This window comes from Cynocephalus volans, chromosome 5 (assembly GCF_027409185.1).
Source record: "Cynocephalus volans isolate mCynVol1 chromosome 5, mCynVol1.pri, whole genome shotgun sequence".
Lineage (NCBI taxonomy): Eukaryota > Metazoa > Chordata > Mammalia > Dermoptera > Cynocephalidae > Cynocephalus > Cynocephalus volans.
Window position 1 is genome coordinate 44,501,164 of NC_084464.1, and position 72,089 is coordinate 44,573,252.

Sequence of the window (72,089 nt, forward strand, 5' to 3'; positions counted from 1 at the left end):
GTTCCAAAAAGTGTTGGTTATATGGTGGTGTGATTTGGAAGCAGACTGCTGCATTACAGCATCACTTGGTAATGGCTCTGAAGTCTATGGTTAATCCCTTTCAATGTCGGGAAAGGTGGCCTGAGGTATAGATTTTCATTCTTGGGCAGGGCTGAACAGCTTGTCTGGGTGGTCAAGCTGCTAAAAGGAACAAGCCTAGTAGATCACAAAAAACAAGGAATGTGAAAGAGTTGTATAGGTGAACCTCTATGAATAAACACAAAGTGTGTGGATCTTTGAGTTTCACATTAATTCTTTCCAGAAAGAATCTACATCAGAGGTGGCTCTCAAAAGTGACTGGGACATATCCTCAAATGGATGCTCTCTTGCCTCTCTCCTTGGCCAATGCAGTGATTGTACAAGGAGCCCATGAACACTGTGGCCATCATAATAGGGAAGAGACATGGGCTCAAAAACCAGGACTAAAAGTCAACAATGATTAACTAGTTGATGGCATTGCTGAGTCCCCACCTGCCAGCAGTAGATGATGGCACTGAGCTCTTAATATGGCATCATTACTTGGGGAGACCAGTCAGCCAATTGGTATCAGCATGACTATATGGAAACCTTCCACTTTGGAGAGGAAGTGATTTATCCTACTGGAATTGGTATATATTTTGGATATGGGCTTGTCATTCTTGCCCACTGCACCCGCAGAACCATGTAGTCAAGCACTCATGGGATGCCATGTTCATTGGGCTAAGGCCCTGCACAATATTACCTCAGACCACAGGACCCATTTAATAACAGAAGAAATGTGGCAATGTTCTTATAACATACACCATTCCCTAGAAGTAGCCAGTCCAATAGAATGATGGAGTGGTGTTTGTTGGATGGCACTGCCTTCTAAGATGTTGTATAAACCTTGAGTCAATGATGTGAACAAAGATGAGTGGCTCCTCTTACTGTTAGAGACAGTGGCCTACTTGTAGAATTTATGCTAACTGTCCCTAGTATGAGAAACATCCTCACCCATCCAAGGCTAAAGGATGGACATGGAGATAGGAGGTACAGTGAAGCAAGACTTTAATTATGGCCTTGCAAGGTTCAGGTGTCTGATGGGCAGGCACACGGAAAAGGGCCGTAACAAGCAATTTATTTCCTAGTTCGCAAGTCCCTGCCCCCGCCTCCTCACTGGCTGAGAGTACTATGGGGTTCACAATCTTCTTGGATGACATCTAAAAGTACCCCAATTTACTACTCCCTTGTAGGAAATTTCTTTGTCTGAGCGCTCAGGACAAGCCCATGAAAAAGGTCCACTGAAATCCTGTGGAAGGTGAAATGTTAGGGAATGAAGAGGGCAATAAAAGGCTCAGTAAAGGACTAGTAACTCATTACCATCTTAAGGACAATGTTATCCATTCAGCTACTCCCCCCCACCCCGCCCCCTCCAGGAATGGGCTGGACCAGTAAGACAACTTTTGGGCTAGGCCTGAATTATTTCTGAAAATGAATCACTTAGATTATTTTCTTACACCTAGAATCTTTGGCTTTCCCAATTTAAATATTCTGGTTCCTGGGAGAGAAATACCTCTGCAAAATGACTCAGTAAGTTTCCAATGAACTTTGACTATGACTGCCATCTCATGCCAATGGGTGAACAGACAAACAATGCAGTTTATATACTGAATGGAAAAATTAATCTTAATTACCATGGGAAACTAGAGTTGCTTATACACAATAAGAGCAGAAATGAGTATGTTTGGGACCCGTGGAATTTACTAGATAGTCTTTTACTACTTTTATGCCTGGTAATGACTGTTGGGAGACACTAAAACGATCATAATCCAGCGAGAGCAGGGTAAATAAAAGCACAGACCCTTCTAGAATACTAGTGTCTGTCACCAAATCAGAAAAACAACCTAGACTAAATTCAGAGGGTGAAGAGAATCAAGAATGGCTATGAAGGAGGGAGATGATGCATATTAATTACAGTCATAAAGACAACTATGAAAGTGAACACTGTCTCAATTCACTAACCTCCTTGCCCTAGTCTTCTTGGAGATCACAATTGGCCATCTTTCTTGACTTCCCTTTTTGAGGAAAAATAAAGGTGTGTTGATTTTCACAGGAAAAAAATGAGAGGCACTGTGTTGAAGTATGGAAGCCTAGATCCCTGAATTACCACCTGGAGGAGAGATACTCACTAGTTGACATCTGCCTGCTGTTACATTAGTGAGACATAAACTTCTACTGTATTTGAGCCATCATACACCTTTGGTTTGTTGCAGTGGTTCAGGCTACTCTAATTAATATAGGAGGAAAAAATAAGTATGGGGAAAAATTAATTAATGTGAATTAATATTAATTTTAAGACTATAACAATTTTAATGATTTCTTCACAACCAGGCTCACATTAAATGATCCTCGTTTTTGTCTTAGGATAGTTAGAGATATAAGATAGGATCTCATGAAAGTATTCAAGCCAATGGATGATGACAAATTAGCAGCTAGGGAGTGTGTCTTGAATTTAGACCACATCATTCTCCCCTGTCCACCCCTGACCCTATCCTTCAGATCAGAGCCTCTTTCTTACCAGCCTTTTCCCGTCAGGTGCTAAATCAGAACATGGGGCTTGCCTTTCAGTGACATATTGCCTCCTAAGTCTGTATCAATGAAATGAATGAAATCAACTGACATCAATTTTCATTATCCTGAAAGCACCTTATAGCAAAAAAAACACTTAAAGCACCTTATTGAAAGTTATGTTCAAATCTGGACGTTCCGTCCTATGCTCTTGTACTGATATTACTTTGTGAATTAAAACTAACTGTAGGAAATTGGGAAGAAAGACTTAGAAGTAAATATATAAAACTAGCAGCCCAGACACTCAGGACAAGAGGAACAGTAACTAAATGGCACAGGGAAGATTTTTATCACATGCCTGGCTTTTGGAGGAGGGGAGGGTTGCTTGGCTTAAGGAAGTGGTTACTATACCAGGGTGGAACCAAATATGGGATTTTGCTTTAAAAAAAAAAAATGATTCATAGAAGTTGTGCTTAAGTTAAACCCATAAATAGTTTCCTCTCCAGCCAATGAGCGGAAGTGAGGCAGCATCACTGGTCTCCGGCAGACTAAGCCACCAAGTCTGTTCCATTACAATGTTCATTTATAAGAGCAATGAATATACAAAAATTCAAAGGAGTAAAATCTACCAGCTATGTGTGCAATCCACAGAAGAGAACAGAATTTTACCTAAGGACAGAAAGTTTGATAAAGAAAGAAAGATACTGTGTTCTTGAACAAGACAACTTGTGTCAATTTCCCAAAGAAAATACATAGATTTGATGATGCTTCAAACTAAATTCAATAATATAGTTTTATTAGTAAAACGTTTCTAATTTTTTAAGAATAATAAATGTACAAAAATAGTTATTAATAAGCAAAATGGGGGAGTTGCTTTAATGGATGATTACAAATAATTATAAAGCTAAACAAACCATTAAAATATGCTCGTACGGCTACAAAAACTGACAAATAATTGTGAAATAAAATCTACTGGAGAGAAACAGAATCTAATTTATGTTAAGGTTAATAAGATTGAGAAATTTATTTACTATATTTCTAAGAAGGAGTTAACCCTTTGAGAAGATTTTGGGATGGGAGACAGGAATATTTCTGAGAAGCTTCCATGTTACCATTTGTATTCTCCACTTTTCTATGGCACAGAAGAGCCCACCTACTCTTCTGGTGTCAATCCAAGGTGAAGGACAGTGGCTAATGGGGATTAGAAGTCAGAGAGGTATGAGGGGTCATAACACAAGTCTTTTGAAATATGTTTTATTATTGAGGCACCAATAACGTGGAATGGAAGGAAAAGCAGCACTGTTGAGTGAAGCGATTCTCATGTGAGACTTTGGAGAAAGGGATTTTTAAAAAAATTTTAAGTCCTTTTTCCTGGTGTTAGATATACAATCCCAATCTGATATTTCTCAAGAGACTGAAGTAAAGATTTGTAATGCTTTTAGTTATGTACTGGGCAATTTACTCTTGCTTCTTTAAAAGAATGCCACACTGGACTACTTGCAAGGACAGAACAAGTTTTCCCACCTTCAGGTTGGTTAAGTTAAGAATGTAGTGCATGATAAAAGTAACATTTTAATTCAGTAAAGTGAGGGAAATTTATTAAAAATGGTGTTTTGTCAACTGGTTAATATCTTGGAACGTAAAAAGAGCCCATACATAAACACATACACAGATTATATTGAGATGGGTTAAAAGTTCAAATGTACAATCAGAAAGAACTAGATATATAGAAAAAAAGTAAGTGAATATTTATTTCATTAAAAAAATGGGGGGATGATTTTACATCGTGAAACAAAGGAACAAACCATAGAGAAAAATATTATATTAGACAATATTTTTAAAAAAACAAACTTTGTGTTTTAAAAACTCATCATAAATGCGACCACAATTTACATAAAAATCAAGATTTAATATGTGAAATATATGTCAATCATTAAGCATCCGTTATGTAAAAAGTGCTTAAGACACAGAATATAAAATTTAAACAAGCAAAGGATAATATATTAGTTTTCTAATGCTACCATAACGAATTAACACAAAGATAGTAGCTTAAAACAACTCTCATTTATCATCTCACAGTTTTCCAGGTCAGAAGTCTTGGCAAGACTCAGCTGGGCTCTCTGCTCTTTAATGTCTCAGAAGACTGAAGACAGGCCAATTGGAGTTGCAGTTCTCATCTGACGATTGGGGTCCTCTTCCAAGCTTGTTGGCTGTTGGCAGAATTCATTTTCTTGTATGATGTAAGTCACTTTTAGGCTAGCTGTCGGCTGGAAGTCACTATCAGCTCCTAGCGGCTGCCCTCAGGTCCTTACCATGTGGCCCTTTCCACCTTCAAAATCAGCAACAGAGCATCTCCTTAATGTCCAATGTCCCTCTTCACGAAGAATTCAGCCCCTTTTGAGGACTCACCTGATTAGGTGATATTCTCACCCAGAATAATCTCCCTTTCTTAAGGTCAACTGTTGCCAACACATAACAATCACATGACAAAAACATCATATTTGAAGATTCCACCCACATTCAAGTGAAGGAAATTTTATAAGGTATGTAAACCAAACAGCAATATACTTGAGGCCCATCTTAGAATTCTACTTGCCTCATTCTGCCCTCTGGCTCCCAATAATTTACATCATTCCCAAATTCAAAATACATTAACCCCTTCCCAAGGTTTCTAAAAGTTTTATCCCATTATAGCATCAGCTTAAGTTCCAATCTCATCTAAATCTTATTAGCTCAAAATCCAAATTCTCATCACCTTCATACCAAATTACAGCGTTTGGAGGTGTGAGAATCAGCAACTTGACAGAATGTCCAGTTTATAGTGGCTGAAGGAGTCATGAGATGGATTTATTATTTAATATCTTATCCAGGGGACCAAGTGTGTAAATGTCATCAGATCCCCCAAGATAGAGATAGGAAAGCAAATGAATCTGCTGACATTTACAGTCATCTAACCAGAAGGACTGGGTGCTAACTCTTGTTTTAATCCACAACTAACTTCCCTGGCAGGACATCGAGAAGGCACACCAAAGAGGATAACTAATCATAGTAGCAGCACCCCCTCTTCACCAGCGCAGAAAGAGTAAAAAACAAAGCCACTATTGTTGATGTCATCTGCATTTTACTTATTAATATTTTAAATATTTACATAGTATGCAACAGAATACTTTATAAAATTAATTTCATTTCTCCAATTAATTTATATTCTAGATGTTGATTTAGCTTCCTGTCTCTCTTTTTCTCTCTCCTCCTCCCTCTTCCCTTCTCTATCCTCCCTGTCTAGAGTTTCTAGCTACCTCCACGTCAACCCTTTAGGTTTCCAATCAAAACCTCTGTTCTTTCATGGTCATTCAGGTTTACTGCCAACACCAATCCTCTTGGGGCACTCATGATCAGGTTGCTTCAGCTCCCGCAGGGAAGCTATTCTGTATCCTCTCATCTCCCTATATCTATAGGTGTTTGGAAACATTTTGCTCAACCTCCCTTAAGGTTAGGGAGAGCTCAACCTTAGCTCCTAGACAGCAGTAGAAAGTTCCTCTCTGGCTCTCCTGCCAGCATGGAGCACTTCTAGCTTCCTTCCTACTAGGGAGCTAAATTCCCAGTCAATGACACCTGCTTCCAGACATGGAAGTCAAGACTTCACCCCCACTCATCATATGCATTTCTAACTTGTTTGAAAAGTTCTCAGGGAGAACTTTTGTATTTGAACCTAATTTTGCATTTTTTATGTCTTTTTTTAGTATATTGCTTTCTTAGTAGTTGCTCTAGGAATTATAATACACATATGCAATTTTGCACAATCAACTATCACAGTGATGTTTTCCCACTTTGAGTGTAGAATCCTTACACTTAGTCCTTTTAGTACCTCTTACCCCTGTACTTTTTAAATGTAGTTGTATCAACTGTTTCCTCTGTGTACTTTGAGCACCATATCAAATGGTGCTATAATTTTTACTTCAACCATCAAATATGAGTTAAGAAACTTATGAGGAAAAAGATATCATAAATATTTACAACTATTTCTATCTATTCTGTTGTCCTTTCCTTTTAGAAATTCCAAACCTTCTTTTGTTATTATTCCCTTCTGTTCAAAGAACATCTCTTAGCCATTCTTTAAGGATAGACTGATAGTGACAAAATTTTCTTAGTTTTCTTTTGTATAAGAATGTCTTTTTTTCTTCTTTATTGAGGAAGAATAATTTTACAAGATATAAAACTTATGGTCAACAGTTCTTTTCTTTCAGCATGTGAAAAATGTTGTGCCACTTCTGTCTGGCCTCCACAGAGACAGATGAGAAATCCACTATCATTCTATTTGGTATTCTTTTGGTACTGCACTGAAAGAAGGTGCATTACCACCTCTTGGTCACCTTTAAATTTTTTTCTTTGTCTTAGGTTCCACAAGTTTAATTATCATGTGTTTTGGCATGGATTTGTTGAGTTTATCCTATTTGTGTTTTGCTCATTTTCTTGAATCTGTAGGATTATGTTTTTAGCCAGTTTGAGGAAAATTTCAGCCACTTCTTTGGCCTCACACTCTTTTCCCTCTTCTTCTGGTACTTTAGTGATAAAAATGTTCATCCAGGCAACAAATCAACAAAGAAACACAGGATTTAAATGACATGTTAGATCAACTGGACTTGGCAGATATCTATAGAACATTTCATCCAGTGACTACAGAATATACATTTTCCTCATAAGCACATAGAACATTCTTCAAGATAGACCACACGTTAGGTCAGAAATCAAATCTCAACAACTTTAAAATAATTGAAATCATCTCAAGTAACTTTTCAGACCACAATGGATTAAAACTAGACACTCAGGACATTATACAAATACATGGAAATTAAACAACAGGCTATGAGTACAAAAAGAAATTAAACAGAAATAAAAAATTTCTAGGAAACAACAAAAATAAAGAGACATCATACCAAAACCTGTGGGATACTGCAAAAGCAGTACTAAGAGGGAAATTAATAGCAATAAATGCTTACATTTAAAAAAATAGAAAGATCTCAAGAAAACAACCTAACCCTACACCTAAAAGAACTAGAAAAACAAAACAACCCAATCCAAAAGTTAGTAGATGAAAAGAAATAATTAAGATTAGAGCAGAACTAAATGATATAGAGACCCAAAAGATCAGTGATACAAAAATATGGTTTTTTGAGAAGATAAACAAAATAGACAAACCATTAGCTAGGTTACAAAATGAGAGAGAGAGAGAGAGAGAGAAGACCCAAATTACAAAAATCAGAAATGAGAAAGGAGACATTACAACTGATACCACAGATACAAAAAAATCTTTAGAGACTATTAAAAATGACTACATGCCCACAAATTCAAAAACCTGGAGGAAGTGGATAAATTTCTGAACACATACAAACTACCAAGACTGAACCAAGAAGAAATAGAATACCTAAACAAAACAAACCAGTAACAAGCAATGAGATTGAAGCAATAATCAACAGTCTCCCTACAAAGAAAAGCCCAGGACCAGATGGCTTTCCTATTGAACTCTACCAAACTGTGGGAATTAATACCAATTCTCTTCATACTATTCCAAAAAACTGAAACAAAGGCCACTCTCCTAAACTCATTCTATGAGGCCAGCATTACCTGGATACTAAAACCAGACAAAGATACAATAAAAAAAGAAAACTGCTGACCAATATCTCTGATGAACATAGAAGCCAAAATCCTCAATAACATACTAGCAATTAGAATATAACAACACATCAAAAGAATTATACACTGCAATCAAATGGGATTCATCCCAGAGTTGCAAGGATGGTTCAACATATGCAAGTCAATAAATGTGATACATCACATTGTTGCTTTGTGTTGCTTTGCCCCCCATGGATTTGTCACCCTACTTCCCCTGGGTGACAGAGACACAAAGGATTACTCAAAGCCCATCTCTTCTGAGCAGTGAGAAGCCCCAAAGTGGTTAACTTCCCTGGGACCCTCCAGCAAGAGGCAACCCTTTCTCAGGAAATTAACACCAAATTGGGGTTCTCTTCCTGCATTTATTTTCCAGACCAGGAAGTTACAGGAAGAGAACAAAGGTGGGGTTATTGTTTAACAATATAGGCTGGTAACTTTCTTTCTTTCTTTTTTTAATTTTATTTTGTCGATATACATTGTGGCTGATTATTGCTCCCCATCACCAAAACCTCCCTCCCTTCTCCCTCCCCCTTCCCCCCAACAATGTCCTTTCTGTTTGCTTGTCGTATCAACTTCAAGTAATTGTGGTTGTTATATCTTCTTCCCCCCCCACCCCGGTTTTTTTTTTTGTCTGTGTGTGTGTGTGTGTATGAATTTATATATTAATTTTTAGCTTCCACCAATAAGTGAGAACATGTGGTATTTCTCTTTCTGTGCCTGACTTGTTTCACTTAATATAATTCTCTCAAGGTCCATCCATGTTGTTGCAAATGGCAGTATTTCATTCGTTTTTATAGCTGAGTAGTATTCCATTGTGTAGATGTACCACATTTTCCGTATCCACTCATCTGATGATGGGCATTTGGGCTGGTTCCAACTCTTGGCTATTGTAAAGAGTGCTGCGATGAACATTGGGGAACAGGTATACCTTCGACTTGATGATTTCCATTCCTCTGGGTATATTCCCAACAGTGGGATAGCTGGGTCATATGGTAGATCTATCTGCAATTGTTTGAGGAACCTCCATACCATTTTCCATAGAGGCTGCACCATTTTGCAGTCCCACCAACAATGTATGAGAGTTCCTTTTTCTCTGCAACCTTGCCAGCATTTATCGTTCAGAGTCTTTTGGATTTTAGCCATCGTAACTGGGGTTAGATGTTATCTCAGTGTGGTTTTGATTTGCATTTCCCGGATGCTGAGTGATGTTGAGCATTTTTTCATATGTCTGTTGGCTGTTTGTATATCTTCCTTAGAGAAATGCCTACTTAGCTCTTTTGCCCATTTTTTAATTGGGTTGCTTTTTTTCTTCTTGTAAAGTTGTTTGAGTTCCTTATATATTCTGGATATTAATCCTTTGTCAGATGTATATTTTGCAAATATTTTCTCCCACTCTGTTGGTTGTCTTTTAAGTCTGTTAATTGTTTCTTTTGCTGTGCAGAAGCTTTTTAGTTTGATATAATCCCATTTGTTTATTTTTCCTTTGGTTGCCCGTGCTTTTGGGGTCGTATTCATGAAGTCTGTGTCCAGTCCTATTTCCTGAAGTGTTTCTCCAATGTTTTCTTTAAGAAGTTTTATTGTTTCACGGTGAATATTTAAATCCTTAATCCATTTTGAGTTGATTTTAGTATATGGTGAGAGGTATGGATCTAGTTTCATTCTCCTGCATATGGATATCCAGTTATCCCAGCACCATTTGCTGAAGAGGCAGTCCCTTCCCCAGTGAATAGGCTTGGTGCCTTTGTCAAAGATCAGATGGCAGTTAGTGTGTGGGTTGATTTCTGGATTCTCTATTCTATTCCATTGATCACTGTGTCTGTTTTTAGGCCAGTACCATACTGTTTTGGTTATTATAGCTTTGTAGTATAGCTTAAAGTCAGGTAGTGTTATGCCTCCAGCTGTATTTTTTTGCTCAGCATTGCTTTGGCTATGCGTGGTCTTTTATTGTTTCATATAAATGTCTGGATAGTTTTTTCCATTTCTGAGAAAAATGTCTTTGGAATTTTGATGGGGATTGCATTGAATTTGTATATCACTTTGGGTAGTATGGACATTTTCACTATGTTGATTCTTCCAATCCAAGAGCATGGGATATCTTTCCATCTTCTTGTATCCTCTCTAATTTCTCTCAGCAGTGGTTTGTAGTTCTCATTATACAGATTTTTCACCTCTTTGGTTAACTCAATTCCTAAGTATTTTATTTTTTTGGTGGCTATTGTAAATGGGCAGGCTTTCTTGATTTCTCGTTCTGCATGTTCACTATTGGAGAAAAGAAATGCTACTGATTTTTGTGTGTTGATTTTGTATCCTGCTACTGTGCTGAAATCATTTATCAATTCCAAGAATTTTTTTATAGAGGTTTTAGGCTGTTCGATATATAGGATCATGTCATCTGCAAACAGGGACAGTTTGACTTCCTCTTTTCCAATCTGGATGCCCTTTATTTCCTTCTCTTCTCTGATTGCTCTGGCTAGTACTTCCAACACTATGTTGAATAGGAGTGGTGAGAGTGAGCATCCTTGTCTAGTTCCTGTTCTTAAAGGAAAAGCTTTCAGCTTTCACCCATTCAGGATGATATTGGCAGTGGGTTTGGCATATATGGCTTTAATTATGTTGAGATACTTTCCCTCTATACCTAACTTATAGAGGGTCTTTGTCATGAATGAGTGCTGAACTTTATCAAATGCTTTTTCAGCATCTATAGAGATGATCATATGGTCCTTGTATTTGAGTTTATTAATATGGTGTATCACATTTATTGATTTGCGTATGTTGAACCAACTTTGCATCGCTGGGATGAATCCCACTTGATCGTGATGAATAATTTTACATATGTGCTGCTGTATTCTGTTTGCTAGTATTTTAGTGAGGATTTTTGCATCTATATTCATCAAGGATATTGGCCTGTAGTTTTCTTTTTTGGTTATATCTTTACCTGGTTTTGGTATCAGGATGATGTTTGCTTCATAGAATGAGTTTGGGAGATGTGTCTGTTTCAATCTTTTGGAATAGTTTGCAAAGAATTGGTGTCAATTCCTCTCTGAATGTTTGGTAAGATTCTGCTGTGAGTCCATGTGGTCCTGGGCTTTTCTTTGTTGGGAGTCTTCTGATAACAGCTTCAATCTCCTTTATTGTTATTGGTCTGTTCAAATTTTCTACGTCTTCATGGTTCAGTTTTGGGAGCTTGTGTGTGTCCAGAAATTTATCCATTTCCTCCAGAATTTCAAATGTGTTGGCGTATAGTTGTTTATAGTAGTCTCGAATGATTCTTTGTATTTCAGATGAATCAGTTGTAATATCGCCTTTTTCATTTCTAATTTTTGTTATTTGAGTCGTCTCTCTTCTTTTTTTTGTTAGCCATGCTAATCGTTTGTCAATTTTATTTATGTCTGCAAAAAACCAACTTTTTGATTCGTTGATCTTTTGAATTGTTTTTTGGTTTTCAATTTCATTCAGTTCTGCTCTGGTCTTAATGATTTCTTTCCGTCTGCTAACTTTAGGTTTGGATTGTTCTTGTTTTTCTAGTTCTTTAAGGTGAAGTGTTAGGTTGTTCACTTGCCATCTTTCCAGTCTTCTGAAGTGAGCGTTTAATGCAATAAATTTCCCCCTCAATACTGCTTTTGCAGTATCCCACAGGTTTTGGTATGATGTATCATTGTTTTCATTAGTTTCAATAAATTTTTTGATTTCCTGCTTGATTTCTTCTTGGACCCATATGTCATTAAGTAGAATGCTGTTTAATTTCCATGTGTTTGTATAGTTTCCAGAGTTTCGTTTGTTATTCATTTCTAGTTTTAATCCATTGTGGTCTGAGAAGATACATGGGATAATTCCAATTTTTTTGAATTTATTGAGACTTGATTTGTGACCTAATATGTGATCTATCCTGGAGAATGATCCATGTGCTGATGAGAAGAATGAATATTCTGAGGTTGTTGGGTGGAATGTTCTGTAGATATCTGCCCATTCCAATTGGTCTAGAGTCTTGTTTAGATCTTGTGTTTCTCTACTGATTCTTTGCCTAGATGATCTGTCTAATATTGACAGTGGGGTGTTCAGGTCCCCTGCTATTATGGTATTAGTGTCTATTTCCTTCTTTAGGTCTAATAGAGTTTGTTTTATAAATCTGACAGCTCCAACATTGGGTGTGTACATATTTATGATTGTTATGTCTTCTTGATGGATCAGTCCTTTTATCATTACGTAGTGTCCCTCATTGTCTCTTTTTATGGTTTTTAGTTTAAAGTCTATTTTGTCAGATATAAGAATAGCTACTCCAGCTCGTTTTTCTTTTCTGTTTGCATGGTAAATCTTTTTCCATCCTTTCACTCTTAGTCTGTGTGAATCTTTATGGGTGAGGTGGGTCTCTTGTAGGCAGCATATAGTTGGGTCCTGCTTTTTGATCCAGTCAGCCAGTCTGTGTCTTTTGATTGGGGAATTTAAGCCTTTAACATTAAGAGTTGTTATTGAAAGGTGTTAATTTATTCCTAGCATTTTATTGGTTGTTTGGTTTTCTTAGGTGTCTTTTGTTCCTTGCTTTCTGATTTACGCTTTGGTTTCTGTGTTTGTTGGTTCCTTAGGTTGTAGATAGCGTTTTTGTTTGCTTGTTTTCTCTTCATGAATGCCATTTTTATTATACTAGTGGGTATTGGTTTTTCTTGGGTTTTTATGGCAGTGGTAGTTATTTTTCAGAAACCAAACCCAGTACTCCCTTGAGGGTTTCTTGTAAGGGTGGTCGTGTGGTAGTGAACTCCCGCAGTTTTTGTTTGTCTGAGAAATATACTATTTGCCCTTCATTTCGAAAGGATAGCCTTGCAGGGTAGAGTATTCTTGGCTGGCAATCTTTGTCTTTTAGTATTTTCAATATATCATCCCATTCCTTCCTTGCTTTTATGGTTTGTGATGAAAAGTCTGATGTTAGCCTGATTGGGGCTCCCTTATAGGTGATTTGACGCTTCTCTCTTGCAGCTTTTAAGATTCTCTCTTTGTCTCTGAGTTTTGCCAATTTGACTATGACATATCTTGGAGAAGGCCTTTTTGGGTTGAATACGTTTGGAGATCATTGAGCTTCCTGGATCTGAAGATCTGTGATTTTTCCTATACCTGGGAAGTTTTCTGCCACTATTTTGTTGAATATGTTTTCAATGGAATCTCCATTTTCCTCCCCTTCTGGAATACCCATGACTCGGATATATGAGCGCTTAAGGTTGTCTGATATCTCGCTCAGATTTTCTTCAATGTCTTTGATTTTTTTTCTTTCTTTTTGTCTGCTTGTGTTATTTCAAACAGCCCATCTTTAAGTTCAGAGGTTCTCTCTTCAACTTCGACAGCCTGCTGGTTAAACTCTCCGTTGTGTTTTTTATTTCACTGAATAACTTCTTCAGTTCAGCAAGTTCTGCTACATTTTTTTTCAGGACATTGATTTCCTTGTACATTTCCTCTTTCAGATCCTGTATACTTTTCCTCATTTCATCATGATGTCTAGCTGTGTTTTCTTGTATCTCATTCAGTTTCCTTAGAATTATCACTCGAACTTCCTCGTCAGTCATTTCAAGGGCTTCTTGTTCTATAGGATCTAGAGTTTGTGATTTATTAACTTATGGTGGTGTACTTTCTTGATTTTTTGTATTTCTGGTATCTTTTTTTTGATGTTTATTCATTGTGGCAGGGGGTTTCACAGTCCACCGGTTTGAGACTAATGACTAACTAGGATGTTGCTGTGGTTGCCAATTTCATATGGCTACCTCTGTGACTGCTCAGTTGGCCTCTATTGCCTTGTGTGTGTGGTTGCCTCGGGTCTTGCGCTTCTCCGGGGAGCCACCTTTCTGGTCAGCTTGGACTCTGCTGGGCTGGTGGATCACGTACCACAGGGTGTGTGATCTCTTTTGAGCTTTCACTTCCTGTGCAGGACTTCTTCCTGTTCTGTGTGCTCTGGTCCAGGCTGTTGGATCGTGCAGTGGCGACCCCACAGGGTGTGTGGTTTCTGTCGAGTCTCCGCCTCCCTGGCCGCACGTCTCCCCACTCTGTGCACACTGTGCTGGGCTGGGGCGTGTCTTCTGCAACCCTCATCTATCAGTTGGGCCTTCTAGACCCTTCTCGGCACCGCCTCGCCCAGGAAGTCTACCAGGTGTCTGGTAGGCACAGACCACTGGTCACTCTGGGTGCCTTTGTAGCACTGTGTAGATCTTTCTCGGGACTTGTTCACCTTTTTATCCCCCCGGCATAGACTGAATCTAGCGCCCACCTGCAGCCAGCTCTCTGCCAGGTTCAAGTGGATATGGGAACTCTCCTACCATACTATTCCCAACTAGAAATTGGTTAGGCTTTTTTCCGAACTGGTTGCCGCAGAGATGGTATCTGCCTCCCAGTAACAGGAAGTTTACTGGGGGCTGGAGTCCAGGGTGTGGTGGAGTGACAGTCTTCCCTCCCGTACTTCCTTGCCCTCCGGACACTGGCCGGGGACGCCCCATGCCACCAGCCCCGCCAGAGAACCGCGGAGGGAATGGGAGGGGAGGCCGGCCTGCAGGCTCCGGAAGGCCCCACGCTGGGCCAAGCAATTGGGAAGGCTCAGTGACGGCCGAGCCGGGCGGAGCTGCCAGCACCTGGGAAAATGGAGGCAGCCCTGGGGCGGTGAGTGAACCGGTGATGCAGGCGGGAGCCGGGTGGGCATCAGCCCCCCGAACAGGGCTGGGCGAGGGGTCACTCCCTGGGCTGTGCCAGGTCAGGCGCTCACTCTCTGCCTCTGGTTTGTCGCCTTCCCCATTCTTGGCCGCTGCCGCCTCAGGCTGTTCAGTCGCAGCGCGGCTCGGGTGCTCCCAGGAATCTTCTTTAATGCTGGCCTGAAACCTCGAATCCTGAATAGGGCCGCTGGCCGCCTTCAGCGCGGCCCCGGCCTCCGGGATCCTGTCTGCATCCACAGCAGCCCTGGCACTGTGTTCCCTGTTTCTAGGCTGGTAACTTTCAGTGAAACAAGTTAGATGAAATTCCAGTAAGGCTATCACCAAATCTTTGATCTTAGCAAACATTCCTTCTCCCTCTAGCAGTTTGTCAGTATCTTTACATAACAATCAGTAAGTAGTCTGTCTTTGAGCCAGCAACCTGCTGTGCCACAATTCTTATCTTGCAACAAAGACTCACTAGCCTGGGGAAAATTTCCTGTCCTTGCAAGATCAATATTAGAAACTGCAAGGCTTTGGAAAGCCAGGCCCTGTGAAGTACATATGCTTTTTAGTATATTCCACATCACATCAACAAAATCAAGAATAAAAACCATATGATTATCTCAATAGATGCAGAAAAAGCATTTGAAAAAATTCAACATCACTTCATGATAAATACTCTCAGCAAATTAGGTGTAGGAGGGAAGTATCTCAACACAATAAAAGCCATCTATGACAAGCCCACTGCCAACATCATCCTGAATGGGGAAAAACTTAAATCTTTCCCCTTAAGAATAGGAACAAGACAAGGATGCCCACTCTCAACACTCTTACTCAACATAGTACTGGAGGTACTAGCCAGAGCAATCAGGCAAGAGAGGAAATAAAGGGAATCCAGATTAGAAAAGATGAAGTCAAACTGTCCCTATTTGCAGATGGCATGAAACTATATATAGAAAAACCTAAAAACTCTACCCCAAAAATCTTAGAGCTGATTAATAATTTCAGTAATGTTGCAGGATACAAAATCAATGCCCCCAAATCAGTTGCATTTATATTCTCCAATAATGAACAAACAGAAAAAGAAATCAAGAAAGTAAGCCTATTTATAATAGTCACAAAAATAAAATAAAATATAATACCTAGGAATCAATTTAACCAAGGAGGTGAAAGATCTCTACAGTGAGTACTACAAATCACTGTTGAAAGAAATGAAAGAGGACACAAAAGATGGAAAGACATACCATGCTCTTGGATTGGAAGAATCAACATTGTGAAAACATCCATACTACCCAAAGCGATTTACAGATTAAATGTATCCCCATCAAAATACCAATGACGTTCTTCACAGAAATAGAGAAAAACAATCCTGACATTCATGTGGAACAGCAAAAGTCCCTGAACACCCAAAGCAATTTAGAGCAACAAATAAATAAATAAATAAAGCCAGAGGGATAATGCTACCTGACTTCAAATTAAACTACAAAGCTACAGTAACCAAAACAGAATGGTACTGGCATAAAAATAGATACTCAGACCAGTGGATCAGAATAGAGATCCCAGAAATCAACACACATACTTACAGCCAACCGATCTTAAAGCAAGGCACCAAGAACATACATTGGGGAAAAGACTGCCTCTTCCAAAAATGGTGTTGGGAAAACTTGACTTCCATATGCAGAAGAATGAAACTAGGCCTGCCCCTCTCACCATATACCAAAGCCAACTCAAAGTGGATTAAAGACTTAAGTATAAGACCTGAAACTGTAAAGTTACTAAGGGAAAATAGAGGGGAAACACTTCAGGAAGTAGGACTGGGTGAAGACTTTATAAGACCCCAAACGCCAAGCAACAAAAGAAAAAATAAATAAATGGGATGTCAAACTAAAAACCTTCTGCACAGCAAAGGAAACAATCACACAGTAAAATGACAACCTACAGAATGGGAGAAAATATTTGCAAACTGTACATCCAACAAGGATAAACATCCAGAATATGTGAGGAACTCAAGCAACTACACAGTAAAAAATAAATAACCCAATTAAAAAATGAGCAAAGGAACTGAATAGACATTTTTCTAAGGAAAACATACAAACGGTGAACAGGTACTTAAAAAAGTGTTCAACATCACTAATCATCAGGGAAATACAAATTAAAACCACACTGAGTTATCATTTCACCCCAGTTAGACTGGCTATAATCAAGAAGACAGAGAATAACAAATGCTGGTGAGGATGTGGAGAGAAGGGAGTGCTCCTACACTGTTAGTGAGGCTGTAAATTAGTACAACCACTATGGAAAACGGTATGGAGGTTTCTCAAACAACTTCAGGTAGATCTACCATATGATCCAGAAATCACACTTCTAGGTATATACACAAAGGAATGGAAATCATCATGTCCAAGGGATACCTGCACTCCCATGTTCATTGCAGCTCTATTTACAATAGCCAAGATATGGAACCAGTATAAATGTTCATTGATGGACAACTGGATAAGGAAAATGTGGTATGTGTACACCACGGAATACTACTCTGCCATAAAAAAGAATGAATTTCTGCCACTCATAGCAACATGGATAAGCTTGGAGAAAATTATGTTAACTGAAATTAGCCAGGGACAGAGGGAAAAATACCACATGTCCTCAGTCATAAGTGGGAACTGAGAGAAAGAAGGAAGGAAAGAAAGACCACAGTGGTGCATTGGACTTGCAGAGGGAGAGAGTATACCCAGAGCTGCAGGGGCAGGGATTATTTGGGTGTGAGACATGGGGAATAACTGTAATTTGTGGTAATGGGCATGCTAATAGTATTGATCTGATCATCACATCTTGGGCACAGGTAGTGACTGTCAGTTTTGTACTCCATGAATATGCATAATCAATAATTTTTAAAAACTATATAAAAAATATCTAAAGCTGGATTCTTTCCTAGTTAAGGATATTCAATTTCTCCACTTGCTGTTTTGTTCAACACTTACACTTGGTCTTCCAAAACCACATCAGTTTTAGAGCAATGTCTCTAGACAATTTATCTTTAACCCATCAAAGGTGTGCTTCCAAATTTTTATCACTGTGTAGTATATTTATGTATAAACTGAAGGGACATGGCATTACTCTGTCAAATATTGAAAAGCATGTTAACTATCTTTGCATATGCTATTTTCCATTTGAGTTTCTTCTGTGAATTACCTGTTTGTATACTTTCTAATACTGCTACTAGGTGGTTTAAATCTTTTTATTGATTTGAGTAGTACTTTACTTCTTTCCTTGTAAAATATATATTTCATAACTGTGTTATCCAAATTGCATAATGCATGTTGACAAATATACATCTACCTGTTATAACCATTTTTTGAGAAATACATAAAAAATGTAATAATTTATAGTTTTCTCATTCCTCTTTGCTCTTCTAAACAGTATTTACATATTTCAACTTTTTTTTCTACAGTTTGAATATGATATACTTAGGTGTAAGGGGTTTTTTATATTTATCCTGCTTGGTATTCCCTGAGATTTTGTAATCTATGACTTGTCTGTCATTAATTTGGGAAAGTCCTCAGCTGGCTTCTTCAGCACCAGGCTCCTGCATCTAGCTTTTGCAGTGTATGGCATCCGGCAGCACCCAGGAACTAGCAGCTTTTCCTCGTACTCACGCGCAAACACACACCCCTTTGGCAGTTTAAATAGCAGACAGCCTCTGGTGAGGCCACCACCCACCCTACAGGAGCAGCTTTCCCCAACACCTAAGAGGAAGGATTTCTAGGAAGTCCCAGAGCACAGATTGCAGCAAATTTCTGCTGGAGCAGAACCACAGCAACTTCTCTGCTATTCAGTGAGCCATGGATGTGCCTCTCCTAACAAAGTCTAAGCCTCAGCCCTCAGAAAGAAGAATAGAGAAGACTCCTGCTTGAGTGCTTTATCTTAATCCTAGGGCAGTAGCTGTTATGGATTATGTACTATTATACCTGCTACTTACTGTATTATATATTATATCTGCTTATTAGTATATTTTTTAGACTTCTCTTTACTACTTACTAGCTAATCTTTCATTACTCCAATCTCTTATAATGGTTCATAATTCTTTATATTAAACTTTCCCTTTTTGAAAATTTTTTGTTTTATTGACACAATAATTGTACATATTTATAAGGTACAGTGTGACATTTCAATATTTGTAATTGACAGAACTTTCAAAATCCCCTCTTCTTGCTAATTTGAAATATACAGTATATTATTGCTAACCATAGTCACCTCATTGTGCTCTGGAGCACTGGAGCTAATTCTTCCTATCTACCTGTGACTTTGTACCCATTGACCAACCTATCCCCATCTTCCCCACTCTACCAGTCCCACCCTCTGGCAACCACAAGTCTACTCGTTATTTCTATGAGATCAACTTTCTTAGATTCCACAAATGAGTGAGATCATACGGTATTTGTCTTTCTGTGGCTGGCTCACTTCACTTAACGTAATGACCTCCAGTTCCACCCAGATTGCTACAAATGACAGGATTTCATTCTTTTTACGGCAGAATAATATCTTATTGTGTATACATACTGCACTGTCTTTATCCATTCATCTGCCGATATTACTGTGTGGTTTCCCCTCCCTCCTGATTAGGCCCAGACTTACAAGCCCACAAAATTTCATTCAAACATGAAGCTAGAATAAGGATGATTCTCAGACATGCAAAGATTAGAAAATTTACTTCCAGTATATTCTTTTTAGAATGTTAACAGAAGATGTGTTTCAGCAAAAGTAGGGAGTCAAAGCAAGAAAATGGAAGATATCAGATACATGAAATAGCGGTTTCAATCCAAGAAAACAATGAAGGGAGTCCCAAGATGACATCTGTTCAACAATCCTAGAAATCAGTTTTTTATATTAAAACCAGAGAACTGAGGGCTCCAAGAAGGGGATATAGATGATAAATATAATTCCATAAATTTTATAGTGTTCTTGAGACATCCAAAATATCTAAAGATGTGATAAAAGGTGGACTATACGTATGGGAGAGGAAAGGAATTGGAATTAGAAACTCCATAAAGTATGATCAAGTAAGGAAGTGTATTCACTCAATAGTGAATATATATGTTCTATAAATAAAAATATTTTAAAAATTTTATACATAATAAAACTGTGGGCAAACAATGGAAAGATAGATGTGGTTACAAACAAACCACAAATGCTATCAACTTTAAAAATAGTGAAGGTAAATTTTAAAAGCCAGGAGTTGGGATATGAAAGAAAGAAAAGAGTAGAATAGAAAAGAGTAGTGATATCAATATCTTCATCTACAAAAAGAAAATTTAAGAGATCTTATATGTAACTGATGGAATAACAGAGTATTGCATTTAAAAATACAGTGGTTACTAACAGAGGAACTAAGCATAGTAATGTAACAATATTGAGAGAAGTGTGCCAGAAGGTATAGTTGTTGGTGGTCTAAGTTCTCTGCTGTCACAGCAGGAAGTCAACTGATGTCTCAATTAATGCCCCACATACACAACAATACTCAAAAGTCATTGAGCTGGAGATAATGTTCAGTGGAGGAAAGGGATGGTGTGAAAGTCTTTTGTTTTCATTAAAATACATCTCTATTGTTTAATTTTTAAGCTATCTACATGTATACTGATAATTTTTAAATATTGATTATAAAATAAAATATTACTCTTGCTAAAGTATCAAGAATGCTTTAGATAGAGGCAGAGGACAATGAAAGCTCAATGTGAAGAAGGAGACTGATGACAGTGACTTTTTCAGGCTGTAAGTTTACAGCAGCAATCTCTTACCTGTTAGAACATATTTTTAAAAGACTGAGCTCCTTAACCTTCAAGCGAAAGCAGACTTTAAGTCCTGCTCCAGTACATGCTTCTTTGCTTCTCAAACATCCAAAACCACATCTCAGATTGCATTTTGAACACATGGAAGAAGCTGGAGAAATAAGAGCTGGCTGGGTTGCCACCCCCTAGGAATGCTGACTTTTCCCAGTCCACACCTGCAAAGGGGAGAAGGGAAAGTAGCAGCTTACCTTGAATCTCCAAAGTGCAGTATCTCCACCTCCTATGAGTAGTATGAGACCCAATTAATTTCCCAATAGCTGTCAATATCCTGGGATGGTAAGGACCCTGAACTTCTTCCAGTAGAATCAATGTGCTTCAGTACAGTTTTACATCAAAATAAATATAAAATATAAATATGAAAATTTTGAAATATGATTAAAGTTTTTGAGGGTGTGGCAATGAGAATTTTGAATCATGCCACACAGAGCAAGTTTTAAAATAACTCCCTTATTAGCAACGCTTTCCCCAATATCTTCTCCTCAAGGCTTTTGATCCTGTTTTATTCTCTCTCCCTTGTCTCTCTTCCATCTCCCTGTACAAATCTCTCTTACATTGCCTTCCCTGCCAATACCTTGCTTCCCCATGTGTTGTTAGCCTTCTTTTTTTTCCCCATTGTTTTTTGGTTTCTGATATTTCACATAAGAAATCTGTTTTCTTGTCCTTTTATGTGTAGACTATTTGTTAGTTTATTTCCTTTCTGGAAGCTTTAAGAGCATTTTTTACTGTTTTTCTTTTGTTTCTGATTTTGTGGTCAAAAATTTTTATCACTATGGATATGTAAATATTTGTATACAGTAGTCGCCCCTTTATCCATGGTTTCACTTTCCACTGTTTCAGTTTCCTGTGGACAACTACAGCCTGAAAATATTAAATGGAAAATTCCAGAAATAAAAAATTTATGTCTTAAATTGTACACTGGTTTTTTTTTTTTTTTTTTTTTCTGACCGGTAAGGGATTGCAACCCATGGCTCGGTGTGGTCCACACCGCACCGCGCTCAGCGAGCGCACCGGCCATCCCTATATAGGATCCGAACCCACAGCTTTAGGTGCTACCAGCACCACACTCTCCCGAGTGAGCCATGGGGCCGGCCCAATTGTGCACTGTTCTGAGTAGCGTGATGAAATCTTCCACCACCCTGCTCTGTCCAGCCCTGTTTTACCCGGGATGTGAATCATCTCTTCATCCAGCACGTCCACGGTGTCTTCCCCACCTGCCTATTAGTCAGTTAGTAGCTGTCTCAGTTACCAGATTGACTGTTGCAGTATTGCAGTGCTGTGTCCCAGTAACCCTTACTTTACCTAATAATGGCCCCAAAGTGCAAGAGCATTGATGCTGGCAATTCAGATATGCCAAAGAGAAGTGCTTCCTTTAAGTGAAAAGGTGAAAGTTCTCCACTTACTAAGGAAAAAACAAAAATCATATGCTGAGGTTACTAAGATCTATAGTAAGAACAAACCCTTCTACTCTTGAAATTGTGAAGGAGGTAAAAGAAATTTAAGCTAGTTTTGTGTTGCATCTCAAACTATAGAAGTATGGTCACAGTGTGTGGTAAGTGCCTAGTTAAGATGGACTTTGATCTGATGCTGTAATGGGATGAGATTTTTAGGGATCTTGGGATGGGGTGAATGTATTTTGCATGTGGGAGAGACATGAATCATTGGAGCCAGAGGACTGACACACTCTAAGGTGACCTCCAATGAGTCACACCCTTGTATAATTAATCTCCTCCTATTTAGTGGGAGTGGGACCTGTTACTTGCTTCTAGCTAGTACGATATGGCAAAGGTGATGGGATGTCATTACATGGTCATGTTTGGTTATATGAGACTTCATCTTAGCATGCTGGAAAGATGCTCATGTTGTCAGAGGGCCACAAGAGGGCCATGTGGCATCTAATTGCTGAAAGTGACCCCTGGCTGGCAGTCAGCAGGAAAACAAGCACCTCAGTGCTCCAACCTTATGTGGGCAAATTCTGCCAACAACCCAAAAGTGCTTGGAAGTGTATTCTGCCCCAGTCTAGTCTCCAGTTATGAATGCAGCCAGGCTGTGCCTTGATTACAGCCTATGGACCCCAGCAGAGGACCTAGTGAAGTTGCCCAGAGTTGTGACTGACAGAGAATATAAATTTGTGTTATTATTAATCTGCTGTTTGTGGTCATTTGTTAAGCAGTGATAGAAAACTAATACAATCACTGATACCCAAGTCTTTAATCTATTTTGAGATCATTTTAGTGTATGGTGAGAGATACATATCTAGTTTCATACTTCTGCATATGGATATCCAATTTTGCCAGCACCACTTGTTGAAGACAGTCTTTTCCCCAAAGTAGATTTTTGTTGCCTTTGTCCAATATCAGATGACTGTAAGTCTGAGGGGTAATTTCTGGGTTCTCAGTTCTGCTCCACTGGTCTGAATGTCTATTTTTATGCCAGTACCATGCTGTTTTGGTTACAATAGCTTTGTAGTATAATCTGAAGTCAGGTAGTGTTATGCCTCTTTTTTTTTTTTTTTTTTTGCTCAGGATTGCTTTGGCTATTCAGGGTCTTTTGTTGTTCCATGTGAAAGTTAAGATTGTTTTTTCCATTTCCGTGAAGAAGTATAAGACCTGAAACTGTAAAATTACTAAGGGAAAATATAGGTGAAACACTTCAGGAACTAGGTCTGGGCACAGACTTTATGAACATGAGCCCAAAAGCACAAGCAGCAAAAGAAAAAATAAACAAATGGGACTGCATCAATATAAAAAGCTTCTGCATAGCAAAGGAAACAATCAACAGAGTGAAATGACAACCTACAAAGTGGGAGAAAATTATTGCTAACTATGCATCTGACAAGGGATTAATACTCATAATATACAAGGAACTCAAGCAATTACACAGTAAAAAAACAAATAACCCAATTAAAAAATGGGCAAAGGAGCTGAATAGACATTTTTCAAAGGAAGACATACAAATGGCCAAAGGTATATGAAAAATGCTCAACATCACTAGTCATCAGGGAAATGCAAATTAAAACTACATTGAGATACCACCTCACCCCAGTTAGACTGGCTATAATCAAAAAGATGGTGAATAACAAATGCTGATGAGGGTGTTGAGAGAAGGAAACGCTCCTGGACTGTTGGTGGGACTGTAAATTAGTACAACCACTGTGGAAAACAGTATGGAGGTTTCTCAAACAACTACAGACAGATCTTCCATATGATCCAGCAATCCCACTTTTGGGTATATACCCAGAGGAATGGAAATCATCATGTTGATGGGATACCTGCACTCCCATGTTCATTGCAGCTCTGTTTACAATAGCCAAGACATGGAACCAACCTAAATGTCCATCGATAGATGATTGGATAAGGAAACTGTGGTACATATATATACACCATGAAATACTACTCTGCCATGAAGAAGAATGAAATTCTCCCATTTGCAACAACATGGATGAGCCTGGAGAAACTTATGTTGAGTGAAATAAGCAAAGTACAGAGGGAAAAATACCGTATGTACTCATTCATAAGTGGAAGCTAAAAGAGAAAGAAGGAAGGAAAGAAAGTGCACAGTTGTACATTGGACTTGCAGAGGGAGAGAACATACCTTGGGATACAAAGCAGAATAGTGGGGAAAGGGAGAAGGGGAGGGAGGTTGGGGATAATTGGGTGGGGGGCATAGGGTATAAACATAATTTGCGGTAATGTGCATGCAGCCAGTATGGATCTGGCCTTCACATCTTGGGCATGAGAGATGACAATCAGCTTTGTATCTCATGAATATTTATAACCAGTAAAAAAAGTCACTGATACTCGTTTCCCTATTTTATTTCATTGTTATTTTCCTCACTGTTTTTGTGCCATTTTGCAATGTGCTTTATTATGTTTTAATTCTAATATGTTAACCATTTGTAATTTAGCTTCTATTTCTAATATGATTTTGCCTTTTTTTCCCCTAAGTTCAGTTTCCTCTCATTTTGTGTCTTCCTGTTTCTGTCCATTTAATTTCTGGGGTTTTGATCTCCCACTTTGAATTTTCCTCTAATTCATGAGTGCTTGATTCAGTCTGCAATCAAGGGTTACAATCCTCCTCCCCTTCCTTGCTGTTGTTGATGTGGTTCTTGCCATTCTCTTTCCTCTTGTTTTGGACAGAATATGCATTTGCCAACAGCAGCTTTAATAGATCACATGTACAGTTTTGTACTTATTCTGTAATGCCCATTTTCCTGGGCCAACCAACCAAAACAGTTATATGTATAGCCGGGTAAGAATTTGTGTGGCTTACTACGTTTCTGAGTTCAAGACCACCCTCTATGGTTAGTATGGAGTGGTGCAGTTTCATTAACAAGACAACTCTGGGGGAGGAAAACAGGTGGATAGGTCTTCTGATTTTGTAATTCTCTTTTGTTTCTGTACTTTAATTCCCTCCACTTGCTTCCTTTTCCCCTTTACTTCCGTGTTTCTTAGAGGAGCCTCCACCATTTAAGTCACCACCTCACTCCCTATGTTAATGCCTTTCCATGACTATCACCTATGACTCTCTCCACTTTGAAGCTCCTTTTATTAGATTCCACAGTGATCAGAGAACCTGTATATTATGTCCCAGACTTGTTTTCATATTTTCCTCACCCAGAATGGAATGCTGTTTTTGTGAGGATGATTTTCTGTCTACCCACTGCCCCTAGGCCCCCTCTGCTCTTTTTTCCTCCAGTCACTCTCCATTAGATTGCTCATTCCTACATGGCTCCAAATGTGGCTCTGCGAGATTTGAATATTTATTTCCTTACCTATGTTAACTTAACATTTGTATTTTCTGTCTTCCAGTCATACTGTAACCATGGGTTATATATGATTTTCTTGTCTGCTTTAGAACATATCATAAGAACACAGCTGGGTGATTGTTAACAACATGAATACGTTAATTGGACAAACACGCACACCAAGAAATAGAATATTACCTCAAACTCAGAAGTCCAAACCTGCTGCCTTCCAGTGACTTCCTCCCCAAGGGTAGCACTACCCTGATTCTTAGTAGTATGAGTTAATTTTGCCTATTTTGAACTTTATATAAATGAAATCATACAATATATACTCATTAGTATCGGGCTTCTTTCATTCAAAAATATGTTTTTAAGATTCATTCATATTGTTGCTTTTAACAATAGTTCATTTATTCTTATAACATAGATATCTATTGTATACATACTCCTCAATTGATTTATACAGCCTGCTCTCAATGTATGTTTTGGTAGTTCCCAGTGTGTATTTATCATCACTAGCTCCATTATAATCATTCTTTTACATGTCTTTTGATAAGTGTATAAACACAATTGGGGGATTGTACGGAATAGTGGAATACTAGTTCTTAGGGCACGCATATGTTCATTGCTTAGTTGATTTTGCCAAAGAGAATTTTTTAAAGTATGTGTGCTAGTTTACACTCCCAACAGCGTATATAAGGATTCTAGTTGCTTCATATACTTGCCAAAGCTTAATATTATCTTTTTTTTTTCTTTAAAGCAATTCTGGTGAGTATATAGAGATATCACATTGTGAATTTAAATACTATATCATTAATCCAATGATTAATGTGGTTGAGCCCGATTTATATGTTTATTGTCCATTTGGATGTTCTATTTTGTAAAGTAGCTGTTAAAGTTGTTTACTTACTTTTTTAAAAATTAAGCATTTCTGTATTTGTGTACTCTAGAGGTAACCCTAAATGAGAGCAAGTAGCTGAGGACTAATTGTCAAATTTTTAAGTAGGTTAAATCTTCATTAAACAGTCTGAAATTTGGTTAGAACAGGCCCCCATCACCTAATATACAGGAAGGAAACATTTACATTATGAAACAATTTTCTTTTTTTTTTTTCCTGAAACATAGTTGATTACACATATCTGTGGGGAATAGAGTTGACTATCAATACCTGTGTGCAATATGTGATGCTCAAATCAAGATAATTAGTATATTCAGCATTATACAATGCAATGTTTTTTATGGGCCCTTTACCAATTCCTTCCTTAGCCCCCCTCTCACTCTGCCTTTCCCACCTCTGTTAGCCACAGTTCTGTTCTTTCCTTCTGAAAGTTCAATGTATTATTTTGATTGTTATATCTTTCTTTCTTTATTCTTTTATTATTTTATTTTCTTAGTTTCCACATATGAGTGAGGGCATGTGGTATTTCTCTTTCTGTGCCTGGCTTATTTCACTTAACATAGTTTTCTCTAAGTTTATCCATGTTGCTGCGAATGGCACAATTTCAGTCTTTTTTTATGGCAGGGTAGTATTCCATTGTGTAAATATACCACATTTTCCTTATCCAGTTGCTCATCTATGGACATTTACATTGGTTCCAACTCTTGGCTATTGTAAATATGGTAAATATGGGATTGCAGGTATGTCATCTCTCTCCCCCTGGGAGATGAAGACACAGAGGATTCCTCAAAGCCCATTTCTTCTGAGCAGTGAAAAGCCCCGAAGGGGTTAATTTTCAAGGAACCCTCAAGAGAGAGGCATTTTTCCTTGGAAAAATAACACTAGACTGTGGTCTTCTCCCAATATTTGTTTTCCAGGGCAGGAGGTTACAGAAAAGGAACATAGGTGGAGTTATGGCTAAGTATAGTTCAACAATAGAAGCTGGTAACATCAGTGAAATAACAAAGTGACATTCCATAATGAAATTTGTAAAAGTTTAAGTTGATCCACCAACAAAAGCTTGATCTTAGCAAATACTGTCTTTTCCTACAGCAGTTGCCTCAGTACTTTTACCTAACAATAAAACTTTCTTAACATATCAATCAGTAGGTTAACCTGCTCCAAGGATGTCTGTCCTTGAGCCAGCAATTTTGCTGTGTTACAATTCTTTATCTACAACAGAGACTTTAGCCTGGGGAAAGTTTCCTGTCTTTTGCAAGCTTAACATATCTATATGTAATTTTAAAAAGTTAGGCTAAACCTGAAAGTACAGGGCTTTGGAGGCCCTGTGAAATACGTTTGCTTTATTAATGTTAGTGCTATCTACAAAGGTATACCTTCAACAAGATAATTTGTATTCCTTTGGGTATATACCCATTAGTAGGATTCCTGGATTGTATGGCAGTTCTATCTGTAGTTGTTTGAGGAATCTCCATACCGTTTTTCATAATGACTGCACCAATTTACAGTCCCACCAACAGTGTAGGAGGGTTTCCCCTTCTCTGCATACTTGCCAGAATTTGTTATTCTCTGTCTTTCTGATAATAGCCCATTTAACTGGGGTGAGATGGTACCTCAATGTGGTTTTGATTTGCATTTCCCTGATGCTGAGCATTTTTTAATATGTCTGTTGGCCATTTGAGTATATTTCTTTCAGAAATGCCTATTTAGCTCATTTTTTAATTGGGTTTTTTGTTTGTTTGTTTTGTTTGCGTTTGTGGGTTTTTTTACTGTTAAGTTGTTTGACTTGCATATTCTGGATATAAATCCTTTGCCAAATGCATAGTTTGCAAATATTTTCTCCCACTCTGTAGGTTGTCTTTTTACTCTGTTAATTGTTTCTTTTGCTGTGCAGAAGCTTTTTAATTTGATATAATCCCATTTATTTTTCCTATTGTTGCCTGTGCTTTTGGGGTCATATTCATAAAGTCTTTGCCAAGTCCTACTTCTTGAAGTGTTTCCCCTGCTTTCTTTTAGGAGTTCTATAGTTTCAGGACATATATTTAAGTCTTTAATCGATTTTGAGTTGATTTTGCTGTATGGTGAGAGGTACAGGTCTAGTTTCATTCTTCCACATATGGATGTCCAGTTTCCACAAAACCATTAATTGAAGAGGCAGTCTTTTCTCTGATATATATTCTTGGTGCCTTTGTCAAAGATCAGTTGAAGTGAGTATGTGGGTTGATTTCTGGATTCTTACTCTGTTCCACTGATCTGAGTATCTGTTTTTATGCCAGTACCATGCTGTTTTAGTTACTATAGCATTTGTAGTATAATTTGAAGTCAGGTAGTGTTATGCCACCAGCCTTAATTTTTCTTTCTTTCTTTCTTTCTTTCTTTCTTTCTTTCTTTCTTTCTTTCTTTCTTTCTTTCTTTCTTTCTTTCTTTCTTTCTCTCTCTCTCTCTCTCTCTCTTTCTTTCTTCCTTTCCCTTCTTTCCTTCCTTCCTTCCTTCCTTCCTTCCTTCCTTCCTTCCTTCCTTCCTTCCTTCCTTCCTTCCTTCCTTTCCTTCCTTCCTTCCTTCCTTCCTTCCTTCCTTTCCTTCCTTTCCTTCTCAGGATTGCTTTGGCTATTTGGGGTCTTTTATTGTTCCATATGAACACTCGGATTGTTTTTTCGATTTCTGTTAAGAATGTCATTGGTATCTTAGTAGGGATGGATATTGGGTAGTATGGATATTTTCAAAATGTTAACTCTTCCATTCCAAGAGTATGGAATGTCTTTCCATCTTTTTGTGTCTTCTTTAATTTCTTTGAACAGTGATTTGTAGTTTTCATTGTAGAGATCTTCTACCTCCTTGGTTAAATTTACTCCTAGGTATTTTATTTTTTTCAACTATTTTAAATGGGCTAGGTTTCTTGGTTTCTTTTTCTGCTAGTTCATTATTAGAATATAAAAATGCTAGATTTTTGCATGTTGATTTTGTATCCTGCAACTTTACTGAAATCGTATATCAGCTCTAAGAGGTTTTTTTTGTAGAAGTTTTAGGTTAGTGGGGACAATTTGACTTTGTGTTTTCTGATCTGGATGCCCATTATTTCTTTGTCTTACCTCATTTCTCTGGTTAGTACTTACAATACTATGTTAAATAGGAGTGGTGAGCGTGGGCGTATCACATTAATTGACTGTGTATGTTGAACAGTCATTGCATCCTTGGGATGAATCCTATTTGATTGTGGTGTATAATATTTTTGATATGTTGCTGTATTCTGTTTGCTAATATATTGTTGAGGATTTTTGCATCTATGTTCATCAAAGATATTGGCCTATAGCTTTCTTTTTTTTGTTGTGTCTTTGTCTGGTTTTGGTATCAGGGTGATGCTAGTTCTACTGAATGAATTTGGGGAGAATGACCTCTGTTTCAATTTTTTGGAATAGTTTGAAAGAGTTGGTATTAATTCGTCTTTAAAGGTTTGGGAGAATTCAGCAGGAAAGCTACTTGGTCCTGGGCTTTTCTTTGTTGGGAGACTACTGATTACTGCTTCAATCTCATTCCTTGTTATTAGTCAGTTCAGGTTTTCTATGTCTTCTTGGTTCGGTCTTGGTAGTTTCTATGTGTCCAGAAATGTATTGATCCTCTTCTGGCCTGTAGAGTTTCTTTTCAGAAATCTGCTGTTCGTCTGATGGGAACTCCCTTACAGGTGACTTGATGTTTTTTTCTTGCTGCTATTAGGATTCTCTCTTTGTCTTTGAGTTTTGCCAGTTTGACTGGAATGAGCCTCAGAGAGGACCTCTTTGGATTGAATCTGTTTGGAGATCTTTGAGCCTCCAGGATCTGAAAGTCTGTGTCTCTCCCTAAAACTGGGAAATTTTCTATTATTATTTCATTTAATATGTTTTCAATGCTTTTTCCTTTCTCCTCCACTTCTGGAACACTCATGATCCAGATGTTTGTGTCCTTAAGGTTGTCTGTTAGCTCTCTTAGATTTTCTTCATTTTTTAATTCTTTTTTTCTTTTTTCTTTTTTTTTCTTGTCTGCCCAAGTTATTTTGAAAAGATTGTCTTCAAGATCAGAGATTCTCCCTATTGTATAAAGATGTGTGATCTATGAGTTTAAATATGTATCATGTACCTCACCAACAGAAATTTGTCATTCTGTAGAGTAAAGCCACTGCCATTATGATCTCTAGATAATTTATATTTACTATTCAGACTATATATATATCAGTATTAAAATACACCTGCAATCAGAAGGCTTAAAGAAAATAAGTTGTACTGTACTAAATATCCAGTAAAGGAACACAGTTTTATTTTGTGTAGAGTAATATTATAGATTTCATCATTTTTGTAAAATCTCTGGAGAATAGCCTCAAAATGTAAATGTATTCCAATGTGTGTGGTTTGATTATAATCTTTTTCAAGACAAAGACCATTTTTTCTGTTTCTTTCTAGCACAAAGCATTATGTTCAGCACATAGTGGATAATTTTTATTATCGTTCTATACTATTATAAAGATTAATGTTTAGTTATGCACATCATTATACAAGATTCACTGTGAAAAATGGAAGTCAGGAGAGACTAAAAGAACTAATAAAGGGAACTAATAGTTGCTAAGAGCTTATATTCTAGACACTACTATATTACAAGGTAATTTACATACATTAACTCACAATCACTCTTTGGTATTAGGATTCCCATTTGATACATGAGGAAACTAGGTCTAGAAATATTAAGGAACTTATTACTCAGGGGTCTATTAGTAATAAGCAGTAGAACCAGGGAAAAAAATCAGGGATTCTTTTTTCTGCTTGCTCTATCCCACTGCTTAAGCTCTCAGTCATGTTTTTTATTTCACTGAGTGACTCCTTCAGTTCCAGGAGTTCTGCTACATTATTTTTTAAAGATTAATCTCTTTGTAAATTTCCTCCTTCATATGCTGGATATTTTTTCTCATTTGTCTAACTGTGTCTTCTCATATCTCATTGAGTTTCCTTAAGATTATTATTCAGAATTCCTTTTCAGTCAAGTGTTTCTTGCTCTATAGGGTCTGGTACTTGAGAGCTTTTGTATTCTTTTGGTGGACTCATATTTTTGTTTTTTTGTATTTGTAGTATCTCTATGCTGACATGTGGTCATCTTGTAGAACAGTTGTTTCTTCTGTTACTCTGGAGTGGGCTTTGAGGAGAGAGACTTCCTCTTGTAGATCTGTTTTATATTTACCATTGAGTAGGACGTTTTAGTACTGGTTCCGGGTAAACACAGTACTGTAGTCTCTGTGTGGGTACTTCAACTGTATTCAGTGCTGGCATTGCATGTGAGTGCTTCTATGGCCTCCACACTGGGGTGCTAGTAATTCCCTGCTGAGGTTATTGATACTCCTTCATCACTGGACTCTGCCAGTGATGCTCCTGTGTCAATGCCATCAAGTGGTCAGCAGTCACTTGCACAGTGGCAGTGGCTGCTGTGGCTGCTGTTGTGGTGGAGGCTCCCCTTGCAGCAGTGATGGCTGTAGCAGTGGCTTTGCCAGGCTGCCTGAATGGCAGTGGTGGCTCAAGCTGCAGCAAGCTCCTTGCCCAGTGTTGGTGGCTGACTGGTGGCACTGGCAGTGGTGGCAACTGTGGCAGTGACAGTGGCAGTTACAGTGGCTATCCACTTTTCTGCAGAGTCCACAACAGCAGTGGGTTTCCTGCATGGTGGAGGCTGTGGCCTCCTGTTTGTCTGTGGTGTATGTGGTAGCAGCAGGGTCTCTATGCAGTGAGGTCAACAGCAGCAGTGGCAGCCACAGCTGCAGTGGCCTCCCACACATCTGTGGTGTCCTCACAGTGGCAACAGTGGTGGCTTTAGCTGCCTCCCTCACATGTGTGGTGCTCTTAGTGGCAGCAGGGTTAACCTGCAGTGACAGAGGCAGTTTCAGCTGGCTCCCCCATGTCTGCAGTGTCCACGGTGGTAGCGGAGTTAACTTGCAGCAGTGGAGACCTCCTGTGCATCTGCAGCATCCGCAGTGCCAGCAGGCTCACCTTGTGGTGGTGTCAGTGGTAATGACAGCCCACAGTGGACTTCTGCACATCTGCAGTGTCTGCAGCAGCAGCAGAGTCAACTCGTGGCAGTGGAGGCAGCTGCAGCAACCTCCTGCACATCCACAGTGTCCATGGCAGCAGCAGGGCTACCTTGTAGTGGTGGCAGTGGTGGCAGAAGTTCAGCTAGCTTCCTTGCATCTTTGGTGTCCTTGGCTGCAGTGGGATTACCTCACAGTGATGGCAGCAGTAGTGGTGGTTACAGTGACCTCCTTCACGTCTACAGTGTCTGTGGTGGCAGTGGGGGTGCCCGTGTCAGCAGCGGCAGTGGCCACAGGGGCCTCCCATGGCACTGTGGTATCTGTGGCTGCAGCAACAGCCCCCAGCAGTACTGCTGCTCTGCAGGGAGCTGCTCTGTGATAGGTGATGGTTCTGGACTAGACAATGGCTCCAGCGACCATGCGGTGCTGGAGGTGGGCCCATTTTGATCTTCTTCTGCAGGAGGAACGCTTCTTGGTCACTCTAGTCCAACAGCTTCTCCAATTCTTCACCCATTTCTTATTATGCTTTTTATATTTTGGGGGAATGATTTCTAGAAATTCCTTATATATTCTGGATATGAACCCTCTTGTTGAATATATGCATCACAAATATCTTGTCCTGTTCTTTGTCTTGAATTTGTTTTATCTCAATGAGTTTCTCTGACAAACAGAAGTTCTTAATTTTTTGTGTCTATTTACCATTTTTCCTTTATTGTTAGCATTTTTGTATATAGTATGAGAAATTTTCACTTACCCCATTATCATAAAGATATTCTCCTGTTTTCTATTAAAAGCTTTCTTATTTCACCATTAAATTAGATAATTTTTAAAAAATCATTTTACCATTTACATTTATATCCATCAGGAATTGATTTCTGGATAGATGTGAGGTAGATTTCAAGATTCATAACGTTTTCTTATGGATATTACTTTGAACCAGCATTATTTATTTAAAAGACAATTATTTCACCACTGCATTACATCACTTTTGACATGTATCAGTTAATTGCATATGTGAGGATTTTTTTCTGAAGTTTATTCTATTTCATTATTCCACTCGTCTATCTTTGCAATAAGAATGCAGTCTTGGTTACTGCAGTGTTTTAAATTGATCTTGATGCTTGGTAGTGTAAGTCCTTCAACTTTGATATATGCCTTCAGAATTGCCTTGGCTATTTTTGGCATTTCCATACAAATTTTAGAATCACCTTGTCATTTTCCACCAGAAATAAAATCCCCTCTGAGATTGTGTTTGAGATTATGCAAAAACTAAATACAATTCAGAAATACAAGATATCTTTAAAGTATTAATTTTTCTAGTCTAAATACATGACATAATCTTCTTTTATTAAGATTCTGTTTAGTTTTTCTCAAAAATATCTTATAATTTTCAGCATAGCAGTCACACATATCTTTGGTCAGATTTATATACAGGTATTTAATGCATGTCAAGCTATAATAAACAACATTATATTTAAATTTTATTTTCTATTTACTTTGTAGTGGCATATAGATTTATAGTTCATCATATATTGACTTTGTATCCAGCGAATTGAAAATTTTACTTTTTCATATTTTCTGGATTTTTAATGTCACCTTTTTATGTGATGGTATGTATGTATGTACGTATTTCCTATCATTATGTTATTTATATTTTTTCTTGACTTTTGTACTGACTAGGGCTTCTAATATAATAGTAAATATTATCTTACATATAAAGTCTATATATAATATATAGTATATTACATACAAAATATATAATTTATACTATTATGTTATATAGTAAATGTAAGGCATAAAAGTGGGGAACCTTGTTCCACTCCCAATCTCAGAAGACAAGCTTATCATAATTTATCAATATGTATAATGTTTGCTGCACTTTTTCTTCCTGAAGATAATCTCAACAGTTAAGGGAGGTTACTTGTATTCTTATTTGGTTAAAAGTTTTTATCATGAATGTATGTTGAATTGTATCAGATGATTTATTTCATCAATTAAAAAAATCCTATGATTTTCCTCTTTTTTTCTGTAAATAGAATAATTCCGTAAGTAAAGGACATTGACACTTGAAAATTAAATCACTCTTGCATTCCTGGAATAAATCCCACTGTGTTATGATATAGGATACTTTTTTACATATTGCTGGATTTAAATTTGTCAATATTTTGTGCAGAATTTCTTATCTATGCTCAAGAAAGAAATTAGTCTATAACTTATCTGGTTAGTCTGGGTTTAATTTGCTCTTTTTTTTTTTTTTTAATCTAGCTTCCTAGTTTGTTGATGTGAGATCTTTGTTCTCTTCTCATAGAGGTTATTTACTTCTATAAATTTCCCCCTATGTATTGCATTTGCTGGATCCCATAAGTTTTGCTACGTTGTGTTTTTATTTTCTTCAACTCTAATTTCCCTTGTGATTTCTTCTTTGAAGAAGAAGTCATTATACGTATATTGTTTAATTCCCAAATATTAGGAGAGTTCCTAACTTTGTTTCTGTTGTTGGTTTTTAATTTAATATATTTTTGGTATTCAGAGAATATACTTTGTATAATTTCAACCCTTTAAAAATGATTCAGACTCTTTTATGGCTTTGTATATAATCTATTATGGAGAATGGTCCATGTGCACTTGAGAAGAATATATATTCTGTTACTCCTGGGAAGAGCATTCTATAGATGTCGGTTAGATCAAGTCAATTGATTGCATTCTTCAAATTGTCAGTATCTTTGCTGATATTCTTAGTTGTTCTATAAATTATTGACAGCGAGATATTGAGTCCCAACTATCACTGTTGAATTGTCTATTTCTTCCTCTAATTAGACACTGTGTTACTGACACAGACATAGACAAATAGACAAATAGCATAATATATTTCAAAATAAGCTCTATGCATATATTTCAACTAAATTTATAACTGAGGTGTCACTGCAGATCAGTGAGGAATGATGCTTTTGTTGATAAATGGTATTCTGATAAATAGTTATACATTAGAGAGTGGGAGAGAGGAAATTGGACGTATTTCTCACATCATACACAAACTAAACCTAGATGAATTAAAGGCCTAAGTGTGAAACGTAAAACTTCAAATCTATTAGAAGATAAAATTAGAGACCATCTTTTTTACTTTGGAGTTGTAAAGGATTTCTTAAATAAATTATTAAAAGCATTAACCATAAAGAGGAAAGACTGATAAATTCAACTTCATTAAAGTCAACAACTTCTGCTCATCAAAAGATAATCAACAAAAATTGACAATGGGCTTGATTTGGAATATATTTTAATGTCTTTTAAAAATAAGTAAGAAAAGACAGATAATAGAAAAAAGAAGAAAAATATCTAAATAGATACTTCAATAAAGAGTAAATGCCAGTGGATAATGAACGCATGCAGACTTGCTCATCCTCATTAGCAATCAGAGAAATGCAGGTTAAAAATACAGTGACATACCAGTACACACCCACCAAACAGGGAAACATAAAAAAGTCTAAAATACCAACCTCTGTCAAGAATTGAATTCTGTTATAAACAGCTCCTCAGAGCGCACATGGAGACATCCAATTTGAATGACAGTTGGACATTCTCCTGTAAAGCTGAAGATATGCATACCTTTCTGAAGCACCAATTTCAATCTAAGTGCAGACACACCTCATTTAATTGTGCTTCACATCATTGCACTTCACAGACACTGTGTCCTTTACAAGTTGGAGGTTTGCAGCAGCCCCTGCAAAAAGCAAGTCTATTGGCACCATTTTCCAACAGCGTGTCCTCACTTCATGCCTCCGCATCACATCTTGGCAATTCTTGCAATGTTTCAAATTTTTTATTATTATTAAGTCTGTTATAGTGATCTATGATCAGTGATCTTCAATGTTACTATTGTAATTATTTGGGGCAAACTTTGCCCATATAAGATGGCAAACTTAATCAATAAATGTGTGTGTTCTGACTGCTCCACCAAATAATCGTTTCCCCCATCTCTCTCCCTCTCCTCAGACCTCCCTATTCTCTGAGATAGAACAATATTGAAATTGAGTCTATTAATAACCCTACAGTGGCCTCTAGTGCTCAAGTGAAAGGAAGAGTTGCACATCCCTCACTTTAAATCAAAAGCTAAAAATTATTAAGCTTAGTGAGGAAGGCAGGTGGAAAGCTGAGAGAGGCCAACAAAAGCTAGGCCTCCTGTGCCTATTAGCCAAGTTCGGAATGAGAAGGAAATGTTCCTGAAGGAAATTAAAAGTGCCGCTCCAGTGAACACATGAATAAGTAAAGCAAAATAGCCATATTGCTGCTGGTATGGAGGAAGTTTTAGTGGTCTGAATAGAAGATCAAACCAGCCACATCATTCCCTTAAGCCAAAGACTAATCCAGAGCAAGGCCCTAACTCTCTTCCGTTCTATGAAGGCTGAAAGAGGTGTGAAAGCTTCAGAACAAAAGTCTGAAGCTAGCCGAGGTTGGTTCATGAGGTTTAAGGAAAGAAGCCATCTGCATAACATAAAAGTGCAGGTGAAACAGCAAGTCTGATGTGGAAGCTGCAACAAGTTATCCAGAAGATCCAGCTAAGGTCATTGATAAAGGGGCCCCACTAAACAACAGATTTTCAATGTAAACAAACAGCCTTACATTGGAAGAAGATGCCATGTAGGACTTTCATAAATAGAGAGAAGCGAAATAGACTTCAAAGCTTGAAAGGACAAGCTGACTCTCTTGTTAGGAGCTAATGCAGCTGGTGACTTGAAGTTGAGGTCAACGCTCATTTACCATTCCAAACATTCTAGGGCCCTTAAGAATTACATTAAATATACCCTTCCTGCGCTCTATAAATGGAACAACAAAGCCTGGATGACAACGCATCTGTTTATAGACTATTTTAAGCTCACTGTTGAGACCTACTGCTCAGAAAAAATCATTCCTTTCAAAATATTACTGCTCATTGACAAAGCACCTGCTCACCCAAGAGCTCTGATGGAGATGCACAAGAAGATTAATGTTGTTTTCATGTCTAATAACAAAGCATTCATTCTGCAGCCCATGGATCAAGTAGTCATTTCAACTTTAAAGTTTTATTATATAAGATATTTTGTAAGGCTATAACTGCCATGGATAGTGATTCCTCTGGTGGATCCAGGCAAAGTAAATCGAAAACCTTCTGGAAAGGATTCGGCGTTCTATATGCCATTAAGAACATTCATGATTCATGGAAAAAGATTGAAATATCAACATTAACAAGAGTGTGGAATAAGCTGATTCCAACCCTCATGGATGACTTTGAGAGTTTCAAAACTTCAGTGGAGGAAGTACCTATAGATGTGGTGGAAATAACTACAGAATAGAATTAGAAGTGGAGCCTGAAGATGTAACTGAGTTCCTGCAATCTCATGATAAAACTTATAATGGACAGGGAGTTGCTTCTTATGGATGAGCCAAAAAAAAAAAAAAAAAGATTTCTTGAGATGGAATCTACTCCTGATGAAGATGCTGTGAACACTGTTGAGAGGACAACAAAAAAGGATTTAGAATATTCCATAAACTTAGTTGATAAAGCAGCGGCAAGTTTTGAGAGGATTGACCCTAGTTTTGAAAGAAGTTCTACTGTGGGTAAAATGCTATCAAACAGCATGACATGCTACAGAGAAATCTTTCATGAAAGGAAGAGTCAATTCGTGTAGCAAATTTCAACATTGTCTTATTTTAAGAAATTGTCACAGCCACCTTAGCCTTCAGCAGCCATCACCTTGATCAGTTAGCAGCCATCAACATTGAGGCAAGACCCTCCACCAGCAAAAAGATCATGACTCCCTGAAGGCTCAGATAATTGTTAGCAATTTTTAGCAATAACATATTTTTAATTAAGGTACGTACATTATTTGCCATAATGCTATTGCACACTTAGATTACAGTATAGTGTAAACATAATTTTTATATACACCGGATAAACCAAAAAATTTGTGACTGGCTTTATCGAGATACACGCTATATTGTGGTTGTCTGGAAGCGAACCCTCAAAATCTCTGGAGTATCTGTATATACTTTAGTCTAAAGAAATGCAGACTCAAATCCTTCAGTATACACACAAAAAATGAAAGCAACCCACATGTTCATCTGCATTAGAATGGGTAAGTACATTGTTATACCCTCATAAAATAGAATATACTATACAACAATAAAAATGAATGAATGACTGTTACGTGAAAGCTTGATGACAGGTCTTCTCAAACTAATACTGAGCAAAAAAAGCAAGATGAAATACAACATTTACATGTAGAACATATAAAGGGGGAATACTAATCTACATTGTTTAAGAATACATTTATATATGTTAGAACTGTAACAAAACGCAATAAAATTAGGATTACAAAAGTCCTAATAATGCTTACTTATAGAAGTAGAAGTGGGTGTAATTGGGAAGAGGCACACAGGAGTCTTTGGGGTGCTGGTAATAGTCAGATATTTTTTACCTGGTTAAAAGTTATTTGGATATTTGTTTGTAATTTTTGTTAAACTTTATATATATCTTTTATATAATGTCTATTTTATGTTAGTCTCATAATAAGTAATGTAAAAAATGTGGAATAATAATACTTATCTCAGAGTTATCAGTGTGTGTGTGTTAGAAAGATTAAGTGAGGTAGTTTGTATAATGATACTACTACAGGCTTTGTAGTAGTAGTACAGGAACTTAGTGGGTAAAAAAAATATTAATTCTATTGTTTTTTTCACTGTTGTCACAGCCCTATACACCATTAATACTGACTCAAGTTTGGACATAAACTCAGAATTAGTAACAGTCACTGCCTGTCCTCAACCCATTTTTCCTCTCAGACTCTACGATGTTATCTCCATGAACCTGCTGCTTATACTCGAGGAATGGGCAGCTGTGTTCTTCATGTATTGAAGCTACAGAAACCATGGCTGTGTGGAACTTCTCCAATCCCAGTCCAATAGCACATGAACACTATTTGGCCCAGTAATTTCCCAGGGTGACAAATTCTTTTAATTTACTCTCAACAAGTGGTCTTACATGCACTTTGTCTTGCATCAGATGTAGAAATGTATTTTTTTGTCTTTTTCTTCGAACACTAGATCCCAAAGTCTTTTATCTAAGAGAAATTATTCTCTCTCCAAATGCAGAGGTTGAGAAAAGGAATCTAGCAAAATTCTGGGGGGGGGGGAGAAATCTAGACTATGGTAAGAGCCCTTCCAAATTCTACCTGGAGTTTGGTCAGAGTACAACACACCAACCTTAAGCCCCAGATCTCCAAAAAAAAATATTTCCAAATCTGAGATCTCTGAAGAGTAGCTGTCCTGTACCTACTTGAAGTACCTCTGCAGTGAGCCCTGGGGTCCTCAGCACCATGAAAACCACCACCACAATTCCAGCTACTGCCCAAAGGCTCCTAGGGGTTGTCACATCATCTTTCTAGACTTGAAATAGAAACAATTTATCAAAAGTATTGGCAGTCAGCCAGCTGCCACCAGTTAATCTGATGTTTTGCTTTCCAGGGAATAAAAACAATGGAATCTATGAATTTTAGGATTGGATCATTCCTAGGAGAGAAACCAGTAAACCTTACAACTGAAATTCTCATTTCAGTTTTCATGAAAGTTCTCAATTCAAAAATTATTCATTGATCATTTACTTGGTGCCCAGCACTAGGTCATCACCAAATATCACTCAATTTTGTGATATGCAGATGATATGTTTGGAAGTGTAAAGAAACAGAAGATGATTCTGGATATTTCTTCCTGGGACGTTTATTTTAATTCTCTGGCTTTTTATGTTTGAGGTTTGATGGTGGCTGAGGGTGGGGGAGGGCAAGAAGAAAGTGGAATGACATCCCCTTGGACAGAAGACGATTGTCTAAGAGCTGTTCATTTTTTCCCTTGACTTAGCACTATGAAACACTGGGATATAATATAAAAGGTATCAGATTTTGAGAAAAATGTATCTGTATCACAATAAGAGAATTTATTTACTTTGTGACCCTTAACAAAGTACATAATTTCTATTAGCTCGGTCATTTTACCTTTAAAGTATAAACAGTTTCTGTTTGGTAGGACTGGTATTAAGATGAAATTAAATTTTATCTCTATATATGACATGTTAATTGCAGATTCTGGCAGAGAGCTAGAACCCCAGAACTAAACTTCGTTACATGCTCTTACAGGGGACAAATTAGAGGCTGTGATAAGTACATGGTTGAGTAAAGCTTGTTGAGTTATTTAATCAGCTACCTCCATTCTCAGCATCTACATCTCACATAACCAGTCAGAGGATGCCCTCCAGAAAAAAAAAAAAATTGGTTTTACAGGGATGTCTTGATACCTCTGAGGCTATTGATAGTTTACTACAATAGCAACCTAGAGGGAATAGATTAACTTAGGTAAATAGGCTAAAATGAAAGTCAATAGGAGTTCTTGGAAATCTGAATCTAACCCAGAGAGGAATAGACACATGATTGTTGTTATAATTATGAAAAGTATTTCTACTGATATATCAATAGCAGCTATCATTTTTAGGCCACACACACTGTACATTAAAATATATTATATCATGTAATCTTCTTAACAAACTGTGAGGTAATTATTGTTATCTAAATTTTCAGATAAGGAAACTGTCCTCTAATTTGAGTAACCTGCCCAAGATCATAGCTTATAATTTGTTTGAATAATGTACCTTCGATAATCAGTCTTGAAATTTACATCATGCTTCGGTCATTTATACTAATAAAAGTGTTTGAGAAACATATTTAAAAAATTAGATAATTTCAAATAGTACAGCTTTTGTAAACCCATTAAATACATCACCAAGAACCAATATGAGCACTGTCAACTGAATCAGAAGAGTAAGAATAATCATAATGCTTTCTTTACAATTGTCCTGCAAACTCATAAAACATTAATTTATATTGTATGCTAATATAAATAAGAATTTATTTAATTATATATACTAATTGATTTCATATACATGCTTTCCAAGCACTTATGATGTTTGCAAATTAGACAAACATTCATATTTTAACCCCCCAATGGCACCTCTCCTAATGAATTACTGAGTAATCCTTTAATTTTTATTAAAGGAAGCTTCAGGTAAGTCTTTGAATTAATGAATGCTGATGATTAGCAAATAAATATCCTTTATGTTTCATATACCATGTACAATTAAGAAGCTGAAACCACCTGAGGAAAATAGAGGACGTGTATTGATCAGACATGCCCCTCATACCACTGTCATAAGGACCCAGATAACTTTGGGGTTCATTACAGACATAGAAAAAGCATTCATACAAGGAGAATCTTTCTGTCTGCTTTTGGTTCTGTTCTCTCCCTATTATCCAGAGTTCTCTAATTTTCTGGCTTTCCAAACTTAAAATGTTCAAAGATCAATCTGAAGAATTCAATATGGAGTCTACAAAAATTTACTGAATGCCTAAAATGTGCTGTTCTACATACTGAAAACAGATAAAATAGCTGCCTGGGTTGTGTCAATATTCTATTGCAAGAAATATACTAAAATATTTTTAATTAAATATTTTACCAGCCATTATGTATCAGTCACTCTACTAGGTGATAAGGATGTAATATAGGAGAAAAATGGACATGGTCCCTGCCTCATGAAGCTTAGACTTTAGAAGATGTGACAAGTTGTTTTCTTTTGTTTTTCTATCACGTTAAGATCTGGGAGAAGAGCACTCCAGGCAAGAGAGAGCATGAAGCTCCCAAAGAGGGTATGAGCCTCACACACTTAGAGAATAAGAGGCTAGAACAGAGTGGGCTGCTTGGTTAACTGAAGGAAGAAAAGTTGGAGAGGCACACAGAAAAAAATTACATAAGTAATGGTAAGGAGTTTTGATTTTATCCTAATGGTAATCAGATCTCCACCCTAATATTTGACTGTCACATTTCATAAAGACATGTAGAAATATGGAATCTTCCAGTGATTTTTTTCTGCTTTTTTTTTTTTTTTGAGAGAAACCTATATTCTCACAAATAAGGAGATAGCACCTGAGAGTACAACATAAGAAAGAGAGAAATCAGGAAGTAAAAACGTTAGCAGTTTTCATTGGTGGCAAGTGGAGGAATTAAACATTCCTACATGGAAAAAATAGGGAAATAACATATATGTTTATATTCCTAGAGGGGAAAATACAAAGCTCTTACCAGGCTTCCACCAACAGTGATCTGAGGATGAGCAGAATGCAAAGGGGTTCTTTGGAAGTGAAACCTAACCCCGACTGCAGGGGGCATATGTTTTGGGAGGAGCACTGCAGGACTGACCGCTGTGAGAAAATCCTAAATATGAGGTCCAGAGTGCACCACACAGGTCCTCATCTGAACTACCATCGCACATGCCCACCGCCTACCTTCATGACCACTGAGAAAGCCGGGTCATTTGCATTTCCTGTCCTTGGGAACCACAGGAACTTCAACTCAGGTGTGGCTTTGTGCCACCTGGACTTCTTCAGTCCTTGGAATTTTCTAATCTCAGAGGCACCTTTCCACAGACTCCAAGTGACAACAGAATTTACAGCTCAGAGGTCTTTCACAGATGGCTGAAACTTGACAGACAGGGTCAGCCGGTCCCACCTGACTCCAGCCCTCTGCACTTCTCGTCTCTGCTCATTAATTCCAGGTGGCCACTACTGAGAAAAGCCTGAGAAGGAGGTGACCCAGGAAAGTATCGTGATTCTGGACCAGGTTCTTCTGACCTCTCTAGTTGGCAGTGAGCACAGTGTAGACAGACGTGGGGCCTGAGGTGAGAGACAGAAAAGGAAAGGCCATGATGGTGGTGTGGGGGGCAGTCAAGAGAAACTCCCACAGGAACTATATGTGTGTAAAAGCAGATTCTCTCAGTATTGGATAATCGTTGGGGATAAAGGCCAAGAAGATACAAAATTCTTTTATCAGCATCTCTCAGAATCCACGCTCTGTGGGTAGAGTCATATGTGAATATCAGAATCACCCTCTAATGCCAGAGACCCAAGATCTTATCTCATATCTAATTTGGAAATCAAGAAATATATGATAAAATTACTCTTTAGTTATTTTTGTACCAACCTCAGTTATCTTAAGTATTCCTCCAACACACTATTTCCTTTATTAACAAATTCTGATTAATCACCCTGATACTTTCATAATGGATTTTGAGGCTTATACATTTTAATCTGTACTTGAAGGAAGTCGTTTCCCCACACATCAAGCAATTCTCCAGTGGACACCAGCTGGATGTCCTCTAATTTAGTTTAATTCTGACACTATCTACCTGGATTTAGTGTCAGATCCCACAGGTTAAGGGCTCAGTCCCACAAGACTGCTCCACACTTCAGATTCCAGTTTCAAGCAGTAGGTTGCCACCGATTTTCAATATTAGTCCATTCTCTGTCGCTCATAACAGAATGCCTGAAACTGGACAATTTATAAAGAAATGAAATTTATTTCTTACAATTTTGGAGGCTGGGAAGTCCAAGGTCCAGGGAACACATCTGGTGAAGGCCTTCTTGGTGGTGACTCTATACCAAGTCCCATGGCAATGCAGAATATCACATGGCAAGCATGGCATGAGCTAACTTGAATTCTCTTTAGTGAAAATGGTCCAAATTCCGATTTGAAAGCCTCCATTACGATGTTCCCTGGCACTCTTCTTATACTTCGTATATTGAAGGCAGCTTCCTCTTTTATGGCCAGTTTTAGTAGGCAAAGAAACAAAGGAATATATATATTTTATGTAAGTAATATGTATATATACCTATTTGGGGATTGGGGAAGGAGAGGAGGGTCCTATATATATAAACAGTCACCACATTACCCCAAATGAGCCTGACATTAACAAAATGGTAATAACTCCTGGGGGTTAGGTGAAAACATGGATGCAAGAAAAAGGTAAAGGGCACACATCTAAATATTAAGTACATTTTGATATTTGTTTGGCAGAGTTCAGGCCAGCTCCAGGCTTCTGCATTTGCCAAGCAAGTAAGCTGATGATACTCAAAAAAACCCAATTTTTAAAAAAATCAAGCAGTTTTCCTTCAAGTCAATTGGCTGGCAGGCAGTTTTCCAACCACCAGGAACAGAAACTTTGGCTCCAAGACAAATTTTTAAAAAACAGTATTTCTGCTTATAACGTGAAAATACAGAAACTTCATCAAAGAAAGAAAATTATCAAACAAGTCTATTTCCAGCAAAACTGAGGTAGCACTGCTTTCTCTGCATTTAGTGCTGAAGTGGTTCTTGGTACAATGGGTTCTAAAAAAAAAAAAAACTTGCTCACTTGACTGACAGGTGCAGTGTGTTAATGGACAAACTCAACACAAAATGTAATAGGTCAAAGAAGAAATGAGCAGGAAGTGAGGGAAATAAGGGTTTTGAATAAATCAGCTTAAAAGGGGGTTGTCACCAGACTGTAAATGCTCTTGTCCGGCCTTGGCTCTCCAAAAGCTTTAAATCATCAGGGTTTTAATGCAATGTAGTTTACAGTTAACCCTGCTATTGAAATCTGTATAAATGTCTAAAAATAATTATTGTAACCTAAATTCAATCATGTAAACAGCTCTACACACAGTACAGACCTGCCCTGAAAAACAATATGCAAAACTGAGATCTGGCACTGTATCATTTTTGTAATGTTAATTCACCCTAATAGTCCCACTTCCCCCATCCTGCTTTATACCCTCTCCCACAAACATAAATTGAATTTTTGCAAAAATGGCAGGCTTATTCTATCTGAAGCCTTCAAAAAAAGATACACAACATATAGCCAGGTTCAAGTAACTTGGGGGACCCTTCCCCCCCAAAAAGAAAAAAAACAAAATTAAAAAAAAAGGAAAAAAGTGCTTGAAACACAATACAGCATTTTAGAGCCTTTTCAGATACATGGCAGAGAAAGCTGTAAAGTAGAAAACATCTGAATCTTCAGTAATTTCCAGAAAGGTCCAGCTCCTTAGTTGGCTGCAGGGCAGTGGGCAGATCCTTGCTGCTGCTCCTGGTACAGAGCCACTAAGTCTGCTTCTTAGAACACAAGCCCAGCTGAGTGCACCTCTCACTCACCCACCAGCTATAAACTGGGGGTTCCCTAAATGCCCTCCTCAGGTTCAATAAATTTTCTAGAGTGGCCCAAAGAACTCAGGGAAACATTTACTGACATATGCTGCTTTATTACAAAGGATATTACAAAGGATGCAGATGAGCGGCCAGATGGAGAAATGCATAGGACAAGCTATGTGGGAAGGAGCACGGAGCTTCCACCCTCTCTAGGTGCTTTTATGTGTTCAGCTACCTGGAAGTTCTCAGAACGCTGTCCTTTTAGGTTTTTATGAAAACTTCATTACATAGGCATGATTGATTAAATCATTGGCCATTCATGATCAACTCCACCTTCAGCCCCTCTTTCCTCCCCAGGAATTGGGGGCTGGGGCTAACGTTCTAATCCTCTAATTGACTTGGTCTTTCTGGAGGCCAGCCTCCATCCTGAAGCTATCTAAGGGGCCCCAACCACCAGTCATTTATTAGCACACAAAAGATACTTGTATCACTCCAGACATTCCATAGATATCAGGAGCTGTGGAACCAGGAGCAGAGACTAAATATATATTACTTATTATATCATAATATCACATCTACCATCTTGGGTCAGTCAATTCCATTATTTATGTGTCATATAAAGTACTCGTTTTCAATCACAAATTTATCTCTTTCAAATTGCAAGGTAGATTAAACATTTAAACATAAGATCTGAAACCATAAAATTACTGAAAAGAAAACATAGGGGAAACACTTCAGGAAGTTGGACTGGGCAAAGACTTTATGAACAAGACCCCCAAAGCATAAGCAACAACAACAAAAAATAAACAAATGGGATTATATCAAACTAAAAAGGTTCTGCACAGCAAAATAAACAATCAACAGAGCAGAACAACAACCTACAAAATTGGAAAAAATATTTGCAAACTATATATCTGACAAGGGATTAATATCCAGAATATATAAGGAACTCAAACAACTTCACAGTAAAGAAAACAAAAACACCAAATACTCCATCTGAAAAATGGACAAAGGAGCTGAATGGACATTTTTCAAAGGAAGACATACAAATGGCCAACAGGTACATGAAAAATGGAAATGCAAATCAAAACCACATTGAGATATCATCTCATCCAGGGTAGACTGGCCATTATTAAAAAGATCAAGCATAACAAATGCTGGCAAGGATGTGGAGAATGGGGACTGTTGGTGGGACTGTAAAATAGTACAGCAGTTATGGAAAACAGAATGAAGGATTCTCAAACAACTATAGATGGAACTACCATATGATCCAGCAATCCAGTTCTGGGTATATACCCAAAGGATGAAAATCATCATGTCGAAGGGACACCTGCACTCCCATGTTCACCGCAGCTCTATTTACAATAGCCAAGATATGGAAGCAATCTAGCTGTCCATCCACAGATGACTGGATAAGGAAAATGTAGTATATATATACAATAGAATACTACTCAGCCTCAGGGCCGGCCCGTGGCTCACTCGGTAGAGTGCGGTGCTGATAACACCCAGGCCACGGGTTCGGATCCTATATAGGGATGGCTGGTTTGCTCACTGGCTGAGCGTGGTGCTGACAACACCAAGCCAAGGGTTGAGATCCCCTTACCGGTCATCTTTAAAAAAAAAAAAGAATACTACTCAGCCGTAAAAAAGAATGAAATTCTGCCATTTGCAGCAACATGGATGAATTGGAGAAAATTATGTTAAATGAAATAAGCCAGACACAGAAAGAGAACTACCACATGTCCTCACTCATAAGTGGGAAGGAAGGAAGGAAGGAAGGAAGGAAGGAAGGAAGGAAGGAAGGAAGGAAGGAAGGAAGGAAGGAAGGAAGGAAGGAAGGAAGGAAGGAAGGGAAAAAAAAGAATCACAATAATATGTTGAACTTTCAGAAGGAGAAAACAAATCTATGGTTACTAGTGGTGGGAGGAGGGGGGAATTGGGGCGAGACTGGGAAAGAAGAATAAAAATAATTACTATTTACAATAATAAATATGCTAATAATATTGATTTGATCATCACATGTTGTATACAGGTGATGGTAGTCAATGCTGTATCCCCAAAATATATATAATCAATTATGCTTCAGGAAAAAAAATTGCAGGCCGGCCCGTGGCTCACTCGGGAGAGTGCGGTGCTGGTAGCACCGAGGCCGCGGGTTCGGATCCTATATAGGGATGGCCGGTGTGCTCACTGGCTGAGCGTGGTGCGGACACCACTGAGCCAAGGGTTGTGATCCCCTTACCGGTCAAACAAACAAATAAACAAAAATGGCAAGGTAGAAGGTCAAAGGGGTTTTCTCTTTTTCAGTTTTGGGAAACTAACGAAAAACTAAATTAGTAGATGCATGATGTTCCCACTTCTGTAAAAGTGGTATACATCCCTGTGGACCTGGAAAGAAACTGAGGCACAGCTTAAACAAAAAAGAGTTTATTTGAGCCAATATGAGTGACTGCAGCCTGGAAAAACACCTCCAAGTACCTTGGTAAGTGCTCTGAAGTAAAAACAGAGCTTCAGTATGTTTATAATCACAAATAGGGGAGGCAAAAGAGGAGGAGAAAGGACAGCCCCCTTACTCAGGCTTTACGTTGGTTGTCTAGCATAACATGAGTTAGTAATTGGTTAATGGTTACATCTTGCTCTTTAAACAATTGCTAAATCCATGAGCAAGGGTCACACCATCCATTTCAATATTCTTTAGGTTAGGTTATAGCTCTATGAGCTGACATCATGTTTGGACTCTAGGCCTAAAGTAAAGTGTTTAGCAATGTTCCAGGTTATGGGGGATGGGGGGCATGTGACTACTGCCACATACCTGACCTCCCAGGGCCTTGAGATTTAGCTGACCTCGATTATTGATGCTAGAGAAATTTTCTATTTATCGCCCCAGAGGTCTGCTATTATTAACAAAAATAGGCTTTAAAATAAAGAACTGTACATGTTACTTTGATTAGAATGAGTATGCCTTCAATTTCTATGTGAGTACCAAAAAGAGAAATGTGTTTCTTTATTCGAATCCACAGTTTATCTTATAAAGATCTGTGAGCTCCTGATACCTCTCTTGAAACTTAAAACCATGACTCTGTGTCCTTCTCAGTGGTTCGCCTATGCAAGGGTATCCCCATAAGGGTCCTGACCTGATAAACCCACACACACCCATATACAGCCTAATCTTGGAAGAGAGTTCCCAAAAGCAGAGGCACAAAAAAGAGTCCATATTCGAGAGCTCAGGACAAAAAGGAGCCACAGGAAATATTTCACCAGCAGCTATGAATTTGATTACTGGAGAGATTTGCTTACTTTCTTTCATGAATTGAGTAAGAGTACAACTGGTAGGTACTCTCAGCAGTATTTCTTCCTCTAAAACTTCTGGGATGCTAGATCCACCCAACACCATTCTCTATAACTGAGGATAATAGCTTTCCCCTCTTATCTTCTGTCCTTGTGATGGGAGGATAGTCGGAGAACCACTTTTTACATTAGAGCTTACAGAACCAGCTCTTCCCCATTCCTCCCTGCTCGTGTTTTCTATAACTATTAGAAAGAGCACCGAAGTCCAAAGAAACCACTGTGTATTTCCCTTTTAGGGCCCTGATGTCCTGCCCATGGCATTCATATACCCAAAATTGTTTCACAACATCATAAAATCTCCTCCATATGGTGTCCATAATTTTCCCCTAACTCATATATTCTAAAGTTTGCTGGAATCAGAGAAAGAGTGAGTGACAGAGCAACAGAGAGAATTCTGACCTCAACACCACCTTTTCCTACAGAATAGGTGGCATCTATATTTTGTCAGAAAACACAAATGCTTGTTGTCCCTCAAATTTGTAGGACTCACAGGAATTTCATTCTCAAAATATGATGGCTGTATGGAGGCAATGCCTCCTGACATCAAGGAGCTATGTGAGTTACACCATACAGAAAGGAAGTTAGGGGTTTAGAACATTTCAAAGAATAAGGAAGCCAAGTCGTACTGCAGGAGTTGAGAAAAACTAGGGGAGAGACTAGGAAGTCAAAATACAGAAATGCACTTGAAAAAAAGTTTGGGATGAAGAAGACAATGGGATCACAATGGGGGAGAGAGAGAGAGAGAGAGAGAGAGAGTGCAGAAAGGGCCTTGTCGTATGCTTTTCTTCCTCTGAATGAGCCCTGCTGTTTAATGATTTCATCTCTTCCTTCTCCTTGTCAGTCCCTGCATCCTTACTGTAATAATCACTGCTGGCGGTCTGGTCATTCAGAGCTCTTGTCCCTCATATTCTTTCCAGCTCATCACTTCTTTCACTTTTCTCTATTTCTGCTTCCTCTTGTGATACCTGGGCTATTCCCAGGCTATTCATTATCCTCCCCCCTCACCTCCTCTTTCTGTGACTATAAAAATACTGAAGTTCTGTTTGTACTTCAGAGCACTTACCAAAGTAACTTGGAGGTGTTTCCTAGGCTGCAGTCACTCATGTCGGCTCAAATAAAGTCTTTGTTCTTTAAGCCATTTGTCAGTTTCTTTCCAGGTCCACAGGGGTTATGTGGTCATCACAATCCTGCCATCTGTTCAGAAACAATCCATCTCTCTCTGTGACAGTTCTGATGGTAACTCTCTTTTTATGGCATCCATCTTGCCAGGAGCAAGTTTGTTGCCAGGAATAAGAGGACCACATGTTGGGATGCACAGAGTAATTTAACTCCATTAAAACTCATGAGCCAGATCATTGTTTATGCTTAACATGAATAGCAGCTATTCCAGGAACTATCTTACATATTAAAACAGAACTCCTATCACTTTGTGGGAGGAAGTAGACACGACTCTAGGTCAGGACTAGTAGCAGCACATCCTCCACTGCACTCAGGTTCTTGATAAGAACATGCACAGGGAGTACAAAGCCCTGTGTAAACGTTTCCAACCATTCTACCTGTATGGCCAAGCCCCATCCATGTTAGTGCTGGAAGCATTCTCCCTGGGTCTATTTGGTTTCTCAGGCACTTCTCAATGTCTCTATTTAAAAATATTTAAACAGAGTTCTGGTTTGTGCTTGGGGATGTAGAAAGCTAGAAATAATGATATTCCCACCCTTACAAGAAAACAGACAAACTGCAAGCTTTTTGTCCATGAACCTTAGAGATGCTCACAAAAAACGTGAGTCCTGAGGAAGCATTTCTCACGATTTTCAAGAAAAAGCAAAGTTAAGTAGAAATTAAAGCCTTTATTGAGTTGTGAATCAAAATGAGCTAATTATCACCTGCATAGAATATACTGAAAGCAAAGAAAAGCTTTTTCCTATCTCATGTTGAGAACACACTACATACTCAAACACCATTCGGCTTTTGATCTATTATCATTCTTCTTTATACTCCTAAGCTTATTTAATTCATGAATGTAATATATGCTGGCATGTCTGTATTAAATACATATTTATTTACATTATGCTAAACAATGTGTGTGTAGTGTTATGAAATTTTAATTTATTTAATTTATACTTAACACGTACTGAGTGCCAGGCATTGTTCTATGCACTTAAGAAATAGTAATTCTCATAAAAATCAAGTATGATCAAATACTATTATCATTCCCATTTTACAGATGTGGCAATTGAGGCACAGAGATGTCAAATAACATGTCAATATTCACACAATCATTACATGGCAGGACTGGAACTTAAACTCAAACACTCTTGCTCCAGAGTCTGTGCTCTAAGCCACTATGGCATGTTCCTCTCTCTCAGACAGACAGACAGACAGACAGACAGACAGACAGATAGATAGATAGATAGACAGACGGACAGATGGATGCAATATTAGTCGATTTCTGTTGCTTATAACAGAAATACCTAAAACTGGGTAATTTGTAAGTAAGTTAAATTTGTTGCTTATAGTTTTGGAGGCTGGGAAGTACAAAGCCCAGGGAACACATCTGGTGAGGGCCTTCTTTGGTGGTGACTTCAGTGATACAGGGTATCACATTGTGTGAAAGGCAGAAGCAGAGCTTCACATGCACTCTCCTTTTAAAGTCCTCAGAACCACATCTATGATCACCACTAAACCATCAACTTATTAATCCATTTACTATGGCAGGGTCCTCACAATCTAATCACCTCTTCAAAGCCTCACCTTTCAATTACCACAGTAGGATTTCCCACACTCTTAATGCTGTCACAGCAAGGGTTAAGTTTCTAATACGTGGACTTTGGGAACAAAATTCAGTCTACAGCATATAGATAGATAGATTAGGTTAGATTAGATTTATAGATGCAGGAAAGAGGAAGGGAGGAAGGGAAGAAGGAAGGAGGGAAATTATATATTTTGGCTTCTATACTTCTCTGTCACCACACTACACAAAGGCAGCACTAGAGATTTGTCATGCATCAACAGCCAAAACTCATTTGTAGGGCCCAGCACTGAGCAGAGCAGTCTTCCCCCAGAGAAGGAGAACATGTGTGGGGAACAAACTGATGACTACTGCTGCCATGCAGAGCATAGGAAACAAATTCCAAAACATCTCATTGCATGAATTAAGGATTTATTAGAGAAGTGAAGAGCTTTTAAGGCCAGGGGTCAACCACAGAAGAAAAGGCGCTGGCACCCCACCTTCCCACAGAGAAGTGAGTCTGAGGCAGGATCCCTGTTGGGCACACATTGTGTGTCTATGTCCCAGGGCTGGGACCTCACCTCCTTAGTGCTCTCCCTTTTTCCAGGGCACATGTGAGAAAGTGGCTCTGTAAGTGGGCATATTCTGATTACTCTGGCACAAAGAAGAGAGGATTTGGGTGGCAGATATTTATGAGAGTTGTCTGGGAACCTGCTGCAAGCATCTGGGGGCCTTTGGCCCATGGAAAGCTGTAACCCCTCTGGCTGGGGAGAGGAAAACCACTGGTATGATGGGAAGTTGAGGTGGTCTCGGTTCAGCCTCTTCAGTTTCAGAAGAGGTTCCCTGGGCCCAGCTAGCTCCCAGTCCAGGCAATCCAAGTGCGCACCTGGGCGACTTTTGACCAACTCTTCTCATTGCACAGCAGTGAGTTATGATGGAGCCGCATGGCTGTTCCTCTGAAGAGACGTCCTATTAGTAACACATCATAGTCAGAAAACAAACAAACAAATGGTGGCATAGAATACAAGTCCTCAATTTTAGAAAAATACAAGGTTTGAACTGCAGAGTTTTAGAAATTGATTTGTAGTCAAATTAAAATTCACTTGAATTCTGTGTTGAATGCTCCAGGGTAAATAAAGGCAGAAATTTTAATACGTCTCAAGAAACACAAGATAGGGATCGTGTGTGTATAAACATATTTAGATAAGACGTAAAAGCTAACAAAATTCTTCATTTGGGGAAGGAGATACAAAAGGAAAGAGAAGACCCTAATGAATGTGGCTTGGCATGGAAGAAAGGAAATAATATACATCATTTAGGTGATACCCTGACAAAAACAGAAAGAAAATATTCTTTCTGGTTCTGTGGTGACTAAAATGCTTTAAGAGAGGATAAAGCCTTTCATTCAATAATTAGAACTAAAAGACACAAAATGAAAGCATTGTGAGCATTATACACATTCGTGAAAAGAGCACTAAACTGGAACTCAAAAAACCGGAGTTCTAGAACTTGCCCTGATGCTCCGCTGCTGTATGGCCCGGAATAAGCCATGTGGACCAGCACGGCCTCAATTTTCTACTTCACTTTTTCATTCAACAAACGTTCATTCCGTAGCGCTGTTCCGGGCGCTGGGAACACATGGGGCGGGCGGGGGCGGGTCCCGGTCTCCTGCCCCGAGGAGCGCGGTTCTGTGGGGCTGCCTTGTGACCTGCAAATTGCGCGGGTGGAAGTGGGTCGTCTCGATTGTCCTTCCCGCCCTCAGACCCTGGGACTTGGTCGGCACGAGACGGGAGGGCTTCCGTGGCTGGTCTGCAAAGCTCCGCACGACCTCTCCTCCCTTCCCGAAATTTCCATCTCTCCTCATTGCCCTTTTCAGAGCCTCGCAGGTTGGGGTAATGGGAGAAAGGAAGGACACGAGAGGGCTACGCGGGGAAAGCCACCTTTAAAACGGGTTCCCACGGGGACTCCCTTCACAGAGGAAGCTGGGGAGACCGGCCGAAATCTCGGGCTCGGTCGCCATCTGGCGGCCCATGTGCCACATGACATCCTCGGAGCAATGCGAACGTGACTTCACAGAGCCCTTCTCAAGTTCTCGATGAACTTTCTGAACTTTTTTCATCCGGAATTTTATTTGAGGGTTAATCTAGCATCGTGACGATGTCCCTCATTTTGACAATGAAAACCCAGTCTTTCTGCTTATCTCCCGTTCGTTAAGGATGCTGCCGATGAGATATTTCTGCCGCCAAAACCCCACCCACAGATGACCTGTGACTGCTTCTCCCACCTTCTCTCCCCCTCCCCACCACATTCTGGGGCTGAACCCCGAGAGGTCACACATCCCTGGGACAAGATGAAAACAAAGAAGACTTCTGATGAAGCGAGATGGCAGCCGTGCAGCTTCAGGCCAAATCCTTAGCGAGATCTTTGCGGCCAGGGAGAGTCCACAGAATCCTGCTCTCCTACAAATGGCAGTCGGTCAACGCTGCAAAGCAGGAAACGAGGTCTTCTGCTGCACAGCAGAGGGTGACCAGGAAAACTTCTCACTGACAATCCACCAAGCCTTGTGCCTCCAAATTAAGTGCAAAACATTTAAAGACCAGCGGAGACAAGGAAGATGGACACTGCTGCTCACCACCGGAATCAGAACATAGCAGAGACCCCCTGACTTCGAGCTCCACAAGTGGAGCAAGTTCATAAATTTAACAACCTTTGCTACCGCCCTGAGGATATGAAGTGACCAAGGGGACAAGGATTGGATAAATTGTTTCTGCTGGTGGAAGTTCCTAACAAACAGGGCAAGGCAATGAAGAAGCCATAGGGAAAGGGAATTATTATACAGGAATTATTATAATTCATAATTATGCTTTATGAATGCTGTCTTCATAATATTAGTATAGTCACTCATTATTAAGCACTTGTGAAAGGACAGTCAGCTGAGCTCTGGAAATATAAAAAATGAATGAGACATGGAGTCTGGCCCACCATCTGCAAGGCACGTGAGCAAACAAGGGAGCTTGGCAGAAATACGTATAAAATACATTGGAGTCACAAAGGATTAGTAAAACTTTCTGGTGGAAATGGCATTCAAGCTGACCCAGAGGACATGAGAATGGCTTCCAAGTCTAAAGAAACATAAGGAGCGTGGAGACATGGAAAAGCACAAGGCTTTGAGGGAAGTGAAAGCAGTTTGGGATTAGTAAAGTGGGAGGGGGCAGATGAAGCCAGAGGGCTAGGGATGGATGCCTCGCATGTCAGGCTAAGGACTTTGGACTTTATTCCGCAGTCAATAGGGTCACTATGCAGCTTGATAATATGGGAAGCATCATGGGCATTTTCATATTTTAGAAAGGATACTCTTGTGGGAAGAATGGGTTGTGAGGGACACAAAATTGGAAGCAAAGAAAGTAGTTAGACGACTGCTGTAGTAACACAGGCCAGACATGATGGACCAGCACTAAAGTAGGATAAGGGGACACAGAGGGTCAGAGAGTCATGACGGAGCAGATGCAGCATGACATGTTTTCACCTGTGGTGTATGGGAGAGAGGGAAGGGGAAGAGCAAAAGATGCTGGGAGACCAGGTGAGTAGAGATTCTAATCAGTAGGGAGAGACAGCTTAAGAAAGAGAACATTTTCCATTTTAGAATCTTGGCATTTACAGGGCCTATGCATCACTCAGATGAAACTTTGCTCTGCATGGTAGACAGAATAATGCCCCACCTCTGCCCCTGCAAGATGTCCACACCCTAAACCCTGGAACCTGTGAGTATGTTACCTTACATGGCACAAGGGGCTTTGCATTAGTGATTAAATTAAAGATCTTGGGATGGGGAGATAATTCTGGATTATCCAAGTGGGCCCAATGTAATCATGAAAGTCCTTATAAGTGAAAGAGGGAGGCAGGAGAGTGAAAGAAGATGTGATGACAGAAGCAGAGGTCAGAGTGACGTGATTGCTGGGAAGGACCACAAAGCATGCAAGCAGCTTCTGGAAGCTGGAAAAGGCAAGAAATAGATTCTCCCCTAGAGCCTCCAGAAGTGGAACTCAGACTGCTAACACCTTGATTACCTTCATATGACTCATTTCAGGCTTATGACCTCCAGGACTGTCAGGAAATAAATTTATGTTGTTTTAGGCCACTAAATTGTGGTAAATTGTTATTGCAGCAATAGGAAACTACAAAATACACCTTGTAATTGAGAAGCAAGGTAGCTCAGAGCTCGGACTTTGGGGTCAAACAGATTTAAATTCTTATTTTTGCTTTACCACTTCCTACCCATGTGAACTTGAGTGCATTAACTAACCTTGCTAAGCCTCGATTTTCTCACCTGTAAAATGGGACTATCTAATACAGTTTGTGTCTCAAAGAGAAAAATGGAGAAGCAGTTGTTTTTCATGACAAGCCTTATAGAAATATCTGATATTTTAAACCATGTCCATGTATAACTTTATTTAAAAGGTAAAATAATTTTAAAATATTAAAATATTCAGGAAGTAAAAAGAGAAAAAGACTTTCATTTTTATTTTCTAAGATGAAAACTTTGATACACTTCATTTTTAATCCCCTTCAAAAAAAAGTAACTACCACACATGAGATTTAGAGTTTCATACAGTTAATATTAAATATATTCCTACATCATAATTTGTTTAATACAAATTTAATTAATTATATTAAGTTAAAATGTTAAAAATGTTCTGCTAAATTATCACTCCAATTTGTACAACTTCAGGAAGCTCAGGAGATTGTCAGCAGAGGAAGTAGAAATTGCCTTTCACGCACAACAGTCAAGAAGGTCACATGTACAAGGTTCTGGGTGCTCATCACACTGTAAACTCAAAATAATTCTAAACAACTTCAGGGTCACTTGATAGACGGAATGTCGTAAGAAACTGACCAAAGCAAATTACCTGACAGTAAGCTACACAGGCTAAGCAAGAAAGAAGGTGATGAAAGCAAAGGAAGGTTTTCAAGCACAGAAATAAACTCTGATAGATGATTTCAGATCCAGAATATTTGGAAAACGAATCAGGATTACCTTTTTGCATAATACCTAAAGTGTAATTGTGGATTTTTAGTGTTTTATTAATGGAGGTTACACTACCCCAAATAACCTTAAAAGTAGGTTTGGTTCTCAGATAACATGAAAGATTTGTCTTAAGGGAGACATATAACACACCAGGACTGTCCAGGAACATGAGATGTCGTACCCCTGGTGGCAGAGAATATACAAGAATTGCAAGTCCAAGTATACACACCATTTGTTTAAGAAAGGAAAAAAACACTAGGAGTATAAAAACAAATCAAATGTAAGTGCAATCTCATAATAAACTAAACTGTATGAGGCATAAAACCAAAATAAGTGCTTAAGTAGCTGAAATAGTATCAAATGATATTGGAAGCCTGAAAGGGGGTAAATATATGACATAGAGTCCATATTCAAAGGTTGTATGTAAGCGTTAAATAGAAAAAATGTAGCTTATTTCACAACCGGTAGAAAAGGCATCTGTTAGGAAAGTGTAATCCAAGTTGATATACATGTATGGGGTACTAGGTTACATAATTCAATACCCATTCATAATAAAATGCTCAGAAAAATAGTAATAGAGTGGAACTTCTTCAACTAGATAGAGAGCATTTGCAAAAAAAGTTACAGCTAATATACTTAGTAGTGAAAGACTGAATATTTTCCTCCCAGAGATTGGGAACAAGGCAATGATGTTTACTCCCACAACACTTATTCAACATAGTGTTAAAAGTTCTAGCCAGTGCAATAGGCAAGAAAAGGAATAAAAAGCATACAGACTGAAAAGAAAGAAATAAAATTGTTCCTATTTTCAGATGACATAATTGTCTACATAGAAATTCTAAGGAATCTATATATAAACTACAATCATGCACTGCTTAACAACAGAGGTACGTTCAGAGAAATACATTGTTAGGTAATTTCATCATGCAAACATCACAGTGTGTACCTACACAAGCCCAGATGGTATAGCCTACTACACACTTAGGCTATGTGGTATAGCAATTATAATCTTATGGGACCATCACTGTATATGTGGTTCATCACTGCCACCAAAACGTTGTTATGCAGTGCATGACTGTACTAGAATGAATAAGTGAGTTCAGCAAGGTTACAGGATACAAGATATACATACAAAAATCAACTGTATTTCTATATTCTAATAAAGAACACACGAATACCAAAATCTTAAAATGCAATACCATTTAAAGTCACTCAAGCCTTTCTGGTGGTGATGGTCTCCCCACAAGAACATGCTTCTTGTAAAAGATCTTCATCCTTCTTAAGAAGAGAAGAGGAAACACAAGAAGTACCTGGTGCAGAGCCCCAATTCCTACTGCATAGATGTGAAATGCACAGGCTGGTATAAAAATCCCTGCAGCCTTTCCTCATGCACAGGTGATAGCTTTGTGTGTTGGCTGCTCTAGTGTCCTCTGCCAGTCTACTGGAGGAAAAGTAAGCTTACAGAAGGATACTCCTTCCGATGGAAGCAGCACTAAACCAAGATAAGTGGAAAACCACTCCAGCAAACACATTTTGGATTTTTTAAAATAGCTCAAAAAATGAAATATTTCGGTATAATTCTAACTAAATATGTACAAAATTTGTGTGCTGACGACTACACAACACTGACATAAGACATCAAATAACATCTAAGTAAATGGAGAGAGAAACTGTGTTCATTGATTGGAAGACTTAACAAAGTAAAGATGCCAATTCTCTCCAAATTGATAAACAGATTCAGATTAATTTTTATCTAAATCCCTGCAAGATTTAATGTAAATTATAGGCAAAATTATTCTAAAATTTATGGAGAAAGGCAAAGGAGCTAGAATAACTAAAACTAGCTTGAAAGAAGAATAATAAAGTGATGAGAAATCAGTCTGCCTTATTTCAATACTTATATAACTATAGTAAGTAATATTGTGTGGTACCTGCAGAGGGATGGACACATAGATTAATGGAATAGAATAAAGAACCGAGAAATAAACCCACATGATATGATATGCCCAAGTGACTTTTTGACAAAGATGCAAAAGCAATTCTATAGAGGAAAGGTAGACTTTTCAACAAATGGTGCTGGAGCAGTTAGACGTCCTAGGCAAAAAAGTATCACACATTATATAAGAATTAATTTAAAACAGTTCAGACTAACAAAACATAAAACCATTTTAGGAGAAAATCCTCAGGATCTGGGGTTAAGCAAAACATTCTTAGACTTGTCACCAAAAAAAAAAAAAAAAAGCATGATTCATAGGAGGAAAATTGATAAAGTGGATTTCATAAAAATTAAAAACTTTTGCTCTGCAAAAACCTTCTTAAGGGAATTAAAAGACAAGCAACAGACTGCAAAGCATATTTCTAACAAAAGACTAGTACCTACATACATATAAAGAATTCTCAAAATTTAAAAAGCAAAATATGCAATTAGAGATACACACAACAATCTGGATGAATATCCAGGGAATTATGCTGAGTGAAAAAAGCCAATCCCAAAAGGTTATATACTGTATGATTCCACTTATATAACATTCTTGAAATAACAAAATTATAGAAATGGAACATATATTAACAGCTGCCAGGAGCTAAAGGAGTGGAAATGGAAGGGAAATGAATGTGGCTATGAATGAGCAAGATGAGGGATGGTGTGGTGATAGACATGTTCTATATCTTGGGTATACCAATGTCAATGTCCAGGTTGTGATAATTTACTGTAGGTAATAGGATGTTATCATTAGAGGAAACCGAGCAAAGGGTGCATGGGATCTCTCTCTATTATTTCATAAAGCACATGTGAATCTACAGTTATATTCAAAAGATATACATTAAGGTTTATGTTAACCATGGCAATCTCTGAATGGCGGTATATGATGTTATTTTTCCCCTCATCTATATTTTCTGGTTTTTTACAATGCACATGTATTGTTTCATTAAACATCATTAAAAAATACAATTACATAAAAATTAAAATTTGATTTGTGCTAAGTAAGGCACCAACAGTTTTACCCATCACAGGTTTTGTATTGCCAGTGAAAATAAAACAGTAAAAACAGAAAATAATATTAGTTTAATTACAAAAAACGTTTTGACCTCACAGACCACTCGAAAAGGATCCCAGGGACCTCCAGGGTTCCACGGACCACACCTTGAGAACCATTGCACTGTAGGGACATCGACATAAGAAATTTGTATGATGATGAATTTGCTGACTACCCTAATCTGATCATTACCCAGTGTATACATGTATTAAAATATAACTCTGTACCCCATAAAAATGTACAATCAATATATTTCAATTAAAAAATAAGTTCCTTAAAGAAAAAAAGGAACAGAGGGTAGGGCAAGATGGCAGACTGGAGGTGCCCAACATGTGATCCTCCCACAGAAAGGGACCAGAGCAAAGAAAGGACAGCTAAGTACAGGGGAGAGCATTGGTAGGAGAGCATGGGAGCATAGTGGGAGCCTGGTGAGGCCCCTGTGGAGCACAAAAACCAAGCAGGGTGATGCAGAGAAGAGGCACGCAGCTTCAGCTACTGCCACATCTCTGACACCAGCATCAGCCAGGAGGAATTCTTCCTTGTGGTGGAAAGAATCTGCTTGGCTCTGAGCACTTCCCAGGAATAACACTCCTCCTGCTTCTTCTCCAGCCAGTCCTCACTACTGCAGTGGTTGCCGGTGCCATTGTCTACTCCCAGAACTGTGGCCCTTCTCCCTGCACAGGAGTTCATCCTGTGCAGCACACTCCACCACACAGCTCCAGCCTTCTAGCTGCTCATGTGGCCCTGGTCTCCCACATGACCCCAACCATCCAGCCACCAGCCTGGCCCCACCTGCCTTCCTGGGCCCAGCCATCTAGCCATCTGTGCAGCCCCAGCCACCCACATGGGCCCAGCCATTTAGCTGCCCATGCAGCCACACCCACACATATGGGCCCAACCATCCAACCACCCACATGGCCTCAGCTTCCTCTACTTCCCCAACAGCCCTCACCCACCTATGTGATCCCAGCCATGCACAGAGGCCCAGTCACAAACATAGCTACCAGTGCCCCCCAGAATTACTGAGTCTACTCAGAACTACTGAGTCTACCCAGAACAACAGAGTCTACCCAGAACTACTGAAACTACTGAGTCTACCTGCAACCAAAACTAAAGCACCCCACCCAATGGGCAATTATAGTAAGTCTACAGGAGGGAGTCTCTCTCCTCAATAGCCACCTCAGAGTAATGGAAGAAGCAACCATTCTACCATACAACTAAGCATCAATGTAGGGACACTAGAAATACACACACAAAAAAATGACACCACTGAAGGAACACTATAATTCTCAAATACCAGACCCCAAACCACAGGAAACCCCTGAAATGTCTGAAAGGAAATTCTGAGTAACAATCTTAAAGAAACTCAGTGAGATACAAGAAGACTCAGTTAAACAATACAACAAAATGAGAAAAACAATCCAGGACATAAAGGAGGAAATTTACAAAGAGATAAATACCATAAAAAAGAATGTAGCAGAACTCCTGGAACTGAAAGACTCATTCAATGAAATAAAAACTACAACTGAGAGCATAAGCAGCAGGCTAGAGCAAGTGGAAGAGAGAATGTCTGATCTCAAAGACAGTCTTTTCAAAATAACACAAGCAAACAAAAAAGAAAGAAAAAAGAATTGAAAAAATTGAGGAAAATCAGAAAGCTAGCAGACCACCTTAAGTGCACAAACATGAATCATGAGTGTTCCAGAAGGGGAGGAGAAAGAAAAGGCATTGAAAACATACTTAATGAAATAATAGCAGAAAACTTCCCAGATATTGGTAGAGATATGGACTTCCAGATCTAACAGGCTCAAAGATCCCTAAACAGATTCAGTCCAAAAAGATCCTCTCTGAGAACATTGTAGTCAAACTGTCAAAAGTCAAAGACAAATAGAGAATCCTAAAAACAGCAAGAGAAAAGCATCAAGTCACCTATATGGGAGTCCCCATCAGATTAACAACAGACTTCTCAGCAGAAACCCTACAGCCTGAAGAGAATGAGATGATATATTCAAAGTACTAAAAGAAAAAAACTGCCAGCCAACAGGGCTATACCTGGCAATGCTATGCTCCAGAAATGAAGGGGAAATACTGTACTACCCAGACAAACAAAAGCTGTGGGAGTTCACCACCACATAACCAGCTCTACCAGAAATCCTTAAGGGAACCCAAAGAATGATAATCACCACTGGTAGAGCAGATATGGAAACAAGAAAGAGAAAGAAACTATACCATTACCACCTCAAAAAACCAATGAACACCAAAGAAAAACAATAAAAGGGAAAGGAACAACATATATTTAAATCAACCATACAAAAAGCAAATAAATATCAGGAGTAAGATAATACCTATCAATAACATCCCTAAATGTAAATAGATTAAATTCCCCAGTCGAAAGATGCAGACTGACTGATTAGATTAAAAAGCTAGACCCAATTATATGCTGTCTACAAGACATTCACCTCACCCGTAAAGATATATACAGACTAAAAATGAAGGGATGGAAAAAGATATATCATGCAAATAGAAACCTAAAATCAGTAGAGTAGCTATTCTTATATTGGATAAAATAGACATTAAACCAAAAATCATAATGAGACAAAGAAGGCCATTAAATAATGATAAATGGATCTCTCCAGCAAGAAGACATAACAATCACAAATATATATGCACCCAACACCAGAGCACCCAGATATATAAAGCAAACACTATTAGACCTAATGATAATAATTGGGGACCTGAAAACACCTCTCCAACATTGCACAGACCATCTAGGCAACAAATCAACAGAAAAACACAGTATTTAAATTATACTTTAGACCATTTAAATTATACTTGGACCTGGCACATATCTACAGAACATTTCATCCAACAACTACAGAATATACATTCTTCTCATCAGCACATGGAACATTCTCTAGGATAGACCACATGTTAGGTCACAAATAAAGTCTCAATAAATTTTTAAAAACTGAAATCATTTCAAGTATCTTTTCAGATTAAAGCAGATTAAAACTAGAAATCAATAACAAGAAAATTCTGGAAATTCTACAAACACATGGAAATTAAACAACATGTTCCTGAATGACCTATGGGTCCAAGAAGAAATTAAACAGGAAATCAAAAACTTTCTTGCAACCAATGAAAATAAAGACATAAAACCTGTGTGATACGGCCAAAGCAGTACTAAGAGGGAAGTTTATTGCAATAAATGGTTACATCAAAAGAATACAAAATTTCAAATAAACAACCTAACACTACACCTCAAAGAACTAGAAAAACAAGAACAATCCAATCCCAAAATTAATAGATGGAAAGAAATAATTAAGATCAACTTTATTTGCAACAGCCAAGAGTTGGAACCAACCTAAATGCCCATCACTGGATGAATGGATAAGGAAAATGTGGTATATTCATACAATGGAATATTCTCTGCCATAAAAAGAATGAAATACTGCCATTCACAGAAACATATACACAGCAACATGAACTTAGAGAAAATTATGCTAAGTTAAATAAGCCAGGACCAGAAAGAAAAATACCACATATCCTCTCTTATTTGTGGGGGCTATTAAAGAAAGAAAAAGGTACAACAATCACAAATAATATGTTGAACTTTTTAAGAGAAGAGAACAGAACTGAGATTGCCACAGGTGGGAAAGGTGAAGAAGGAGGGGGAAAGGGTGGAAATGGTAAAGGGCCATGAAAATCGATTACATTACATAATGATGAATATACTAATTATCCTGATTTGAACATCCCATATTGCACACTGGTATTGATATTCAATGCTGTACCCCACAGATATGTACAATCGACTATGTTCCAATAATGATAGTAATAAAATGATCAGAGCAGAACTAAATGAAAGAGACCCCAAAAATGATACAAAAGATCGATGACACAAAAAGTTGTTTTTTTGAGAAGATAAACAAAATAGACAAACCATTAGCTAGGCTACCTAAAAAAAGAAGAGATGAAGTGGGGGTCGAGATGGCGGAGTAGTCGGTTCCTGGTGTCGCTCTCTCCCACAGAGCGACCAATTTGCTGCTTTTGAGGATCAGCAACAGAGGACCTGAAATCTGTGCTGGAATGGACAGGAGCCGCCCACCGCAGGACCCCAGTTCAGGTTGCTCCCCGTTTCGTAGAGAGACTTTAGAGCTTTTGGGCCCACACGCCCTGAGTCTCCCGGCTGGAGAAGGCAGGGGGGGCAGGACTTCCGACACAGGCTGTCCCATTTCCATGAGTGATCTGTGAGGCACGGCTTCCTGAGTCGTGAGCCAGAGGAGCTGGTGAAGGCTGACAGGGTGGGAATTTCAGCCCAGGCTGTCCCATCTCCGTGAACAGCCTGAGAAGCTCTGGGATCCTAAGCCCCGAGTCAGAAGAGCTGGTGAACACAGGCGGTGTGGGACTTCTGGCTCAGGCTGTCCATCTCCATGAGTGACCTGAGAGGCACGGGCTCACAAACCCCAATCCTGACAAGGCTGTGAAGGCAGGTGGGGTGGGACTTCCAGCCCAGGCTGTCTGCCTCTGTGAGCGGCTTGAGAGGCTCTGGCTCCCACACCACCTGACCAGCCAGTGAAGGCACGTGGGGTGGGACTTCCAGTCCAGGCTAGTTTCTGCTGTCCAGAAGCAGCAGACCCTTCAGGATCCAAGCCAGACATCAGGGTGAAACAAGTGAACAGGGATACCCCCAGCCACAATGACAAAACACCAAAGGAAAGAAACCAGAAATACGAAAAATCAAGAAAGTACACTGCCACCAAAGGAAATTAATAACTTACAAGCGCTAGATCCTATAGAATAGGAAGTCTTTGAAATGACAGACAAGGAATTTAGAGTAACTATTCTAAGGAAACTAAATGAGATACAAGAAAACTCAGCGAAACAACACAATGAAATGAGAAAAAACATAGAGGATCTGAAAGAAGAAATGTACAAAGAAATCAATGCCTTGAAAAAGAATGTAGCTGAGCTACAGAGCTGAAGGATTCATTCAATGAAATAAAAAACACAACAGAGAGTTTAACCAGCAGACTTCAACAAGCAGAAGAGAGAATTTCTGACCTCAAAGACAGGCTGTTTGAATTATCACAGGCAGACCAGAAAAAAGAATTTTAAAAAGTTGAAGAAAATTTAAGAGAGACAACTGACAACCATCATGGGTATTCCAGAAGGGGAGGAAAAAGGAAATGGCATTGAAAACATACTCAATGAGATAATAGCAGAAAACTTCCCAGGTATCAGCACCGCACTCTCCTGAGTGAGCCACGGGCCGGCCCAATGAAAACTTCCCAGGTAAAGGGAAAGTCACAGATCTCCAGATTCAGGAAGCCCAAAGATCACCAAACACTTTCAACCCAAAAAGGTCCTCTCCAAGACATGTGATAATCAAACTGACAAAAATCAAAGACAAAGAGAGAATCTTAAAAGCTGTAAGAGAGAAGTGGCAAGTCATTTATTCCCCAATCAGAATAACATCAAACTTTTCATCAGAAACTCTAAAAGCCAGAAAAGAACAGGATGATATATTCAAAACACTATAGGACAAAAATTGCCGGCCAAGAATACTTTACCCAGCAAGGCTATCCTTCTGAAATGAAGGACAAATAGGATATTTCTCAGACAAACAAAAACTGCAGGAGCTCACTACCACACGACCAGCTCTACAAGAAATTCTCAAGGAAGTACTGGGTTTGATACCACAAAAACAACCATCAGTACCATGAAAACACAAGAAAGAACAATACTGACCAGCAAAACAAAAATGCTACCGAAAGAGAAAAAATAGTTTATCTATCATCCCAAGAAACCAACAAATACAGAAGACAAACAGAAAATTTGAAAGAAAGGAAAAAAAGATACTTAAGACATCTAAACAAAAATCAGTATAATGCTAGGAGTAAATCAACACCTTTCAATAATAGCTCTGAACGTAAAGGACTAAATTAACCATTCAAAAGACACAGACTGACTGGATTAAAAAGATGGACCCAACAATATGCTGTCTCCAAGAGACTCACTTGACCTGTAAAGACACACATAGACTAAGAGTGAAAGGATGGAAAAAGATATATCATGCAAGTAGAAATTGAAAATGAGCTGGTGTAGCTATTCTTATATCAGATAAAATAGACTTTAAAGCAAAAACCATTAAAAGAGATAGAGATGGCCAATATATAATGATAAAAGGATCTATCCATCAAGAAGACATAACAATCATAAATATATACGCACCTAATGTCAGAACAGCTAGATTTGCAAAGCAAACACTATTAGATCTAAAAAAAGAAATAGACACTAACACCATAATACTGGGGACCTGGACACCCCACTCACATCATTGGACATATCATCTATGCAAAACATCAACAGAGAAACACAAGATGTAAACAATACTTTAGACGAATTGGATTTGGCAGATATCTACAGAACATTCCATCCAACAACCTCAGAATATTCATTCTTCTCATCAGCACATGGAACACTCTCCAGGATAGACCACATGTTAGGTCACAAAGCAAGTCTTAACAAATTCAAAAAAATTGGAATTAATTCCATGTATTTTTTCTGATCACAATGGATTAAAATTAGAAATCAACAATAAATGAAACTCTGAAAACTATACAAACTCATGGAAATTAAACAACATTCTACTTAATGACATGTGGGTTCAAGAAGAAACTGAACAGGAAATCAAAAAATTTCTTGAAACTAATGAAGATAATGACACATCATACTCAAACCTGTGGGATACTGCAAAAGCAATTTTAAGGGGGAAATTTATTGCATTACATGTTTACTTCAGAAGAATGGAAAGATGGCAAATAAATAACCTAACACTTCACCTTAAAGATCTAGAAAAACAAGAACAATCCAAACTTTAGTAGACAGAAAGAAATAATTAAGATCAGAGCAGAGCTAAATGAAATAGAAACACAAAGAACAATACAAAAGATCAATGAAACAAAAAGTTGGTTCTTTAAAAAGATTAATAAAATCGACAAACCTTTAGCAAGACTAACTAAAAAAAGAAGAGCGAAGACCGTAATAACAAAAATTAGAAATGAAAAAGGTGATATTACAACTGACACTTCAGAAATACAAGGAATCATTAGAGACTACTATAAACATCTATATGCCAACAAATCTGAAAATCTGGAGGAAATGGATAAATTTCTGGATGTGTATAAATTACCAAAAATGAGCCAAGAAGATATAGAAATCTGAACAGACCAGTAACAATAAAAGAGATTGAAGCTGTTATCAGAAGGCTCCCAACAAAGAAAAGCCCAGGGCCAGAAGGGTTCACTGCAGAGTTCTACCAAATCTTCAAGAGGAACTGATACCAATTCTCTCCAAACTGTTCCAAAAGATTGAAACAGAAGCCATTCTCCCAAGCTCATTCTATGAGGCAAACATCACCCTGATACCAAAACCAGACAAAGATGCATTAAAAATAGAAAACTAGGGAGCATTAATCAGCTACAATGTATATCGACAAAATAAAATTAAAAAAAAAAAAAAAAAAGAAAGAAATGATCTATCAAGCCAGAAAAAAAAAAAAAAAAAAAAAAAATAGAAAACTACAACTACAGGCAAATATCCTTGATGAATATGGATGCAGAAATCCTCAATAAAATTCTAGATAACAGAATACAGCAACACATACAGAAAATTATACACCATGATCAAGTGAGATTCATCCCAGGAATGCAAGGTTGATTCCACATATGCAAATCAATAAATGTGATACACCACGTTAATAAAAGTAAAGACAAAAACCACATGATCATCTCTATTGACACTGAAAAAGCATTTGACAAAATTCAACATCCTTTCATGATAAATACTCTCTACAAGTTAGGCACAGATGGAAAATATCTCAACATAATTAAAGCCATATACAATAAGCCCACTGCCAATATCATCCAGAACAGGGAAAAGCAGCTTTTCCCTTAAAAACAGGAACTAGACAAGGATGACCACTCTCACCACTCCTATTCAACATAGTGTTGGAAGTACTAGCCAGAGTAATCAGAGAACAGAAGAAATAAAGGGCATCCAGATTGGAAAGGAAGAAGTCAACCTGTCCCTTTTTGCAGAGGATATGATCCTATATATTGAACAGCCTAAAGCTTCTATAAAAAAAACTCCTAGAGTTCATAAATGATTTCAGCAAAGTTGCAGGGTACAAAATCAACACACAAAAATCAGTAGCATTTCTATATTCCAACAGTGAACATGCAGAAAAAGAAATCAAGAAAGCTAGCCCATTTACAATAGCCACCAAAAAAATAAAATATTTAGGAATAAAGCTGTCTAAGGATGTGAAAAATCTCTACAAAGAGAACTACAAACCACTGTTGAGAGAAATTAAAGAGGACACAAGAACATGGAAAGATATCCCTTGCTCTTGAATTGGAAGAATTAACATTGTGAAAATGTCCATATTACCCAAAGTAATCTACAAGTTCAATGCAATCCCTATCAAAATTCCAATGACATTTTTCTCTGAGATGGAAAAAGCTATCCAGACATTTATATGGAACAACAAAAGGCCACATATAGCCAAAGCAATCCTGAGCAAAACAAATAAAGCTGGTGGCATAACACTACCTGACTTTAAACTATATTACAAAGCTATAATAAACAAAACAGCATGGTACTGGCATAAAAACAGACACATAGATCAATGGAACAGAATAGAGAACCCAGAAATTAACCCATATGCCTACAGCCATCTGATCTTTGACAAAGGCAGCAAGTCTACATACTGGGGAAGAGACTGCCTTTTGAGCAAATGGTGCTGGGAAAACTGGATAATCATATGTAGAAAAATGAAACTAGACCTGTATCTTTCACCATATACCAAAAACAACTCAAAATGGATTAAAGAATTAAATATACACCCTGAAACGATAAAACTCCTTAAAGAAAACATAGGGGAAACACTCTAGGAAATAGGAGTGGGTACAGAATTCATGAATAGGACCCCAAAAGCACAGGCAACTAAAGGTAAAATAAACAAATGGGATTATGTCAAACTAAAAAGCTGCTGCACAGCAAGAGAAACAATCAACAAAGTAAAAAAACAACCAACAGAGTCAGAGAAAATATTTGCTAAACATACATCTGACAAAGAATTAATATCCAGAATATGCAAGGAACTCAAACAACTTTACAGCAAAAAACCAAATAACACAATTTAAAAATGGGCAAAGAAGCTGAACAGACATTTCTGAAAGGAAGATATACAAATGGCCAACAGACACATGAAAAAGTCTTCAATATCACTCAACATCTGGGAAATGCAAATCAAAACCACTCTGAGATACCATCTCACTCCAGTTAGGATGGCTAACATCCAAAAGTCTGAGAACGATAAGTGCTGGAGAGGTGACGAAGAAAAAGGAAATCTCATCCACTGTTGGTGGGGCTGCAAAATGGTGCAGCCTTTATGGAAAATGGTATGGAGGTTCCTCAAACAATTACGGATAGATCTACCATATGACCCAGTGATCCCACTGCTGGGAATATACCCAGAAGAATGGAAATCATCATGCCAAAGGGATACCTGTACTCCAATGTTTATTGCAGTTCTATATACAATAGCCAAGAGCTGGAACCAGCCCAAATGTCCATCATCTGATGAGTGGATAAGGAAACTGTGGTACATCTACACAATGGAATTCTACTCTGCTATAAAAAAGAATGAAATACTACCATTCACAAGAACATGGATGGACTTAGAGAAAATTATATTGAGTGAAACAAGTCAGGCACAGAAAGAGAAATACCACATGTTCTCACTTATTTGTGGGAGCTAAAAATTAATAAATAAATAAACACACAAACAAATAAAGGGTGGGGGGAAGAAGACAGAATAACCACAAAAATTCCTTGAACTATTTAAGCCGAGTGCACAGATATGATGTGGGAGGGAGGGGGGAGGAGAAGAACGGGTACAGGGGCATGAAAATCAAGTACAATGTATTTTGAGACGTTAAATTAAATTAAATTAAATTTTAAAAAAATCAAAATGAAGGCAAAAATTCATGATAAACAAAATATCAAAATTTTAAATAAATACAGTATCCAGCCCAGGAAAAAATTAAAAAATTAAAAAAGAAGAGAGAAACCCAAATAACAAAAATCAGATATGAAAGAGGGCACATTACAACCAATACTTAAAAAGTACAAATAACCATCAGAGCCTATTATAAACCACTATATACCAACAAATTTGAAAACCTGGAGGAAACGGATACATTTCTGGACACATACAAGCTACCAAGACTGAACCAAGAAGACATAGAAAACCTGAACAGACCAATAACAAGCAACAAGATTGAAGCAGTAAGCAGCAGTCTCCCTAAAAAGAAAATAATAATATTAATAAACAAATAAATAAAAATTAAAAATGGGCAAAGGAGCTGAATAAGCATTTCTCAAAGGATGATACACAAACGGCCAACAGCCACATGAGAAAATGCTCACTCAGCATCAGGGAAATGCAAATCAAAACCACATTGAGATATCATCTCAACCCAGTGAGGCTGGCTATTGTCAAAAAGACAGAGAACAAGAAATGCTGGTGAGTGTGCAGAGAGAGGGGAACCCTCCTACACTGTTGGTGGGACTGTAAACTGGTGCAGCCATTATGGAAACAGTATGGAGATTCCTCAAACAACCACAGACAGAACAGCCATAAGATCCAGCAATCCCTCCGAGGGTTATACACACAAAGGAATGGAAATCATCATGTTGAAATAATACCTGCACTCCCATGTTCATTGTAGCTCTATTTACAACAGCCAAGAGTTGGAACCAACTTAAATGTCCATCAATGGATGACTGTATAAGGAAAATGTGCTATATATACTCAATGGAGTACTACTCTGCCACAAGAAAGACTGAAATTCTGCCATTCATAGCAACATGGATGAACTAAGAGAAAATTATGTTAAGTGAAGTAAGCTAGGCACAGAAAGAGAAAAACTGCATGTCCTCACTCATAAGTGAGAGCTAAAAAAAAAAATAAACCAATAAAAAAATGATACAAAGAAAGATGCAAAAATCACAATAATACATTGAAATCTCAAAAGGACAGAATAGAATTGAGGTTACCAGGTGTGGAAAAGAGGGAAAGAGAAGGGGGGTTAGCGAGAAATCGGTAAAGGACAACAAAAAATTAACGTTGTATATTGAATATACAATTATCCTGATTTGAGCATCACATATTGTACACAGGTATTGATATTCAATGTGGTACCCCACTGATATGTACAATCAATTATATTTCAATTAAAAAAAAGAAAGAAAAAGAAATTTTGGTGAGTACACACATTTTTATGCACCAAGGTAAGACTGAAAAGGGAGTGGATGTGCTCTGTAATGGTATCTGACTCCATTAATTTAGGTATAGTATGACTCTAAAAATGGGGAAATAGTGGGGAGAACAAAGGCAAAAGAAATTTATTGTTTTCAGGAATCATTTTGGTGGTTGTAGTGTGAATATTTTAGTTATCCTTAGACTGCTGAGTGTGTTAATTTGAATTTAAATGAGTAATTATAGACATTCTAATTGTGTCTGTCCCTGTATCCTTGAAAATCAGGACTCTTGGTATGAAAGAACAGAGATGCAGATGTAATATAGAAGAGATTCATTTTTTAAATTTATACATTTTTTAAATTTATAAATTCAGTATATATAATTTTTAAGTTACACCATTATAAATGGTATAATTTTTAAATGCATACAATTTATAAATTTTTAAAATTTTATAATTTGAGATTAAAGTTATTTAATAAATAACTTTTTTATTTATAAGTTGTTTAATACATAACTCCAATCTCTTAAATAATTAAAAGATTAATTTTTAAAAATGTATTCTACTGAAAAGGCCTAACACAATCCGATTCCTAACTGCGGATTGGTCTTAAATGACATTTCACACTAATGTAAACCAGGGCTTTCTGGAAAAATGGCTGAATCCAACTCTGGAAGGGAAATGTACAAGATGGACCTGGAACATTTTGTCATACAAGATAACGAACTCTAAAAAAGCTTGTATCAAAAGAGTTCCATTTCATTTTTGGTGAGTGGAAACTTTTTAAAGTGGTTTCTTGACGTTTTCTCTCACCAAAAATGAAGCTATTGAGCTTCAGCCAAGATAAAAATCACTATGGATGGAAACCCATCAGTGCATTTCAATCCTTCAGTTTACAGTGATATAAAAAAATTAGAAGTAAAACCTGACTGATCACCTGTGGAGAATAGTAGAAAACCAATTCATTAGCTTGAAAAACGGTAAATAAAAGGAGGCAAACACTGATCTTGCCTTTCCACCGTACCACTAGGTAACACACTAGTAAATGACGGGAAGTGTTTCTTTATATGTCATAAAAGTATGTAAGAGAAGAAAGAATGATACAATTAGAATATCACCATTTTACAATCCCCAACAAATTAACAATTCTCAACAATGGTATTTCATATCATAGAAA